This window comes from Petromyzon marinus, unplaced genomic scaffold, assembly GCF_048934315.1.
Source record: "Petromyzon marinus isolate PM22_M1 ecotype Great Lakes invasive population unplaced genomic scaffold, UKy_Petmar_22M1.pri1.0 PM_G_Scaffold_48, whole genome shotgun sequence".
Classification (NCBI taxonomy): Eukaryota; Metazoa; Chordata; class Hyperoartia; order Petromyzontiformes; family Petromyzontidae; genus Petromyzon; species Petromyzon marinus.
Window position 1 is genome coordinate 70,035 of NW_027423000.1, and position 72,089 is coordinate 142,123.

The 72,089-nt window shown below is 50.8% G+C and overlaps 1 protein-coding gene and 1 pseudogene across 2 annotated transcripts; one reads left to right on the forward strand and one right to left on the reverse strand.

The window, feature by feature from the left end:
- Positions 1-19,765: 19,765 nt before the first annotated feature.
- Positions 19,766-47,455, reverse strand: LOC116938074 (uncharacterized). 2 transcript variants are annotated; one of them, XM_076062034.1, is made up of 8 exons: positions 47,261-47,455; positions 45,359-45,444; positions 44,302-44,509; positions 35,274-36,714; positions 32,125-32,252; positions 27,090-27,286; positions 24,323-24,835; positions 19,766-20,667 (listed from the first exon to the last, which is right to left on the reverse strand). In XM_076062034.1, the coding sequence occupies exons 2-8, from the start codon at positions 45,434-45,436 to the stop codon at positions 20,593-20,595; spliced, it is 2,640 nt and encodes an 879-aa protein (XP_075918149.1). In that variant the 5' UTR covers positions 45,437-45,444; positions 47,261-47,455; the 3' UTR covers positions 19,766-20,592. The 2 variants fall into 2 exon arrangements, with proteins under 2 accessions (XP_075918149.1, XP_075918150.1); XM_076062035.1 differs by lacking the exon at positions 47,261-47,455 and adding an exon at positions 45,994-46,505.
- Positions 47,456-50,790: 3,335 nt separating this feature from the next.
- LOC142917393 (large ribosomal subunit protein eL43-like) lies at positions 50,791-60,591 on the forward strand (annotated as a pseudogene).
- Positions 60,592-72,089: the final 11,498 nt, after the last annotated feature.

The window sequence follows — 72,089 nt, forward strand, 5'->3', positions numbered from 1 at the left end:
GGTGAGCTGTTCTCTCTGTGTCAGTGGTGAGCTGTTCTCTCGCTGTGCCAGTGGTGAGCTGTTCTCTCTGTGTGCCAGTGGTGAGCTGTTCTCTCTCTGTGTGCCAGTGGTGAGCTGTTCTCTCTGTGTGCCAGTGGTGAGCTGTTCTCTCTCTGTGTGCCAGTGGTGAGCTGTTCTCTCTGTGTGCCAGTGGTGAGCTGTTAGTGTGTGCCAGTGGTGAGCTGTTCTCTCTCTGTGTGCTAGTGGTGAGCTGTTCTCTCTGTGTACCAGTGGTGAGCTGTTCTCTCTCTGTGTGCCAGTGGTGAGCTGTTCTCTCTCTGTGTGCCAGTGGTGAGCTGTTCTCTCTCTGTGTGCCAGTGGTGAGCTGTCTCTCTGTGTGCCAGTGGTGAGCTGTTCTCTCTGTGTGCCAGTGGTGAGCTGTTAGTGTGTGCCAGTGGTGAGCTGTTCTCTCTCTGTGTGCTAGTGGTGAGCTGTTCTCTCTGTGTACCAGTGGTGAGCTGTTCTCTCTCTGTGTGCCAGTGGTGAGCTGTTCTCTCTCTGTGTGCCAGTGGTGAGCTGTTCTCTCTCTGTGTGCCAGTGGTGAGCTGTTCTCTCTGTGTGCCAGTGGTGAGCTGTTCTCTCTGTGTTTCAGTGGTGAGCTGTTCTCTCTGTGTGCCAGTGGTGAGCTGTTAGTGTGTGCCAGTGGTGAGCTGTTCTCTCTGTACCAGTGGTGAGCTGTTCTCTCTCTGTGTGCCAGTGGTGAGCTGTTCTCTCTGTGTGTGACAGTGGTGAGCTGTTCTCTCTCACTGTGTCAGTGGTGAGCTGTTCTCTCTCACTGTGTCAGTGGTGAGCTGTTCTCTGTGCCAGTGGTGAGCTGTTTTCTCTGTGCCAGTGGTGAGCTGTTCTCTCTCAGTGCCAGTGGTGAGCTGTTCTCTCTGTGTGCCAGTGGTGAGCTGTTAGTGTGTGCCAGTGGTGAGCTGTTCTCTCTGTAACAGTGGTGAGCTGTTCTCTCTGTGTGCCAGTGGTGAGCTGTTCTCTCGCTGTACCAGTGGTAAGCTGTTCTCTCTCGCTGTGCCAGTGGTGAGGCCGTCGCTGTGCCGGTGAGTGGGTCAATCCCCAACGTCGCCCCCCCCCCCGCCACGCCTCGTGTGCTGCTCTGTACAGCTCTCACACTAACAACAACTCTTCTCTCCGCCTGATGAAGGCCGCTCGTGTTGCCATCGAAACGTCGTGGGCTTTTTTGGCTTTTGTTATTTCCCCAGTGATTATTTAAACATTTTTACTATCTAATTTTTGCCGCGTTATTTTTATTTTCTATCTACCGTTACTTCATAGAAAGGACCAGGAATCACTAATAAAACCCTGTGTCTTCTTTGGTTCTTTCGGTAAAGTCACGAGGAATGAGAATAAAATAATAAATTGATAAAATAAAATAACACAATAATATTCTCACGACCTTTCGGCCACAACACAAGCGGCCTTCATCAGGTGAAGGGACGAGACTGGTAGGACAGCGCTGGAGTGAAAGAGCCACGTTCAGATCACGGCCTTTAAGCTGTGTGAGAGGAACAAAGCGCCTTGACAAAGGAATTAGCATATAATTTAGCATTGAAATGGCTGAATGATTAGCTTGTGACTGGTCACAGAAATAGTTATGTTAAAAGTTAAAGCATACACATCCGCAGAGGCACCCCTTGACAATGGAATTAGCATAGAATTTAGCATTGAAATAGCTAAGTTAAAGCATACACATCCGCAGAGGCACCCCTTGACAATGGAATTAGCATAGAATTTAGCATTGAAATAGCTGAGTGATTAGCTTGTAACTGCTTACAGAAATAGCTACGTTAAAGTCAGACCATACACATTCACCGAGGCACTTAGTACAAATCAAACAGGAGAATTTAGCATTGAAATAACTAGGCGAATTTAGCATTGAAATAACTGAGTGATTAGCTAGTGACTGGTCACAGAAATGACTATGTTGAAGTCAAGGCCTACACATCTGAGCTATTCACAGTACTATATAGTGACCCAATAAAAACTAAAATATAAATTACCTTAATGTTATCAATAAACTCTATATTCTCCAATCAGCTCAGCTACCAACAATAAGTCGTTATATATCACAATGCTATATGGCAAAAAATGGGTGGATTCTTACCCTCAACTTTAGCACCACGGATAGCTACGGGCCCCGTTCAGACGGATGAGTTCGTCCATGGTCGGAACAGAGGAGGGGGAGAGAGTCTCTCCGTGTCTCTCCACGTCTCTCTGTGTCTCCGTGTGTCTCCGTGTCTCTCCGTGTCTCTCCGCGTGTCCGTGTCTCTTGTCTCCGCGTGTCTCTCCGTGTCTCTCCGCGTCTCTCCGTGTCTCTCCGTGTCTCTCCGTGTCTCTCCGTTTCTCTCCGTGTCTCTCCACGTCTCTCCATGTCTCTCCTTGTCTCTCCGTGTCTCTCCGTGTCTCTCCGTGTCTCCGTGTCTCCGCGTGTCTCTCCGCGTCTCTCCGTGTCTCTTGTCACCGCGTGTCTCTCCATGTCTCTGCGTGTCTCTCCGTGTATCTCCGTGTCTCTCCGTGTCTCCGCGTGTCTCTCCGTGTCTCTCCGTGTCTCTCTGCGTCTCTCCGTGTCTCTTGTCACCGCGTGTCTCTCCGTGTCTCTCCGTGTCTCTCGCGTCTCTCCACGTCTCTCCGTGTCTCTCCGCGTCTCTCCGTGTCTCTCCGTGTCTCTTGTCACTGCGTTTCTCTCCGTGTCTCTCCGTGTCTCTCCGTGTCTCCGCGTGTCTCTCCGTGTCTCTCCGTGTCTCTCCGTGTCTCCGTGTCTCTCCGTGTCTCTTGTCACCGCGTGTCTCTCCGTGTCTCTCCGTGTCTCTCCGCGTCTCTCCGCGTCTCTCCGTGTCTCTTGTCACCGCGTGTCTCTCCGTGTCTCTCCGTGTCTCTCCGCGTCTCTCCGTGTCTCTCCGTGTCTCTTGTCACCGCGTGTCTCTCCGTGTCTCTCCGCGTCTCTCCTTGTCTCTCCTTGTCTCTCCGTGTCTCTCCTTGTCTCCGCGTGTCTCTCCGTGTCTCTCCGTGTCTCTCCGCGTCTCTCCTTGTCTCTCCGTGTCTCTCTGCGTCTCTCCGTGTCTCTTGTCTTTCCGTGTCTCTCCTTGTCTCTCCTTGTCTCTCCGTGTCTCTCCTTGTCTCCGCGTGTCTCTCCGTGTCTCTGCGTGTCTCTCCATGTCTCTCCGTGTCTCTCCGTGTCTCTTGTCACCGCGTGTCTCTCGTCTCTCTGTGTCTCTCCGCGTCTCTCCGCGTCTCTCCGTGTCTCTTGTCACCGCGTGTCTCTCCGTGTCTCTCCGTGTCCGTGTCTCTCCACGTCTCTCCGTGTCTCTCCGCGTCTCTCCGTGCCTCTCCATGTCTCTTGTCACCGTGTGTCTCTCCATGTCTCTCCGCGTCTCTCCTTGTCTCTCCGTGTCTCTCCTTGTCTCCGCGTGTCTCTCCGTTTCTCTCCGTGTCTCTCCTTGTCTCTCCGTGTCTCTCTGCATCTCTCCGTGTCTCTCCGTGTCTCTCCACGTCTCTTCACGTCTCTCCTTGTCTCTCTGTGTCTCTCCGTGTCTCTCCGTGTCTCTCCGCGTCTCTCCGTGTCTCTCCTTGTCTCTCCGTGTCTCTCCGCGTGTCTCTCCGTGTCTCTCCGTGTCTCTCCGTGTCTCTCCGCGTCTCTCCGTCTCTCTCCGTGTCTCTCCGTGTCTCCGTGTGTCTCTCCGCGTCTCTCCTTGTCTCTCCGCGTCTTTCCGTGTCTCTCCGTGTCTCTCCGTGTCTCCGCGTGTCTCTGCGTGTCTCTCCATGTCTCTCCGTGTCTCCGCGTGTCTCCGCGTGTTTCCGCTTCTCTCCGTGTCTCTCCGCGTCTCTCCATGTCTCTCCGTGTCTCCGCGTGCGTTCGATGCGCGTGGAGCGACCCGCGTCACGGACTCACGCGCTATCTTCCTTTCTCATCGCCGCCCGCCCGCCCGCCCGCCCGCCCTTCTCTCTCTCTCCTCCTCCTCCTCCCTCTCCATGACCTCGTCGCCCATCGAGTCGACGAGCGAGGAGCAGCCAAATTCAACTGTGCGCCGGCCAGCCGGGGTGGAAGGCCGGACACACTGGACATACAGGGGAGGGTCGTGCATGCGGGCGTGCGGGTGGGCGGGCGGGCTCGCGTTCCACTCACTAACTCACTCACTCACCCGCTCACTCACCCACTTACTCACTCACCCGCTCACTCACCCACTCACTAACTCACCCGGTCACTCACTCACCCGCTCACTCACCCATCCACTCACCCACTCACTCACCCATCCACTCACCCACTCACCCAACCACTCACTCACCCACTCACTTACCCAACCACTCACCCGCTCACTCACCCATCCACTCACCCACTCACTCACCCACCCACTCACCCACCCACTCACCCGCTCACTCACCCATCCACTCACCCACCCAACCACCCACTCACTCACCCATCCACTCACCCACCCAACCACCCACTCACTCACCCACTCATTAATTTTTCCCCCCCGCAAAGACGTCCAGCAGGGGCACGGGGCTCAGCGAGTGACACCGACAATCGGGGCGACATTCTCGTCACAACAGACGGTCACGTGGGCTGGCGGCACCTGACGACAGCACGTGGGTCAAAACGTTGGACGCCGCGTTTGGTGGAATCGGGTGACATTGCTCATCGCTGTGCCAAGGTGCGACTCGAAGCGGTCTAAGTACGGGGCTCACGAGCGGCCGCGTTTGTTCCTCCGTGCCTGCTTGTAGCGGCTAAACAGCGGAATAAAACCCATCGCATTTAGAGGATATTGTCCCTTGTGATGCTTTGAATGTTGAACTGTGTCCATGTACATACAGAACAGAACAAACATACTCGTGATTAAAAAACACAAACATTAAATTCCGATTTAAAGCTTTCGTGACTGCAAGGATTCATCTTCTTTGGTTCTTTCGGTAAAGTCATTACCACGTAGAATGAGAATAAAATAATAAATTGATCAAATAAAATTCTCACGACGTTTCGGCCCAAACAGGGTGATGCCACTTCAGGTTGTCCGTTAGTTCTGCAAGATATAAACCCCACGGCGAAAGGTCTCGAGACCTCCCACGAGGCACAAATCAGACCGCGCGGCGTTGCAGCGGCGGTTTCTTATACGAACTACTCAAAATGTTACCTATAGAAAAGTCTTTTTTATTTGAAAAATCATTCTCATGTCCAGCTGCCTGGTGGGGTGGCGCCCCACCGCCCCCTAGTGGACTAAGTCAGACACCACCCCCCACTGCCCCTAGTGGACTAAGTCAGACACCACCCCCACTGCCCCCTAGTGGACTAACTAAGTCAGACACCACCCCCACTGCCCCCTAGTGGACTAAGTCAGACACCACCCCCACTGTCCCCTAGTGGACTAAGTCAGACACCACCCCCACTGTCCCCTAGTGGACTAAGTCAGACACCACCCCCACTGTCCCCTAGTGGACTAAGTCAGACACCACCCCCCACTGCCCCCTAGTGGACTAACTAAGTCAGACACCACCCCCACTGTCCCCTAGTGGACTAAGTCAGACACCACCCCCACTGTCCCCTAGTGGACTAACTAAGTCAGACACCACCCCCCACTGCCCCCTAGTGGACTAAGTCAGACACCACCCCCACTGCCCCCTAGTGTGTGAACGCGCACCACCACTGCCACCACTGCCACGACCGCCACCACCACCACTGCCACCACCGCCACGACCGCCACCACCACCACCACCACCACGGCCACCACCACCACTGCCACCACTGCAACCACTACAACCACCACCCACCTCACCTCAAATGAGTACCTGGTGCGGTGTGTAGTAATCATCGCCAGGAGGGAGACAAAGGCGGCCGGGCGTGGTGCTGACCACCCACCCCCTCGTGTGCCACAGTGCCGGCAGCCTTCATAGCTGCTGCTACTCGCTAACAGCACTTGCCCCTACAGTCTGTTACAGGCTACACAGTGGGGAATCTTTGTCTTTGTGTTTGTGTGTGCCTGGCCCCGCCCTGCCTCACCCACCCACCACAGCCAGAATACCTCGTCACACACACAACGTGACGAGGTGTGAACACACACAGCGTGACGAGGTGTGAATACTCACAGTGTGACGAGGTGTGAACACACAGTGTGACGAGGTGTGAACACACACACACACACAGTGTGTGACGAGGTGTGAACACACACAGTGTGTGACGAGGTGTGAACACACACAGTGTGTGACGAGGTGTGAACACACAGCGTGACGAGGTGTAACACACACACACAGTGTGACGAGGTGTGAACACACACAGTGTGACGAGGTGTGAACACACATTGTAACGAGGTGTGAACACACAGTGTGACGAGGTGTAACACACACACAGCGTGACGAGGTGTGAACACACATTGTAACGAGGTGTGAACACACACAGTGTGTGACGAGGTGTGAACACACACAGTGTGACGAGGTGTGAACACACACAGCGTGACGAGGTGTGAACACACACACAGTGTGACGAGGTGTAACACACATTGTAACGAGGTGTGATCACAGTGTGTGACGAGGTGTGAACACACACACAGCGTGACGAGGTGTGAAGACACACACAGTGTGACGAGGTGTGAACACACACAGTGTGACGAGGTGTAACATACACACAGTGTGACGAGGTGTGAACACACAGGATGACGAGGTGTGATCACACAGTGTGTGACGAGGTGTGAACACACACAGCGTGACGAGGTGTGAACACACATTGTAACGAGGTGTGAACACACACACATTGTAACGAGGTGTGATCACACACATTGTAACGAGGTGTGATCACACAGTGTGTGACGAGGTGTGAACACACACACAGCGTGACGAGGTGTGAACGAGGTGTGAACACACACACAGCATGACGAGGTGTGACGAGGTGTGAACACGGAGTGATTGGGAACCCAGCAATAATGATCATTTCATTCACGCACGACTTGACCGTGGTAAAATCCTCTATACAAAAATAATAATTAAGGGGACGTCCATAAATGACGTCACGCGACTTTGGGTCATTCGGTAAAGTCACGGATAAAGGTTTCAAAGGAAATAAAATAAACTACGACGTTTCGATCCCAACACCAAGAAAATGAATTCCTGCAGTCATGAAAGTTTTAAGTCTTAAAATTGTATTTCTTACACTTGGCCAAAATAATGGGGTGGAGGGTATTGCGTGATTTCAAGAGGAGATTTTATATACACACCACCACACCTGGCTAAAGCAATTAACCACTCAGTTAATTAAGGTGCTAAGTGGAGGCACGTGGCTGGGCTAAACCATTTAAATGCTCACGCGCCACCCGCTAAAGCAATTAACCACTCAGTTAATTAAGGTGTTAAGTGGAGGCACGTGGCTGGGCTAAGACATTTAAATACTGACACGTGACACACCCGCTAGGCACTTTGAACACAGCACGTGGCTGGGCTAAGACATTTAAATACTGACACGTGACACACCAGCTAGGCACTTTGAACACAGCACGTGGCTGGGCTCAGACATTTAAATACTGACACGTGACACCAGCTAGACACTTTGAACACAGCACGTGGCTGGGCTAAGACATTTAAATACTGACACGTGACACACCAGCTAGGCACTTTGAACACAGCACGTGGCTGGGCTAAGCCATTTAAATACTGACACGTGACACCCCCACCCCCACACGCACAGCAGCGGTGGTGGTGACGGTGGTGGTGGTGGAATCTGCTCCTCCGCTTCTCAGCTGACAAAAATTTTTTTTATCTGCCGGTGTAGCGATGGAGAATGTAAAATCTCCGCTGCAAGTGAGTAGATAACCCCCCCTCTCTCTCATTCAGCGCTCCAACATCTCTCCCCATCTCTCTCTCTCTCCCCCTACCCCGACTCTCTCCCCCATCCACCTCCCGTACCGCGCGTCCTTCATTCCCGCAGTTTTGACTTCAGCAGCCAAGTGCGTCTCTGTGTTGTCTCTCTCTCTGTGTCTCTGTGTTGTTGCTGTGTCTCTCTCTATCTGTGTCTCTGTGTTGTTGCTGTGTCTCTCTCTATCTGTGTCTCTGTGGTGTGCCTCTCTCTGTGTCTCTGTGTTGTTGCTGTGTCTCTATATCTGTCTCTCTCTCTGTGTCTCTGTGTTGTTGCTGTGTGTCTCTATCTGTGTCTCTCTCTCTGTGTTGTTGCTGTGTGTCTCTCTCTCTATCTGTGTCTCTCTCTGTGTCTCTGTGTTGTTGCTGTGTGTCTCTCTCTATCTGTGTCTCTGTGTTATTGCTGTGTCTCTCTCTATCTGTGTCTCTGTGGTGTGCCTCTCTCTGTGTCTCTGTGTTGTTGCTGTCTCTCACTCAAAACTGCTCTAGAGGAGTTGTACAACCCTAGCTGCCACTGCTATTCAGTGGCCTAAATTATGGCCCTAGATTTTGGTGTTATAATTTATTTATGGAGTTTATTGTTAAAAATTCGGTCACAGTCCCTATGATCACTGTTACATTGCATTTATGGCTTTTATTTTGGTGATTTCAAAAAGTTTTTTTTGTTTTGGCCATGTTTTTGTTTATTGTAGTACGGAGTTAGACTGATAGCCTTAATCTTAGTTGTCTTGTGGTTGTTGTTGTTGTTTGACCTGCATCCCACTGGGATTTTTGCACACAGCGTTGGTGTACGGTGCTATTTCAGGAATATTTTGATATTTTTTTCCTGTATTTTCTGTTTGCACAGTCACAAAATCACTTTAAGATGTTTTCCTGTTCATGTTTTTTGTTTGTTGCGGTTGCACCCGATTCAAGAGCCGAATGTCTCACAGGGCTATACCAAATAAATGAACTATGAACTATGAACTCTCTCTGTGTCTCTGTGTTGTTGCTGTGTTTCTCTCTCTCTGTGTTTCTCTCTGTGTTGTTGCTGTGTCTCTCTCTCTCTCTCTTTGTGTCTGTCTCTGTGTTCTCTCTCTGTGTCTCTGTGTTGTCTCTCTCTCTCTCTGTGTCTGTCTGTGTGTCTATGTTGTGTGTCTCTGTGTGTCTCTGTGTTAGCAGTGGTGTAGGCAATTCCAACAAGACCTACATCTCTGCTTTATTGACCTGGTCAAGGCCTATGATACCATCAGTAATCCTGGGCTCTGGGTTGTTCTTCGTGCTTTTGGAGTACCTGACCCTCTGCTCACGATCATTAAGGACCTTCATGATGGTGAGCGGACCCGGGTAAAACTACGTGGCTGGGAGTCAGAGCCATTCCCTGTACACCTTGGGGTGCGACAGGGATGTCCTCTGGCTCCCACATGATTTAACATCTATTTTGACCACGTAGTTCGTGAAACCTTCAGTAGCTGTACCAGAGGAATTTCCATCTGGTACAGATACAATCGGAGGCTGATCGATGCCCGGGTGCAGTCAAGGGATGGCTCCCTATTGGTCAACCACGTTATGTATGCCGACGACCTGGTAATTGGGGTTCACTCAGAGGAGGCGTTGGAGGTGCTGCTGCTGAAACTGGAGTGTGCCACTAAGAGGTGGGGCCTTACCATCAGCCCCACCAAAACTAAGCACCTGCCTGGGTATTTTGTACCATCGGGCACTCCACCCCCGAAACTCACAATCGGTGATGGGACAGTTGTGGAGAGAGTGGAGAGTTTCCCATACCTGGGCAGTGTGCTCATGGCCGGCTCCAGTTTAACAGCAGAGGTCTCACTCCGAATCAGTCGAGCGGCATTATCTTTTCATCGGTTGCATAACGCTGTGTGGAAGCTACATGGTCTGTCGCTCCGCATCTCTACGCTTGCGAAACATGGACCCCCCTAATGGAATATCTTCGCCGGTTAAAAACATTTAGGCTGGCCTGCCTACGATCAATCCTGGGTTTAACCAGGCTGGATTGTGTGAGCAGCTCACAAATCCTCGAAAGATCTGGACAAAGTCCCATCGGTGAGTTCCTCCAGGCAGGTAAGGCTGCGTTAGCTGGGTCATGTAGCCCGCATGCCCAGCCACCGCATGTCTAAACAGCTTTTGTTCGGACGGATTGAGGGGGCTAAACGGGCGCGGCACGGGCTGGAGAAGAGATGGAGTGATGTGGTACAGAAAGACGTGGAGCTGAGTGGACTTGCCGATGACCGGTACCAGCGGTGTCAAGATCGGCCTCTGTGGAGGAGGCTCGTGAAGGACGCTACTGGGCAGTTGGAGGTAGTCGCCCTCCAACAACAACGGAGGGCGGAGGAACGACGCTCACAACAACGAGCGGAGCGCCAGGTGGCTAAAGCACAGCAGGTTGGCACAGTAGGAGGCACAGGTGGTGCATCAGCCAGTCATCTCAGTCAGTCAACCCGTGGCACCTGCTGGGTCTGCCCCGTGACCCCCTGCCAGCGGGCGTTCGACACTTCACGTGGCCTCAGGGTGCACATGGCCTGGCACAAGCGTCGTGGTGATGTCACCGCCACTTAGTGGCGAACGGCGGTTGTTGTTGTTGTCTCTGTGTTATCTCTCTGTGTCTGTGGCGAGGGGTGATGCAGCGGGCCGTGAGCGGTGTGCTCCCTCTCCACGCCCCCGCGCTACGTCCTGATGACACCCAAACGGGCAGAATCATTCTTCGTTACATTTTCGGAAAAGGCAAACAGCGATGCTGCTGCTGCTGATGATGATGATGCTTGTTACTGCATGATGATGGGTGATGATGCTGCTGCTGATGATGATGCTGCTTGTTACTGCATGATGATGGGTGATGATGATGCTGCTGCTGCTGATGATGATGCTGCTTGTTACTGCATGATGATGGGTGATGATGGATGCTGCTGCTGATGATGATGATGCTGCTTGTTACTGCATGATGATGGGTGATGATGGTGCTGCTGCTGCTGCTGATGATGATGCTGCTTGTTGCTGCGTGATGATGGGTGATGATGCTGCTGATGATGATGATGCTTGTTACTGAATGATGATGGGTGATGATGGATGATGATGATGATGCTTGTTACTGAATGATGATGGGTGATGATGGATGCTGCTGATGATGATGATGCTGCTTGTTACTGCATGATGATGATGGATGCTGCTGCTGATGATGATGCTTGTTACTGCATGATGATGGGTGATGATGGATGCTGCTGCTGATGATGATGCTGCTTGTTACTGCATGATGATGATGAATAGGGGAGTGTATTGCCTAGAGCTCCTGCGTTATCTCCCGCAGCTGCAGCAGCAGCTGGAGCTGCAGCAGCAGCAGCTGGAATTCCAGCAGCAGCGGCTGGAGCTGCAGCAGCAGCAGCAGCAGCAGCTGAGGCGTCAGCAGGAGGAGCTGCTTTTCCAGCAGCTGGACGCGAGCCTGGAGCTGCACCTGGTGACGAGGCTTCAGCACCACGAGTGGCTGGAGCAGGCGGAGCTCCGGCAACAGCAGCAGGAGCAGCAGCAGCATCTGGAGCTGCGGCACCAGCAGGCGCTGGAGCAGCAGCAGCAGCAGGAGCTGGAGCTGCAGCAGCAGCTGCAGCAGCAGCCGCTGGAACTTCGGCAGCAGCAGCAGCAGCCGCTGGAGCTGCGGCACCAGCAGCAGCTGGCGCAGCAGCTGGAGCTGGAGCTGCAGCAGCAGCTGGAGCTGCTGTAGCAGCAGCATCAGCTGGAGCAGCAGCAGCAGCAGCAGCGGCTTGAGTTTGAGGAGCAGCAGCTGGACCCACACCTGGAGCTGCACCTGGTGCTGAGGCACCGGCAGCATCAGCAGCCGCAGCAGCTGGAGCTCCGGGAGCAGCAGCGGCTGGAGCAGCTGGATCTTCGGGAGCAGCAGCGGCAGCAGCAGCTGGAGCATCCGGAGTGGCAGCAAGCTGCAGCGGATGGAGCTTGACCTGGAGCATGCGGAGCGGCAAGCTGCCGCCGCCGCCGCTGCTCCTCGGTGAGCATCCAAACGACGTCAATCAGCCGACGCTGACACCGAGAGTGGTGGTGCTGGGGGTAGCGGTGGTGGTGGTGGTGGTGTCAAGAAGCCGCTGTTTGCTTCTCTTGGACAGCCGCTCAGCGTGCAGCAGCACGATCACAGCCAGATGCTGAGTGAGCTCTTGAGTCGAAAGTGATTGGGGGGGGGGGCAATAAGCCAATTGCTTGACCGCATTAATTTTTTTATTTTTCCATCCCCATAGGAGATACTCTGCGGCGACACAAGCGCCGGTGCTTTTGCCGAGATTGTTGACAAAGCACGCTGGCCTTGAACCAGTTGATGCGTGCTGCTGTATGCCTCTTCGTGCTTACCTGCAGCGTGGAAAATAAAGACGATTTCTTGTCTTCTGTCCGGGCCACTTTATCACAGTTCGTTACACAACACTCACCTGCTAGGCCCGTCGCTCGTTCGCTCCCTCACTCGCCTCGTCCTTATCCTATTACTACACTCCTTCACGATCCTATTACTACCCTCCTTCACGATCCTATTACTAAACTCCTTCCCGATCCTATTACTACACTCCTTCACGATCCTATTCACTACTCTCCTTCCCGATTCTATTACTACTCTCCTTCACGATCCTATTACTACACTCCTTCCCAATCCTATTACTACCCTCCGTCACGATCCTATTCACTACTCTCCTTCCCGATCCTATTACTACTCTCCTTCCCGATCCTATTCACTACTCTCCTTCACGATCCTATTCACTACTCTCCTTCCCGATCCTATTCACTGCTCTCCTTCCCTACTCTCCCCGTTTCACCCCTCCCGGCTGCCGTGTCTCGCCGTGTCTCAGCAGCCCCCGGGGGGTCAAGCGTGCCGACGTACGGACCGCGCTTAACCCCCTAGCGGCCCTACCCTAGGCAGCTACGCAGGGCCACACAGGGCTACTCTCAGCCTGGCGAGCTTGGCCGGTCCGGCTTCTCTCGTCCTCTGTCTTCATCGACTCGACCCCTCCGGCTCGTCTTGCCTCCCTCTCTCTCGTGTGTCCCTCGCGACCCCTCCCAGGTCTCCCCGTCGATCCTCTCGTTTTGTTTATTTCCGTGTTTTTTTGCGTGCACCGGGATCATCCGTCCCGAGAGACAAAGTGCACGGCGGCTTGCGGCTCTTGGTTTTGATTGACGTGCCATTAAATGACCCCCATTGGGCGAGGCAGTCACGCCCCAAAACCCGTTGGTTGGCTTCCGCTACATTTGCTGTCCTTGGCCTGCAAGCAGACAGGCCGGAAATTAATACATCTGTAACTTTAGACGGTGGTGCACGTGGGGGCGTATTGTCAGAACTCCACAATTGTGCTGTAAATTTAAGTCGTTAATACCAGCTAACATCGTCAATACCAGCTAACATCGTCAATACCAGCTAACATCGTCAACACCAGCTAACATCATCAACACCAGCTAACATCGTCAATACCAGCTAACATCGTCAACACCAGCTAACATCGTCAATACCAGCTAACATCGTCAACACCAGCTAACATCGTCAACACCAGCTAACATCGTCAATACCAGCTAACATCGTCAACACCAGCTAACATCATCAATACCAGCTAACATCATCAATACCAGCTAACATCATCAATACCAGCTAACATCGTCAATACCAGCTAACATCGTCAATACCAGCTAACATCGTCAACACCAGCTAACATCATCAACACCAGCTAACATCGTCAATACCAGCTAACATCGTCAACACCAGCTAACATCGTCAATACCAGCTAACATCGTCAACACCAGCTAACATCGTCAACACCAGCTAACATCATCAATACCAGCTAACATCATCAATACCAGCTAACATCATCAATACCAGCTAACATCGTCAATACCAGCTAACATCGTCAACACCAGCTAACATCGTCAACACCAGCTAACATCATCAATACCAGCTAACATCGTCAATACCAGCTAACATCGTCAACACCAGCTAACATCATCAATACCAGCTAACATCATCAATACCAGCTAACATCGTCAATACCAGCTAACATCGTCAACACCAGCTAACATCGTCAATACCAGCTAACATCGTCAACACCAGCTAACATCGTCAACACCAGCTAACATCGTCAATACCAGCTAACATCATCAATACCAGCTAACATCATCAATACCAGCTAACATCATCAATACCAGCTAACATCGTCAATACCAGCTAACATCGTCAATACCAGCTAACATCATCAATACCAGCTAACATCGTCAATACCAGCTAACATCGTCAACACCAGCTAACATCATCAATACCAGCTAACATCATCAATACCAGCTAACATCGTCAATACCAGCTAACATCATCAATACCAGCTAACATCGTCAATACCAGCTAACATCGTCAATACCAGCTAACATCATCAATACCAGCTAACATCATCAATACCAGCTAACATCAATACCAGCTAACATCATCAATACCAGCTAACATCATCACACGCCTCACCAAAGAGAAGCAGTTCCAGCCCATCGCATTAGGGGGCGAGTTAATTAAATGTTTGACCAAATATTAACGGGCAAATTTTTAAGTTGATGATTTTGTATGGCCCTGCGAATGATGATGTTATAAATATCCGAATGTCCCTTGGCAGAAAAAATGTTCCCCACCCCTGCTCTAAGACTTCCAGTGATTTCTTTTCAGCTGTCATTGCTTCAAGGAATGCAAGAGGGCAGCTTTACAGGAGGCACTTAGCACAACAAGCTGCAACCATAACCTGCTGTACCAGCTGGGTTGTGACGAGTGTTGTCGTGGTGTCGTTGTGCACGGTACGATACCAGTTCTCGCTATTAGGTACGACGATTGTCGCGATATATGAACGTTCCATCACGGGAGAGAAAACCACAGACTCGGTATTCATGTCCGTTATTAACGTTTTAATGTTCGGTTTTTCACGACTGCAACAGACGTAAAAAAAAAAGTTACCGTCAAAATAAACGAAATGTATAAACACTTGAACACGTGGTAGAAGTAGGAAGCTTTTGCGACCAATTTTATCCATGAGGGGGTTTTTTTGGGGGGGAGTTAGATCACTTAAATGTGTGTCGTGAAACCCGCCACCACCCGACAGCCAAACAGGGAGGTTTGTCACGTGAACAAGACGTGCCAATTCGTTACGAGTGCAGTACGACACCGGCTGTGTGTTGGGGAGCCAAATCTGGCTGTCGCCTGACGATGCCGGCTGTAATCACTGGTGAAACGTCGTCCTCAAATAGTAAATGTTGTGGATTTACCCTCAAACACAGCGGTGTGCTGTACTAATAAGGAATTGTCCACGTTCTATTTACACTCAAACACAGCGGTGTGCTGTACTAGTAAGGAATTGTCCACGTTCTATTTACCCTCACACACACCGCTGTGCTGTACTAGTAAGGAATTGTCCACGTTCTATTTACACTCAAACACACCGGTGTACTGTACTAATAAGGAATTGTCCACGTTCTATTTACCCTCAAACACAGCGGTGTGCTGTACTAGTAAGGAATTGTCCACGTTCTATTTACACTCAAACACAGCGGTGTACTGTACTAGTAAGGAATTGTCCACGTTCAATTTACCCTCAAACACAGCGCTGTGCTGTACTAGTAAGGAATTGTCCACGTTCTATTTACCCTCAAACACAACGGTGTGCTGTACTAGTAAGGAATTGTCCACGTTCTATTTACCCTCACACACACCGCTGTGCTGTACTAGTAAGGAATTGTCCACGTTCTATTTACACTCAAAAACAGCGGTGTGCTGTACTAGTAAGGAATTGTCCACGTTCTATTTACCCTCAAACACAGCGGTGTGCTGTACTAGTAAGGAATTGTCCACGTTCTATTTACACTCAAACACAATGGTGTGCCGTACTAGTAAGGAATTGTCCACGTTCTATTTACACTCAAACACAGCGGTGTACTGTACTAGTAAGGAATTGTCCACGTTCTATTTACCCTCAAACACAGCGGTGTGCTGTACTAGTAAGGAATTCTCCACGTTCTATCTACCCTCAAACACAGCGGTGTGCTGTACTAGTAAGGAATTGTCCACGTTATATTTACCCTCACACACACCACTGTGCTGTACTAGTAAGGAATTGTCCACGTTCTATTTACACTCAAACACAGCGGTGTGCTGTACTAGTAAGGAATTGTCCACATTCTATTTACACTCAAACACAGCGGTGTGCTGTACTAGTACGGAATTGTCCACATTCTGTTTACCCTCAAACACAGCGGTGCGCTGTACTAGTAAGGAATTCTCCACGTTCTATTTATCCTCAAACACAGCGGTGTGCTGTACTATGAAGGAATTGTCCACGTTCTATTTACCCTCAAACACAGCGGCGTGCTGTACTAGTAAAGAATTGTCCAGGTTCTATTTACCCTCAAACACAGCGGTGTGCTGTACTAGTAAGGAATTGTCCACGTTCTATTTACACTCAAACACAGCGGTGTGCTGTACTAGTAAGGAATTGTCCACATTCTATTTACACTCAAACACAGCGGTGTGCTGTACTAGTAAGGAATTGTCCACGTTCTATTTACCCTCAAACACAGCGGTGTGCTGTACTAGTAAGGAATTGTCCACGTTCTATTTACCCTCAAACACAGCGGTGTGCTGTACTAGTAAGGAATTGTCCACGTTCTATTTACACTGAAACATACTGCTGTGCTGTACTAGTAAGGAATTGTCCACGTTCTATTTACCCTCAAACACAGCGGTGTGCTGTACTAGTAAGGAATTGTCCACGTTCTATTTACACTGAAACATACCGCTGTACTGTACTAGTAAGGAATTGTCCACGTTCTATTTACGTGACACCATACCAATTGGTTGGCGGGTTTAACGGCACATTTGTATTGAAGTGATCTCACCCAGAAAATAAAACCGTATGGATATATAACTGTCTTGGTACGAAGCGTACCAAATGGCACTAGGTTTTTATTTAAATTCTAGTATGCATTATCTCCACTAGGGTGCACACACATATACATTGTACCCAGGTTTAATGATATCTTATCGCAAAGAGGAAACATGCTCTTTGGTTCTTTCGGTAAAGTCACGTAGGTAATCAAATAAAATAAATGACGTTTCGATTGTAACACAAGCGTCCATCATCATCATTGGGAAAACCACAGCAAGAATTGCGTGGACGCTCCCCTCCCCCTACCCCCCTCTCTTACTGACACTGTATAACCTACATTCTTAGTTTTTTCGGTAAAGTCACGTTGAAGAGAAACAACAAAATAATAAAATATATAACAATAAAAAATTCTCACGACGTTTCGACCATAACTCAAACGGTCATCTTCAGGTGTTTATGCAAACCAACACACCTGAAGATGACCGTTTGAGTTATGGTCGAAACGTCGTGAGAATTTTTTATTGTTTTATATATATTTTATTATTTTGTTGTTTCTCTTCAACGTGACTTTACCGAAAAAACTAATAATATGAATTACTGCAGTCATGAAATATTTAAATCAAAACTGTATAACCTCTTACCACAGCATCTCTCTCCCACTTCATCAAATAAATGTTCTTGCTGTGTCCTGACTGTAGTGAGTGTCAAGGCACGTGCATGCTGGGTGTGTGTTCACTGTCATCAGGAAACGTTTATTAAGAAGTCTGTTTACTCTTTAATTCAGCAGGACGTGTTTATTTAAAGTTGCGCATTTTGACGTGACGTCACATTTCTCAAACACCCCCCCCACCTCCTCACACATCGTCACAAATGTCTGACCTCTCCTCCACCCCCCCAGCTGGGTTACGTCATTTATGGACGGCCCCTTAACACATGTTTCAGCTATCATTTGTATTACCATACTCATCCTATCTACGAAATTCATTATATTACCTATCCAGACTAGGATTTAAAGTCTGAATCTTATCCTGGCTATCATTTGTATTGCCCGACTTATCACGTCTATGATAAGCACTAAACAGCCCCGCCGTGACTGAGAGGGACAATACGAATATCTTAGCACTGTGAGAATCACTGCAGAGCTTACGTTAACTAGAACCGATAACGCTCGCGATCATTCATCAATCAAGCGATACGTAAGGTCTAACTTACACACGTTACGACTAAGCAAAATGGGCCTCAATTCTGGCAGCCCAAACAAATGAACAATTTCAAACGCAGCAAAATCGTCAACAACTATTTAATACTTATTTAAAACAATTAACAAATAAGTGTACGCGCAGACACACACACAGACACACACACAGACACACACACAGACACACACACACACAGACACACACACACAGACACACACACACAGACACACACACACACACACAGACACACACAGACACACACACAGACACACACACAGACACACACACAGACACACACACAGACACACACAGACACACACAGACACACACACAGACACAGACACACACACAGACACACACAGCGATCAAACCCCTAACATCGATGCGCTAGCCATGCGGATCGCACGCCCAGAGAGAGACGAGACATCGCCCTGGAGAGAGATGCCGCCACCACCCATCATCGCCCTCCTCCGTGTTCGCGTGAATCACCTTCGCCACCTTCGCCAATTTCGCCACCTTCGCCACCTTCGCCACCGTCGTCGTCCACACCGCCGCCACGTCCGACTAAAGAGTTTCGTGGGGGGCTACGGCAACCGGGGGGGGGGGGAGGATTGGGGGGGGAGGAGGAGGGGGGACAGCCCCCCAGGACCTGGGCAGCTCTCCCTCACGCCAAAAACAAAACCTTCACTCGCGACGTCGTCGCCATCGCCGCCAACGACCGGGACGTGACGAGAGTGGCACGCGGACGAGGGGGACCCACTACCAGGGTCCCTCTACTGGGGTCCCCCTACCAGGGTCCCTCTACCAGGGTCACTCTACCAGGGTCCCACTACCAGGGTCCCTCTACCGGGGACCCTCTACCAGGGTCCCTCTACCAGGGTCCCTCTACCAGGGTCCCTCTACCGGGGTCCCCCTACCAGGGTCCCTCTACCAGGGTCCCTCTACCAGGGTCCCTCTACCGGGGTCCCACTACCGGGGTCCCTCTACTGGGGTCCCACTACCAGGGTCCCTCTACCAGGGTCCCTCTACCAGGGTCCCTCTACCAGGGTCCCACTACCAGGGTCCCTCTACCAGGGTCCCTCTACCGGGGTCCCTCTACCAGGGTCCCTCTACCAGGGTCCCTCTACCAGGGTCCCTCTACCAGGGTCCCACTACCAGGGTCCCACTACCAGGATCCCTCTACCAGGGTCCCTCTACCGGGGTCCCTCTACCGGGGTCCCTCTACTGGGGTCCCACTACCAGGGTCCCTCTACCAGGGTCCCTCTACTGGGGTCCCACTACCAGGGTCCCTCTACCAGGGTCCCTCTACCAGGGTCCCTCTACCGAGGTCCCTCTACCAGGGTCCCTCTACCAGGGTCCCTCTACCAGGGTCCCACTACCAGGGTCCCTCTACCAGGGTCCCTCTACCAGGGTCCCTCTACCAGGGTCCCACTACCAGGGTCCCTCTACCAGGGTCCCTCTACCAGGGTCCCTCTACCGGGGTCCCTCTACCGGGGTCCCTCTACCAGGGTCCCTCTACCAGGGTCCCTCTACCAGGGTCCCACTACCAGGGTCCCACTACCAGGCCTCTACCAGGATCCCTCTACCAGGGTCCCTCTACCGGGGTCCCTCTACCGGGGTCCTTCTACTGGGGTCCCACTACCAGGGTCCCTCTACCAGGGTCCCTCTACCAGGGTCCCTCTACCAGGGTCCCCCTACCAGGGTCCCTCTACCGGGGTCCCTCTACCAGGGTCCCTCTACCAGGGTCCCACTACCAGGGTCCCTCTACCAGGGTCCCTCTACCAGGGTCCCTCTACCAGGGTCCCTCTACCGGGGTCCCTCTACCAGGGTCCCTCTACTGGGGTCCCTCTACCAGGTCCCTCTACCAGGGTCCCTCTACCAGGGTCCCACTACCAAGGTCCCTCTACCAGGGTCCCTCTACCAGGGACCCTCTACCAGGGTCCCTCTACCAGGGTCCCTCTACCGGGGTCCCTCTACCGGGGTCCCTCTACCAGGGTCCCACTACCAGGGTCCCTCTACCAGGGTCCCTCTACCAGGGTCCCTCTACCGGGGTCCCTCTACCGGGGTCCCACTACCAGGGTCCCTCTACCGGAGTCCCTCTACCAGGGTCCTACTACCAGGGTCCCACTACCAGGGTCCCACTACCAGGGTCCCACTACCAGGCCTCTACCAGGGTCCCCCTACCAGGGTCCCTCTACCGGGGTCCCTCTACCGGGGTCCCTCTACCAGGGTCCCACTACCAGGGTCCCTCTACCAGGGTCCCTCTACCAGGGTCCCACTACTAGGGTCCCTCTACCAGGGTCCCTCTACCAGGGTCCCAGGGTCCCTCTACCGGGGTCCCCGCTAGTCTGAGGCGCTAGTCTGAGGCGCTGGGCTGAGGCGCAAGTCTGAGGCGCTAGTCTGAGGCGCTAGTCTGAGGTGCTAGTCTGAGGCACCAGTCTGAGGCGCTAGTCTGAGGCACTAGTCTGAGGCACTAGTCTGAGGCGCTAGTCCAAGGCGCTAGTCTGAGGCGCCAGTCTGAGGTGCTAGTCTGAGGCACCAGTCTGAGGCGCTAGTCTGAGGCGCTAGTCTGAGGCGCTAGTCTGAGGTGCTAGTCTGAGGCGCTAGTCTGAGGTACTAGTCTGCGGCGCTAGTCTGAGGTGCTAGTCTGAGGCGGTGCCCTCGTGAGGACCGCTCCTGCGGCTGCGCTTGCTGGGAATCTCCTCCTGGCTGCAGCCCTGGAAAGGGAGGGGGTGGGGAGTTACCCACACACAGAGACCCAAAGACTCACCACACATAGAGACCCATAGACTCACCACACACCGAGACCCATAGACTCACCACACACAGAGACCCATAGACTCACCACACACAGAGACCCATAGACTCACCACACACAGAGACCCATAGACTCATCACACAGAGACCCACAGACTCACTACACAGAGACCCATAGACTCACCACACACAGAGACCCATAGACTCACCACACACAGAGACCCATAGACTCACCACACACAGAGACTCATAGACTCACCACACACAGAGACCCATAGACTCACCACACACAGAGACTCATAGACTCACCACACACAGAGACCCATAGACTCACCACACAGAGACCCACAGACTCACCACACACAGAGACCCATAGACTCACCACACACAGAGACCCACAGACTCACCACACAGAGACCCATAGACTCACCACACACAGAGACCCATAGACTCACCACACACAGAGACCCATAGACTCACCACACAGAGACCCATAGACTCACCACACACAGAGACCCATAGACTCACCACACACAGAGACCCATAGACTCACCACACACAGAGACCCACAGACTCATCACACACAGAGACCCATAGACTCACCACACACAGAGACCCATAGACTCACCACACACAGAGACCCATAGACTCACCACACACAGAGACTCATAGACTCACCACACACAGAGACCCATAGACTCACCACACACAGAGACCCATAGACTCACCACACACAGAGACCCATAGACTCACCACACACAGAGACCCACAGACTCATGACACACAGAGACCCATAGACTCACCACACACAGAGACCCATAGACTCACCACACACAGAGACCCATAGACTCACCACACACAGAGACTCATAGACTCACCACACACAGAGACCCATAGACTCACCACACACAGAGACCCATAGACTCACCACACACAGAGACTCATAGACTCACCACACACAGAGACCCATAGACTCACCACACACAGAGACCCATAGACTCACCACACACAGAGACTCATAGACTCACCACACACAGAGACCCATAGACTCACCACACACAGAGACCCATAGACTCACCACACACAGAGACCCATAGACTCACCACACACAGAGACCCACAGACTCATCACACAGAGACCCACAGACTCACTACACAGAGACCCATAGACTCACCACACACAGAGACCCATAGACTCACCACACACAGAGACCCATAGACTCACCACACACAGAGACTCATAGACTCACCACACACAGAGACCCATAGACTCACCACACACAGAGACTCATAGACTCACCACACACAGAGACCCATAGACTCACCACACAGAGACCCACAGACTCACCACACACAGAGACCCATAGACTCACCACACACAGAGACCCACAGACTCACCACACAGAGACCCATAGACTCACCACACACAGAGACCCATAGACTCACCACACACAGAGACCCATAGACTCACCACACAGAGACCCATAGACTCACCACACACAGAGACCCATAGACTCACCACACACAGAGACCCATAGACTCACCACACACAGAGACCCACAGACTCATCACACACAGAGACCCATAGACTCACCACACACAGAGACCCATAGACTCACCACACACAGAGACCCATAGACTCACCACACACAGAGACTCATAGACTCACCACACACAGAGACCCATAGACTCACCACACACAGAGACCCATAGACTCACCACACACAGAGACCCATAGACTCACCACACACAGAGACCCACAGACTCATGACACACAGAGACCCATAGACTCACCACACACAGAGACCCATAGACTCACCACACACAGAGACCCATAGACTCACCACACACAGAGACTCATAGACTCACCACACACAGAGACCCATAGACTCACCACACACAGAGACCCATAGACTCACCACACACAGAGACTCATAGACTCACCACACACAGAGACCCATAGACTCACCACACACAGAGACCCATAGACTCACCACACACAGAGACTCATAGACTCACCACACACAGAGACCCATAGACTCACCACACACAGAGACCCATAGACTCACCACACACAGAGACCCATAGACTCACCACACACAGAGACCCACAGACTCACCACACACAGAGACCCATAGACTCACCACACACAGAGACCCATAGACTCATCACACAGAGACCCATAGACTCACCACACACAGAGACCCATAGACTCACCACACATAGAGACCCATATACTCACCACACACAGAGACCCATAGACTCACCACACACAGAGACCCATAGACTCACCACACAGAGACCCACAGACTCACCACACACAGAGACCCATAGACTCACCACACACAGAGACCCATAGACTCACCACACAGAGAACCATAGACTCACCACACACAGAGACCCATAGACTCACCACACACAGAGACCCATAGACTCACTCACACAGAGACCCATAGACTCACCACACACAGAGACCCATAGACTCACCACACATAGAGACCCATATACTCACCACACACAGAGACCCATAGACTCACCACACACAGAGACCCATAGACTCACCACACAGAGACCCACAGACTCACCACACACAGAGACCCATAGACTCACCACACACAGAGACCCATAGACTCACCACACAGAGAACCATAGACTCACCACACACAGAGACCCATAGACTCACCACACACAGAGACCCATAGACTCACCACACACAGAGACCCATAGACTCACCACACACAGAGACCCATAGACTCACCACACACAGAGACCCATAGACTCACCACACACAGAGACCCATAGACTCAGCACACACAGAGACCCATAGACTCACCACACACAGAGACCCATAGACTCACCACACACAGAGACCCATAGACTCATCACACACAGAGACCCATAGACTCACCACACACAGAGACCCAGAGACTCACCACACACAGAGACCCATAGACTCACAACACACAGAGACCCATAGACTCACCACACACAGAGACCCATAGACTCACCACACACAGAGACCCATAGACTCACTCACACAGAGACCCATAGACTCACCACACACAAAGACCCATAGACTCACCACACACAGAGTCACAGCATTACCGTCCGACACCAATGAGGTAGGGGATCGTTTCGCTGGACAGACAAACACACGCACACTTACAGACAAACACACGTACACACACACGTACACATCCACACACACACACACACGTACACACAAACACACACACATACACACAAACACACATACACACAAACACATACACACACAAACACATATACACACACACACACGTACACACACAAACACGCACACATACACACAAACACACATAAACACATATACACACACACGTACACACACAAACACGCACACATACACACAAACACACACACACGTACACACATACACACAAACACACGTACACACACGCACAAACACACGCACACACACGCACACGTACACACACACAAACACGCACACATACACACAAACACACATACACACGCACACAAATACACATACACACAAACACACGTACACACGCACACACATACACACATACACATGTACACACACACACACCACGCATCGTGACGGTGCCCTCACCAGGTCAGCCAGCAGTGGAGTGAACTTCCCACTGCTGCTGTTGCCGCTGCTGCTGTTGCTGTTGTTGTTGCTGCTGCTGCTGTTGTTGCTGGGTAGCTCCTCGGTGCCCGGCCCTCGTAGAACCTCGGTTCCACTCCTGGCCAGGGCTGACGCACGGACGGCGCCACCACCACTACCACCAGCGACCATTCCTCCTCCGCCGGCAACGAGCACGGCGCCGGCGGCGCCGTCGGCACCGAGCCGGGGCGCCGGCGACGCCGCCGACGGGCACAGCCGCGCCACCACGGCGCTCACGTTGTCGGCCTTGGTGCCGAGCCGGTGCCAGCGGGACAGCGCCTCCGCCACCAGCGCCTGCGCCAGCGTCAGGTCTACACCGCTGCTGCTGCTGCTGGCACCACCGGCACAACAACCGGCACCACCAGCAGCACAACCACCGGCACCACCACCAGCACAACCACCGGCACCACCACCGACATCACCACCACCACCACCGGCACCACCACCACCGCTGGCCTGCAGGATGAGACGTGTAAGTGCATGTAGACGTGTGTGTGTGTGTAGATGTGTGTGTGTGGATGTAGACGTGTGTGTGTGTATGTAGACGTGTGTGTGTGTATGTAGACGTGTGTGTGTGTATGTAGATGTGTGTGTGTATGTAGACGTATGTGCGTGTATGTAGACGTGTGTGTGTGTATGTATAGTGTGTGTGTGTAGACGTGTGTGTGTGTATGCAGACGTGTGTGTGTGTAGACGTGTGTATGTAGACGTGTGTGTGTGTATGTAGACGTGTGTGTGTGTGTATGTAGACGTGTGTGTGTGTAGATGTGTGTGTGTGGATGTAGACGTGTGTGTGTGTATGTAGACGTGTGTGTGTGTATGTAGACGTGTGTGTGTGTATGTAGATGTGTGTGTGTATGTAGACGTGTGTGCGTGTATGTAGACGTGTGTGTGTGTATGTATAGTGTGTGTGTGTAGACGTGTGTGTGTATGTAGACGTGTGTGTGTGTATGTAGACGTGTGTAAGTGTATAGTGTGTGTGTATGTAGACGTGTGTGTGTGTATGTAGACGTGTGTGTGTGTATGTAGGCGTGTGTGTGTGTAGACGTGTGTGTGTGTATGTAGACGTGTGTGTGTATGTAGACGTGTGTGTGTATGTAGACGTGTGTGTGTGTATGTAGACGTGTGTGTATATGTGTGTGTATGTAGACGTGTGTGTGTGTGTATGTAGACGTGTGTGTGTGTATGTAGACGTGTGTGCGTGTATTTAGACGTGTGTGAGTGTATGTAGACGTGTGTGTGTGTATGTAGATGTGTGTGTGTGTATGTAGACGTGTGTGCGTGTATGTAGACGTGTGTGTGTGTATGTATAGTGTGTGTGTGTAGACATGTGTATGTAGACGTGTGTGTATATGTAGACGTGTGTGTGTATGTAGACGTGTGTGTATGTAGACGTGTGTGCGTATGTAGACGCGTGTGTGTGTATGTAGACGTGTGTGTGTGTATGTAGACGTGTGTGTGTGTGTGTAGACGTGTGTGTGTGTATGTAGACGTGTGTGTATATGTAGACGTGTGTGTGTATGTAGACGTGTGTGTATGTAGACGTGTGTGCGTATGTAGACGCGTGTGTGTGTATGTAGACGTGTGTGTGTGTAGACGTGTGTATGTAGACGTGTGTGTGTATGTAGACGTGTGTGTGTGTGTATATATAGTGTGTGTGTGTATGTAGACGTGTGTGTGTGTGTAAACGTGTGTGTGTGTATGTAGACGTGTGTAAGTGTATAGTGTGTGTGTATGTAGACGTGTGTGTGTGTGTATGTAGACGTGTGTGTGTGTATGTAGGCGTGTGTGTGTGTGTAGACGTGTGTGTGTGTGTATGTAGACGTGTGTGTGTATGTAGACGTGTGTGTGTGTGCATGTAGACGTGTGTGTATGTAGACGTGTGTGTGTATGTAGACGTGTGTGTGTGTATGTAGACGTGTGTGTGTGTATGTAGACGTGTGTGTGTGTATGTAGATGTGTGTGTGTGTATGTAGACGTGTGTGTGTGTATGTAGACGTTTGTGTGTATGTAGACGTGTGTGTGTGTATGTAGACGTGTGTGTGTGTATGTAGACGTGTGTGTGTGTGTATGTAGATGTGTGTGTGTATGTAGACGTGTGTGTATATGTAGACGTGTGTGCGTGTATGTAGACGTGTGTGTGTGTGTATGTATAGTGTGTGTGTGTAGACGTGTGTGTGTGTGTAGACGTGTGTGTGTATGTAGACGTGTGTGTGTGTAGACGTGTGTATGTAGACGTGTGTGTGTATGTAGACGTGTGTGTGTGTATGTAGACGTGTGTGTATGTAGACGTGTGTGTGTGTAAACGTGTGTGTGTGTATGTAGACGTGTGTAAGTGTATAGTGTGTGTGTATGTAGACGTGTGTGTATGTAGGCGTGTGTGTGTATGTAGACGTGTGTGTGTGTATGTAGACGTGTGTGTGTATGTAGACGTGTGTGTGTGTGTGCATGTAGACGTATGTGTGTATGTAGACGTGTGTGTGTATGTAGACGTGTGTGTGTGTGTATGTATACGTGTGTGTATATGTGTGTGTGTGTATGTAGACGTGTGTGTGTGTGTATGTAGACGTGTGTGTGTGTGTATATGTGTGTGCGTGTATGTAGACGTGTGTGAGTGTATGTAGACGTGTGTGTGTATGTATGTAGACGTGTGTGTGTGTATGTAGACGTTTGTGTCTATGTAGACGTGTGTGTGTGTATGTAGACGTGCCCGTGCTCGCTGCTGCTGCTGTGCGTCCGCACGATGACAGAGCGCCACGGCCTCTGTGGGCGTGAGGACATCCCAGACTCCGTCGGTGGCCAGCACCAGGTAGCGGTGGTGCCCTGGGTCCAGCCTGTAGGCGCTGACGTCCGGCTCGGGGGAGACCACAAACTGGGCGCTCGCAAAGTCGTAGCTCCAGAGGTCCCCTGTGGGATATCGCCAACACACACACACGTACACACACACACACGTACACACACACGTACACACACATACGTACACACACACACGTACCACACACACACACGTACACACACACGTACACACACCCACACGTACACACACACGTACACACGTACACACACACACTCACACACGTACACACTCACACACGTACACACTCACACACACGTACACACACACACACGTACACACACGCACACGTGCACACGTACACACACACACGTACACACACACACGTACACACTCACACACGTACACACACACACGTACACACACACACACGTACACACACACACGTACACACACGTACACACACACGTACACACACACATACACACACACACGTACACACACGTACACACACACTTACACACGTACACACACACGTACACACACGTACACACACACGTACACACGTACGCACACACATGGACACGTACACACACGGACACACGTACACACACACGTACACACGTACACACACACGCACACACGTACACACACACACACGTACACACACGTACACACACACGTACACACACGTACACACACACGTACACACACACACGTACACACAAACACGTACACACATGTACACACACTCGTAAACACACACGTAAACACACCTATGCGTACACACACATATACATGAACACACGTTTCACAACAACCGCCATTCGCCATTAGGTGGCGATGACATAACCAGGGCGCCTGTGCCAGGCTACGTGCACTTTTAACGCCAGATGAAGTGTCGAATGCCCGCTGGCAGGAGGTCGCCAGGAGGTGCCACGGGTGTGTATAGGTGTGTGTGTGTGTAGGTGTGTGTGTAGGTGTGTGTAGGTGTGTGTGTAGGTGTGTGTGTGTAAGTGTGTGTGTGTAGGTGTGTGTGTGTAGGTGTGTGTGTAGGTGTGTGTAGGTGTGTGTGTAGGGGTGTGTGTAGGTGTGTGTAGGTGTGTGTATAGGTGTGTGTGTAGGTGTGTGTAGGTGTGTGTGTAGGTGTGTGTGCCGGACGGGCAACTCTGTCGTGGACAGTGCTGTGGGGGGAGGTCCAATTTTGATTGGCTCCTCTACATACACACACAGGGGCTAAACGGGGGCTCTGGATGGATGCGAGGGGCTGGTAACCCCTCCACCTTCAATTAATTACCACTAAACCACGAATTAAGAATATATTACTAATAAGCTTGTGCCGGAGGCCCCGGGAGGCCAGGCGTCTATGACGTCTCCTGGCCAAACCCCAATTGGCGGAGCCAGGAGATTGAATATCTACCCTCGGGGCTCCTCCAGAAACAACGAAAAACCACTACGGGTGGCCACGTGGAATGTTCGAACACTCACTGCGGAGGAGAGGCTGCCACTCCTCTGTCGGGAGCTGGACCGGTACCGCCTGGATCTATGTGGCATTCAGGAGGTCCGGTGGACCGGCTCTGGCTCCTGCCACTATGAGGGGTGGACAGTCCTCTACTCGGGGCAGCAGACTGCCAAACAACAGGGTGTGGCTCTTCTTTTGAACAAAAGAATAAAGGGGCGTGGGAACATGGCGGTGAGGTGTGGGAAGCTGTAAGTCCCAGGCTACTTTGGGCTCGCCTTCCCATCAACTGGAGGCGAGGAATGGTGGTCGTGGTTACTTATGCCCCCACCGAAGATGAACATCCGTGGAGGGATGCAGGCAAAGCCGATGAGTCAGATGACTTCTATGACCTCCTGTCACAGGTGCTGGCTAAAGTGGCCCCTCGGGATAGAGTCATCATGTTGGGTGACTTCAATGCCCGAGTTGGTCATGATACTGGCACCTGGTCTGGAGTGATTGGAGGGCATGGGCCAGATCAGCTCAATAACAACGGTAGAAGGCTGCTAGATTTTTGTGCAGCCCATGGGCTAGTAATTACCAACACGCTGTTCCGGCATCGGCGCATCCACACAACATCATGGATGCATGCCGAGTCCAAGCAAGAACATCTGCTGGACTAGATAGTGACGGACCAGCGGATGCGAGCCCATGTCCTTGACACCAGGACCTACCGTGGAGCTGATCTGCCTTCTGACCATCCGACTAGTCATCTGTAAGATGTGCCTGCTATTCTTCAACTCCGGTGGTGGGTGTACACCCAGGACCCCATTCCAACCTAAAGTGGCCTGGTCTCAGTTATCTGATGAAAGTTGCAAGCGAGAATTTCATCATCGCTTGCGGCTGGGATTGGCATCGTCCCCGACTCCTCCTGATGTCGAGGGTAAATGGGCGAGGTTTAGGACTGTGACTCATGCAGCTGCAATGGCTGCTTTGGGTACGCGGTCCAGACCTCCCCAGAGACCCTGGCTGACAGAGGAGGTGTTCAGGATGGTTGAGAAAAAACGACAGGCCCACTGTCATCAGTTACAGAATCCCATGTCAGAGAATGAGGAGGCTTACCGCAGCCTTCGATCGGAGGTTCGGAGAGCCATGAGGTGCTGCAAGGATGGGTGGTGGTCGCGGGTTGCTGAGGAGATGGAGTCTGCCTCAGTGGCCCGTGATCACAAATCTCTATTTAACTCCATCAAAAAAGTAATCTGCAGCGCCACACCTATTACCATCATTAGGAAAAAAAACGGTGACCCAATCTTCGACCCCCAGGAACAGGTTTGCAGATTTGCTGAGCATTTCTGTGAGGTCCTGGGGGAGGGAAAATCCCTCAATCGGGAAAACATCGTGGCACAAAGTGAGGATGACCCTGCTGAGGCTACGGTGCCTCAAATATTGGAAGAAGTCACCCCCTGTGAGTGGCTGGCTAAGGTGCCATCTGTTGAGGAAGTACTGAAGGCGATCTGGAGTCTGAGACCAGGAAAGGCAGCGGGCAGAGATGATCTCCCAAGCGAAATGCTGAGGGAGGGCGGCGTTTGTGCACAGACTGCCCTATATGACATCATAACAACAGTCTGGACCACTGGACGGGGTCCGCAGGATTGGAAGGATGCCCTGGTGGTCCCCCTTTTTAAGAAGTGGGACCGCACAGACTGTAACAACTACAGTGTGCCGGGAAAGGTCCTGGCAAGGATTATTCAACATCGCCTTGCCAGGCACGCTGAGGAGAGGCTTGCGGAGCCCCAATGCGGTTTCAGGAAAGGGCGGTCCTGCAAAGATGCCATATTTTCTGTCCGTCTGCTACAGCAGAGGTGTAGGGAATTCCAAAAAGACCTACATATCTGCTTTCTTGACCTGGTCAAGGCCTATGATACCATCAGTAGACCTGGGCTCTGGGTTGTTCTTCATGCTTTTGGAGTACCTGACCCTCTGCTCACGATCATTAAGGACCTTCATGATGGTGAGCGGGCCCGGGTAAAACTACGTGGCCGGGAGTCAGAGCCATTCCCTGTACACCTTGGGGTGCGACAGGGATGTCCTCTGGCTCCCACATTATTTAACATCTATTTTGACCATGTAGTTCGTGAAGCCTTCAATAGCTGTACCGGGGGAATCTCCATATGGTACATATATAATGGTAGGCTGATCGATGCCCGGGTGCGGTCAAGGGATGGCTCCTTATTGCTCAACCACGTCATGTATGCTGATGATTTGGTAATAGCTGCTCATTCAGAGGAGGAGTTGGAGACGCTGCTGCTGAGACTGGAGCGTGCCACTAAGAGGTGAGGCTTTACCATCAGCCCCACCAAAACTAAGCACCTGCCTGGGTATTTTGTACCAGCGGACACTCCACCCCCACAACTCCCAATCGGTGATGGGGCAGTTGTGGAGAGAGTGGAGAGTTTCCCATACCTGGGCAGTGTGCTTATGACCGGCTCCAGTTTAACAGCAGAGGTCTCACTCCGAATCAGTCGAGCGGCAATATCTTTTCATCGGTTGCGTAACGCTGTGTGGAAGCTACCTAGTCTGTCGCTCCGCACTAAGCGTCAAGTCTTCTCGGCCACAGTCATTCCCTCCCTTCTCTACGCTTGCGAAACGTGGACCCCCCTAATGGAACATCTTCGCTGGTGTGAAACATTTAGGCTGGCCTGCCTACGATCCATCCTGGGTTTAACCAGGCTGGATTGTGTGAGGAGCTCACAAATCCTTGAAAGATCTGGGCAAGGCACCATCGGTGAGCTCCTCCGGCGGGCAAGGCTGCGATGGCTGGGTCATGTAGCCCGCATGCCCAGCCACCGCATGCCGAAACAGCTTTTGTTCGGCCGGATTGAGGGGGCTAAACGAGCGCGGCACGGGCTAGAGAAGAGATGGAGTGATGTGGTACAGGAGGAGGTGGAGCTGAGTGGACTTGCCGATGACTGGTACCAGCGGTGTCAAGATCGGCCTCTGTGGAGGAGGCTCGTGAAGGATGCTACTGGGCAGTTGGAGGTAGTCGCTCTCCAACAACAATGGAGGGCAGAGGAGCGACGCTCAGAACAACGAGCGGAGCGCCGGGTGGCTAAAGCACAGCAGGTTGGCACAGTAGGGGGCACAGGTGGTGCATCAGCCAGTCATCTCAGTCAGTCGACCCGTGGCACCTGGGTCTGCCCCGTGACCTCCTGCCAGCGGGCGTTCGACACTTCACGTGGCCTCAGGGTGCACATAGCCTGGCACAAGCATCGTGGTGACGTCACCGCCACTTAGTGGCGAATGGCGGTTGTTGTTGTTGTTGTGTAGGTGTGTGTATAGGTGTGTGTGTAGCTGTGTGTGTGTGTAGGTGTGTGTGTGTGTGTAGGTGTGTGTGTGTAGGTGTGTGTGTGTGTAGGTGTGTGTAGGTGTGTGTGTAGGTGTGTGTGTAGGTGTATGTGTGTAGGTGTGTATAGGTGTGTGTGTAGGTGTGTGTGTAGGTGTGTGTGTGTGTACCGAGGGAGCGTGACACGGCCAGGAAGGGGATGTCCTCCGTGGCTGAGCTTTGCTGCCCAGGGCCGCAGTGAGCCACAAGGGGCCTCCTCCAGGCCACACGGCAAGGCCCCCCTGGCTTCCTCATCACCCTGGTGGGCAGACACACAAAGACAAAGATCCCCCGTGTAGCCTTAACAGACTGTACGGGCAAGTGCTGTTAGCGAGCACACACAAAGACAAAGATCCCCCGTGTAGCCTGTAACAGACTGTAGGGGCAAGTGCTGTTAGCGAGCACACACAAAGATCCCCCGTGTAGCCTGTAACAGACTGTAGGGGCAAGTGCTGTTAGCGAGCAGCACCTACGGAGGCCGGAACGGTACACGAGGGGGTGGGTGCCCAGCACCACGCCCGGCCGCCTTTGTCTCCCTAGTGGCGATGTTTACACACCGTACCAGGTATTCATTTGAGGCTTAGTCGACCTAGGGGAGGCCCTGGACCGGTTCAGATAATCGTGACTGGTGTTGGCTGTGAGCGGGAATCGAACCCGGGTCATCAGGTTCGTAGCACAGCGCGCTAACCACTACACTACTCCTCCCCATACACCCATACACACATACACACACACATACACACACATATATACACACACACAACAACAACCGCCATTCGCCACTAAGTGGCGATGACGTCACCACAACGCTTGTGCCAGGCTATGTGCACCCTGAGGCCACGTGAAGTGTCGAACGCCCGCGGGCAGGAGGTCACGGGGCAGACCCAGGTGCCACGGGTCGACTGATTGAGACGACTGGCTGATGCACCACCTGTGCCCCCTACTGTGGCAACCTGCTGTGCTTTAGCCACCCGGCGTTCCGCTCGTTGTTGTGAGCGTCGCTCCTCCGCCCTCCGTTGTTGTTGGAGGGCGACTGCCTCCAACTGCCCAGAAGCGTCCTTCACAAGCCTCCTCCACAGAGGCCGATCTTGACACCGCTGGCACCAGTCATCGGCAAGTCCACTCAGCTCCACGTCCTCCTGTACCACATCACTCCATCTCTTCTCTAGCCCGTGCCGAGCTCGTTTAGCCCCCTCAATCCGGCCGAACAAAAGCTGTTTCGGCATGCGGTGGCTGGTCATGCGGGCTACATGACCCAGCCATCGCAGCCTTGCCTGCCGGAGGAGCTCACCGATGGTGCCTTGCCCAGATCTTTCAAGGATTTGTGAGCTCCTCACTACAATCCAGCCTGGTTAAACCCAGGATGGATCGTAGGCAGGCCAGCCTAAATGTTTCACACCGGCGAAGATGTTCCATTAGGGGGGTCCACGTTTCGCAAGCGTAGAGAAGGGAGGGAATGACCGTGGCCGAGAAGACCTGAAGCTTACTGTGGAGCGACAGACCAGGTAGCTTCCACACAGCGTTACACAACCGATGAAAATATATTGTCGCTGGACTGATTCGGAGTGAGACCTCTGCTGTTAAACTAGAGCCGGTCATAAGCACACTGCCCAGGTATGGGAAACTCTCCACTCTCTCCACAACTGCCCCATCACCGATTGGGAGTTGTGGGGGTGGAGTGTCCGATGGTACAAAATACCCAGGCAGGTGCCTGGGTATTATACACATACACACACACAGACACACATACACACACACATACACACACACACACACAGACACACACATACACACACAGACACACACACATACACACACATACACACACACATACACACACACACATACACAAGAACAACAACCGCCATTTGCCACTAAGTGGCGGTGACGTCACCACGACGCTTGTGCCAGGCTATGTGCACCCTGAGGCCACGTGAAGTGTCGAACGCCCGCTGGCAGGAGGTCACGGGGCAGACCCAGGTGCCACGGGTCGACTGACTGAGATGACTGGCTGATGCAGCACCTGTGCCCCCTACTGTGCCAACCTGCTGTGCTTTAGCCACCCGGCGCTCCGCTCGTTGTTGTGAGCGTCGCTCCTCTGCCCTCCGTTGTTGTTGGTGGGCGACTGCCTCCAACTGCCCAGTAGCGTCCTTCACGAGCCTCCTCCACAGAGGCCGATCTTGACACCGCTGGTACCAGTCATCGGCAAGTCCACTCAGCTCCACGTCCTCTTGTACCACATCACTCCATCTCTTCTCTAGCCCGTGCCGCGCCCGCTTAGCCCCCTCAATCTGGCCGAACAAAAGCTGTTTCGGTATGAGGTGGCTGGGCATGCGGGCTACATGACCCAGCCATCGCAGCCTTGCCCGCCGGAGGAGCTCACCGATGGGACCTTGTCCAGATCTTTCAAGGATTTGTGAGCTCCTCACACAATCCAGTCTGGTTAAACCCAGGATGGATCGTAGGCAGGCCAGCCTAAATGTTTCACACCGGCGAAGATGTTCCATTAGGGGGGTCCATGTTTCGCAAGCGTATAGAAGGGAGGGAATGACCGTGGCCGAGAAGACCTGAAGCTTAGTGCGGAGCGACAAACCAGGTAGCTTCCACACAGCGTTACGCAACCGATGAAAAGATATTGCTGCTCGACTGATTCGGAGTGAGACCTCTGCTGTTAAACTGGAGCCAGTCATAAGCACACTGCCCAGGTATGGGAAACTCTCCACACTCTCCACAACTGCCCCATCCCTGATAGGGAGTTGTGGGGGTGGAGTGTCCGATGGTACAAAATACCCAGGCAGGTGCTTAGTTTTGGTGGGGCTGATGGTAAGGCCCCACCTCTTAGTGGCACGCTCCAGTCTCAGCAGCAGCGTCTCCAACTCCTCCTCTGAATGAGCAGCTATTACCAAATCAGCAGACATAACGTGGTTGAGCAATAGGGAGCCATCCCTTGACCGCACCCGGGCATCGATCAGCCTCCCATTATATCTGTACCATATGGAGATTCCCCCGGTACAGCTATTGAAGGCTTCACGAACTACGCGGTCAAAATAGATGTTAAATAATGTGGGAGCCAGAGGACATCCCTGTCGCACCCCAAGGTGTACAGGGAATGGCTCTGACTCCCGGCCACGTAGTTTTACCCGGGCCCGCTCACCATCATGAAGGTCCTTAATGATCGTGAGCAGAGGGTCAGGTACTCCAAAAGCACGAAGAACGACCCAGAGCCCAGGCCTACTGATGGTATCATAGGCACACACACACATACACACGAATGTCTTACCGCCCGCCCAGCCTCTCGATGCGTTCCCTCTCCACTGGATCCTCCGGCTTGTGGTCGCGCGTCAACGCCACGGCAAGTAGCGGCACCACCTCGTCCACCACCTCCTCCTCCACCTCGTCCACCTCCTCATCCACCACCTCGTCCACCTCCTCCACCACCTCGTCCACCTCCACCACCTTATCCACCTCCTTGTCCACCACCACCTCCTTGTCCACCTCCTCCTCTTCCACCTCGTCCACCACCTCCTCCTTGTCCACCTCCTGCCGGGGCGGTGGTGGTGGTGGTTGTGACAGTGGTGGCCGTGGTGGTGGCGGTGGTTGTGACAGTGGTGGTGGTGGTTGTGACAGTGGTGGTGGTGGTTGTGACAGTGGTGGTGGTGGTTGTGACAGTGGTGGCCGTGGTGGTGGCGGTGGTTGTAGTGGTGGTGGTTGTGACAGTGGTGGTGGTGGCGGTGGTGATGGTGGTTGTGACAGTGGTGGTGGTTGTGACAGTGGTGGTGGTGGTTGTGACAGAGGTGGTGGCCGTGGTGGTGGTGATGGTGGTTGTGACAGTGGTGGTGGCCGTGGTGGTGGTGGTGATTGTGACAGTGGTGGTGGTTGTGACAGTGGTGGCCGTGGTGGTGGTGGTGGTGGTTGTGACAGTGGTGGTGGTTGTGACAGTGGTGGTGGCCGTGGTGGTTGTGACAGTGGTGGTGGTGGTGGTTGTGACAGTGGTGGCCGTGGTGGTGGTGGTGGTTGTGACAGTGGTGGTGGTGGTGGTTGTGACAGTGGTGGTGGTGGTTGTGACAGTGGTGGTGGTGGCGGTGGTGGTGGTTGTGGTGGTTGTGACAGTGGTGGTTGTGGTTGTGGTTGTAGTTGTGGTGGTTGTGACAGTGGCGGTGGTTGTGACAGTGGTGGTGGTTGTGGTTGTGGTGGTTGTGACAGTGGTGGTGGTTGTGACAGTGGTGGTGGTGGTTGTGACAGTGGTGGTTGTGGTTGTGGTGGTTGTGACAGTGGTGGTTGTGGTTGTAGTTGTGGTGGTTGTGACAGTGGCGGTGGTTGCGGTGTTGCCACGGCTTGGCCGATGGCCGCTATGAAGTCCGCCACGACTTGGCCATGCGTAGGTGGGGTTCCGTCCCAGGCTAGGTGGGCCTTCACAGAAGGGGGGCCCATGTCCGAAGGGGGGTCCGCTGAATAAATGGGGCGCAAGGAAGAAGGGGGGCCCGCTGAATAAATGGGTCGCAGTGAGGAAGGGGGGGCCAATGAATAGACGGGGTGCGTTGAAGGGGGGGGGGGTCCGTCTGTGGGGGTGCCCCCCCCCCGGGGGTGGCGCTGGGCGATGACGGCTCGCGAGTCTCCCACGTGGGCGACGTAGAGCTCGTCACCGCCCCTGATGAGGCAGCAGCAAGCCGTGGTGCCTGTCGTGCTGGGATGGCCCTGCCGTGTGCGCGACCAGCTGCCTCCTGTAGGGGGGGGGGGGGAGTTAGACAGGGGTGTGGGTGAGTGACTGTGTGGGTGGGTGGGTGAGTGAGTGATTGAGTGGGTGGGTGAGTGAGTGGGTGGGTGGGTGAGTGATTGAGTGGGTGGGTGAGTAACTGAGTGGGTGAGTGACTGAGTGGGTGGGTGATTGAGTGGGTGGGTGAGTTACTGACTGGGTGAGTGACTGTGTGAGTGGGTGGGTGGGTGGGTGATTGAGTGGGTGGGTGAGTGACTGAGTGGGTGAGTGACTGTGTGGGTGGGTGGGTGGGTGACTGAGTGGGTGGGTGGGTGAGTGACTGACTGGGTGAGTGACTGTGTGAGTGGGTGGGTGGGTGATTGAGTGGGTGGGTGAGTGACTGAGAGGGTGAGTGACTGTGTGAGTGGGTGGGTGGGTGAGTGATTGAGTGGGTGGGTGAGTGACTGAGTGGGAAGTGACTCTGTCAGTGGGTGAGTGATTGAGTGGGTGGGTGGGTGAGTGACTGTGTGAGTGGGTGGGTGAGTGATTGAGTGGGTGGGTGGGTGAGTGACTGTGTGGGTGAGTGACTGAGTGGGTGAGTGACTGTGTGGGTGGGTGGGTGAGTGATTGAGTGGGTGAGTGAGTGACTGAGTGGGTGAGTGACTGTGTGAGTGGATGGGTGAGTGATTGAGTGACTGTGTGGGTGGGTGAGTGACTGAGTGGGTGAGTGACTGTGTGAGTGGGTGGGTGGGTGAATGACTGTGTGGGTGAGTGACTGTGTGAGTGGGTGGGTGGGTGAGTGATTGAGTGGGTGGGTGAGTGTGCCAAAAAAAACCTCTGGAAGGTAAGATGGACAATTGTTGCTAGGAATTTTATGTTATTAAATTTGTTATAACAAAAATTAAATTGTAAAAGTTTTTTTTGTATTTTGAAACGTTTTACAATTTTCAATGTTATTGAACAAAAATATATCAAATATGAAAAATGTTGCGAGAATCTCTTACACATTAGCCATGGGCGAAATAAATGTATCGTGCAACATTCACTGCCATTAATGCAGTGCTACAGTGAAATGCAGCGAAGTGTTTGATGACGTTATTTCTGTCAATATTCCCTGCCATTACATTGAGACAAAATAAAATTAGACTCTGATCAATTTATTGGTAACTCTACCGCTTCTCTTTGCTCTTCGTTATTTCCTAGGTAACTTCAGACAGCATCAGCCACACTCACGTTTCTTCACTCTCCGCTATCAAGCAGCGTCCATCGGAGAAGATCAAATTCATTATGAGACCTCCTTTGCCAGTAACAATATATAGTAATAGGTTTTACCCTTTTAACTGGCAGAAAAACTGACACCTTTATTCAAAGCATCATGTTTGCAATAACCACAGCACAAGCAGTCAAAATGCAAACAAAAGAGACAACTCTGATAATAATATTGGCACTGTCCTTGAATTTGATTGGTCCACACGCGAGACGGCTTTTCTTAGAGCCTAGTCTCCACTGGTGTTGGACCAGAAGACGCCAAAAGGCGTACAACTCAAAAACAGCGTACTATCAGAGTATTGAGGGCTCGGGGTGAGCATTTACAACCTAGTAATAGTTTTTACCCTTTTTATTATCAGAGTTGTCTCTTTTGTTTGCATTTTGACTGCTTGTGTTGTGGTTATTGCAAACATGATGCCTTGAATAAAGGTGTCAGTTTTTGTGCCAGTTAAAAGGGTAAAACCTATTCCTATACTAAGATCAAATTCGTCAGTTAACAGCTTCGGGTGATTGAAAACAGCGCTAAGGTGAAGTTACGGGGGGGGGGGGGGTTGTTCAAATTGCGCAGCAGGCACAGAGAATGTTCCCCCTTCGTCTATTGTGGAAGATACAGAAGACTTCCCTGATCAACAAATTAAACCAATTTCAATGTTTATTTTGCCTCTATCAGCTACATTTGGCCCCAATCATACACGACAAAACGTTGCGCCTTTTGGCGTCATCATCACCTGGTCTAACACCGCAAGTGTGAGACGTCATCATCATCTGGTCTAACACCGCAAGTGTGAGACATCATCTGGTCTAACACCGCCTGTGTGAGACGTCATCATCACCTGGTCTAACACCGCAAGTGTGAGACATCATCATCATCTAGTCTAACACTGCGTGTGTGAGACGTCATCATCACCTGGTCTAACACCGCAAGTGTGAGACGTCATCATCACCTGGTCTAACACCGCAAGTGTGAGACGTCATCATCATCATCTGGTCTAACACCGCAAGTGTGAGACGTCATCATCATCTGGTCTAACACCGCAAGTGTGAGACGTCATCATCACCTGGTCTAACACCGCAAGTGTGAGACGTCATCATCACCTGGTCTAACACCGCAAGTGTGTGACGTCATAATCACCTGGTCTAACACCGCAAGTGTGAGACGTCATCGTCACCTGGTCTAACACCGCAAGTGTGAGACGTCATCATCACCTGGTCTAACACCGCAAGTGTGAGACGTCATCATCATCTGCTCTAACACCGCAAGTGTGAGACTTCATCATCACCTGGTCTAACACCGCAAGTGTGAGACGTCATCATCATCATCTGGTCTAACACCGCGTGTGAGACGTCATCATCATCTGGTCTAACACCGCAAGTGTGAGACGTCGTCATCACCTGGTCTCACACAGCGTGTGAGACGTCATCATCATCTGGTCTAACACCGCGTGTGTGAGACATCATCATCACCTGGTCTAACACCGCAAGTGTGAGACGTCATCATCACCTGGTCTAACACCGCAAGTGTGAGACGTCATCATCATATGGTCTAACACCGTGTGTGTGACGTCATCATCACCTGGTCTAACATCGCAAGTGTGAGACGTCATCATCACCTGGTCTAACACCGCAAGTGCGAGACGTCATCATCATCATCTGGTCTAACACCGCAAGCGTGAGACGTCATCATCACCTGGTCTAACACCGCCTGTGTGAGACGTCATCATCACCTGGTCTAACACTGCGTGTGTGAGACGTCATCATCACCTGGTCTAACACCGCAAGTGTGAGACATTATCATCATCTGGTCTAACACTGCGTGTGTGAGACGTCATCATCACCTGGTCTAACACCGCAAGTGTGTGACATCATCATCACCTGGTCTAAAACCGCAAGTGTGAGACGTCATCATCACCTGGTCTAACACCGCAAGTGTGAGACGTCATCATCATCTGCTTTAACACCGCAAGTGTGAGACGTCATCATCACCTGGTCTAACACCGCAAGTGTGAGACGTCATCATCACCTGGTCTAACACCGCAAGTGTGAGACGTCATCATCACCTGGTCTAACACCGCCTGTGTGAGACGTCATCATCACCTGGTCTAACACTGCGTGTGTGAGACGTCATCATCACCTGGTCTAACACCGCAAGTGTGAGACATTATCATCATCTGGTCTAACACTGCGTGTGTGAGACGTCATCATCACCTGGTCTAACACCGCAAGTGTGTGACATCATCATCACCTGGTCTAAAACCGCAAGTGTGAGACGTCATCATCACCTGGTCTAACACCGCAAGTGTGAGACGTCATCATCACCTGGTCTCACACAGCGTGTGAGACGTCATCATCATCTGGTCTAACACCGCGTGTGTGAGACATCATCATCACCTGGTCTAACACCGCAAGTGTGAGACGTCATCATCACCTGGTCTAACACCGCAAGTGTGAGACGTCATCATCATATGGTCTAACACCGTGTGTGTGACGTCATCATCACCTGGTCTAACACCGCAAGTGTGAGACGTCATCATCACCTGGTCTAACACCGCAAGTGTGAGACGTCATCATCATCATCTGGTCTAACACCGCAAGCGTGAGACGTCATCATCACCTGGTCTAACACCGCCTGTGTGAGACGTCATCATCACCTGGTCTAACACTGCGTGTGTGAGACGTCATCATCACCTGGTCTAACACCGCAAGTGTGAGACATTATCATCATCTGGTCTAACACTGCGTGTGTGAGACGTCATCATCACCTGGTCTAACACCGCAAGTGTGTGACATCATCATCACCTGGTCTAAAACCGCAAGTGTGAGACGTCATCATCACCTGGTCTAACACCGCAAGAGTGAGACGTCATCATCACCTGGTCTAACACCGCAAGTGTGAGACGTCATCATCACCTGGTCTAATGCCGCAAGTGTGTGACGTCATCATCATCATCTGGTCTAACGCCACAAGTGTGAGACGTCATCATCATCTGGTCTAACACCGCAAGTGTGAGACGTCATCATCATCATCTGGTCTAACACCGCAAGCGTGAGACGTCATCATCACCTGGTCTAACACCGCCTGTGTGAGACGTCATCATCACCTGGTCTAACACTGCGTGTGTGAGACGTCATCATCACCTGGTCTAACACCGCAAGTGTGAGACATTATCATCATCTGGTCTAACACTGCGTGTGTGAGACGTCATCATCACCTGGTCTAACACCGCAAGTGTGTGACATCATCATCACCTGGTCTAAAACCGCAAGTGTGAGACGTCATCATCACCTGGTCTAACACCGCAAGTGTGAGACGTCATCATCATCTGCTTTAACACCGCAAGTGTGAGACGTCATCATCACCTGGTCTAACACCGCAAGTGTGAGACGTCATCATCACCTGGTCTAACACCGCAAGTGTGAGACGTCATCATCACCTGGTCTAACACCGCCTGTGTGAGACGTCATCATCACCTGGTCTAACACTGCGTGTGTGAGACGTCATCATCACCTGGTCTAACACCGCAAGTGTGAGACATTATCATCATCTGGTCTAACACTGCGTGTGTGAGACGTCATCATCACCTGGTCTAACACCGCAAGTGTGTGACATCATCATCACCTGGTCTAAAACCGCAAGTGTGAGACGTCATCATCACCTGGTCTAACACCGCAAGTGTGAGACGTCATCATCACCTGGTCTCACACAGCGTGTGAGACGTCATCATCATCTGGTCTAACACCGCGTGTGTGAGACATCATCATCACCTGGTCTAACACCGCAAGTGTGAGACGTCATCATCACCTGGTCTAACACCGCAAGTGTGAGACGTCATCATCATATGGTCTAACACCGTGTGTGTGACGTCATCATCACCTGGTCTAACACCGCAAGTGTGAGACGTCATCATCACCTGGTCTAACACCGCAAGTGTGAGACGTCATCATCATCATCTGGTCTAACACCGCAAGCGTGAGACGTCATCATCACCTGGTCTAACACCGCCTGTGTGAGACGTCATCATCACCTGGTCTAACACTGCGTGTGTGAGACGTCATCATCACCTGGTCTAACACCGCAAGTGTGAGACATTATCATCATCTGGTCTAACACTGCGTGTGTGAGACGTCATCATCACCTGGTCTAACACCGCAAGTGTGTGACATCATCATCACCTGGTCTAAAACCGCAAGTGTGAGACGTCATCATCACCTGGTCTAACACCGCAAGAGTGAGACGTCATCATCACCTGGTCTAACACCGCAAGTGTGAGACGTCATCATCACCTGGTCTAATGCCGCAAGTGTGTGACGTCATCATCATCATCTGGTCTAACGCCACAAGTGTGAGACGTCATCATCATCTGGTCTAACACCGCAAGTGTGAGACGTCATCATCATCTGCTTTAACACCGCAAGTGTGAGACGTCATCATCACCTGGTCTAATGCCGCAAGTGTGTGACGTCATCATCATCATCTGGTCTAACGCCACAAGTGTGAGACGTCATCATCACCTGGTCTAACACCGCAAGTGTGAGACGTCATCATCACCTGGTCTAACACCGCCTGTGTGAGACGTCATCATCACCTGGTCTAACACTGCGTGTGTGAGACGTCATCATCACCTGGTCTAACACCGCAAGTGTGAGACATTATCATCATCTGGTCTAACACTGCGTGTGTGAGACGTCATCATCACCTGGTCTAACACCGCAAGTGTGTGACATCATCATCACCTGGTCTAAAACCGCAAGTGTGAGACGTCATCATCACCTGGTCTAACACCGCAAGTGTGAGACGTCATCATCACCTGGTCTAACGCCGCAAGTGTGTGACGTCATCATCATCATCTGGTCTAACGCCACAAGTGTGAGACGTCATCATCATCTGGTCTAACACCGCAAGTGTGAGACGTCATCATCATCTGCTTTAACACCGCAAGTGTGAGACGTCATCATCACCTGGTCTAACACCGCAAGTGTGAGACGTCATCATCACCTGGTCTAACACCGCAAGTGTGTGACATCATCATCACCTGGTCTAACACCGCAAGTGTGAGACGTCATCATCACCTGGTCTAACACCGCAAGTGTGAGACATCATCATCATCCGGTCTCACACCGCAAGTGTGAGACGTCATCATCATCTGGTCTACCACCGCGTGTGTGAGACGTCATCTTCACCTGGTCTAACACCGCAAGTGTGAGACGTCATCATCACCTGGTCTAACACCGCAAGTGTGAGACGTCATCATCATCTGGTCTAACACCGCGTGTGAGACGTCATCATCACCTGGTCTAACACCGCGTGTGAGACGTCATCATCACCTGGTCTAACACCGCAAGTGTGAGACGTCATCATCATCATCTGGTCTAACACCGCGTGTGAGACGTCATCATCATCACCTGGTCTAACACCGCGTGTGAGACGAGGCTCTAAGGGAAGCTGTCTCGGGTGTGGACTTATCAATTCCACCGCCAATGCATTATCAGAGCTGCGTGTTTTGTGTTTGCATTCCGACCGCAGGTATTGTGCTCAATGCACAAACAATGACTCCTTGTATACGAAAAAAATGGTGTCAGTTTTGTTGCCAGATGAAAGGGTTAAAAAAAAATAATTATCATATTGTGTTACAGGCAAACGAGGTTCCAATGGTGGAACAAAACGTTAATTTAGTGTAGTGTATAGTGTAGTGTATAGTGTAATGTAGTGTGTAGTGTAGTGTGTAGTATATAGTGTAGTGTAGTGTATAGTAGTGTATAGTGTAGTGTATAGTGTATAGTAGTGTATAGTGTATAGTGTAGTGTATAGTAGTGTAGTGTATAGTAGTGTAGTGTATAGTGTAGTGTATAGTAGTGTAGCGTATAGTAGTGTATAGTAGTGTATAGTGTAGTGTATAGTGTAGTGTATAGTAGTGTAGTGTATAGTAGTGTATAGTGTAGTGTATAGTGTAGTGTATAGTAGTGTATAGTAGTGTAGTGTATAGTGTAGTGTATAGTAATGTATAGTAGTGTATAGTGTAGTGTATAGTGTAGTATATAGTGTAGTGTATAGTAGTGTAGTGTATAGTGTAGTGTATAGTGTAGTGTATAGTAGTGTATAGTAGTGTAGTGTATAGTAGTGTAGTGTATAGTGTAGTGTATAGTGTAGTGTATAGTAGTGTATAGTGTAGTGTATAGTAATGTATAGTGTAGTGTATAGTGTAGTGTATAGTGTAGTGTATATAGTAGTGTATAGTAGTGTAGTGTATAGTATAGTAGTGTATAGTGTAGTATATCTAGTAGTGTATAGTGTAGTGTATAGTATAGTAGTGTATAGTGTAGTGTATAACGCAGCACGCGTGAGACCCACCCAGCTCCTCCCACATGGCACGCTGGCACGCCAGGAAGCCGTCACGGATGGCGTGGCAAACTCCCGCGGGGTCGGTGGCGCCCCACAGCCCGGGCTGGGCACGGATCGAGGGCCAGAGGCAGCGGCGGGCGAATCGAGCGGCCTGGGGGCCGCCGTGGCCGTCGAACACGGCCAGGAAGATGGCGTCCCCGTCGCCCTCGGTGGAGACCTGCGGGCACGGGGCGGCGAGGGGAACGTCACGTGACGCGAGCGGTGCATTGTGGGTCGGTCCTAGGCCTCGACCGGCGACCCGGCGGACAAAGATCCCCCGTGCAGCCTTGGCGGACCGTAGAGGCGAGCGCCGTTAGCGAGCGGCGCCAGCGATGGCCGCGAGGGCACACGAGGGGGTGGGTGGCCGGCACCACGCCCGGCCGCCTTTGTCTCCCCGGTGGCGATGTTCACGCACCGCACCGGGTACTCGTTTGAGGCCGAATCGACCTAGGGGGAGGCCCAGGACCGGTTCAGATAATCGCCACTGGGTGTTGGCCGTGAGCGGGAATCGAACTCGGGGTCGCCAGGTTCATAGTGCAGCGCGCTAACCGCTACACTATCGCTCCCCACACACACAGAGACACACACAGAGACACACACAGAGACACAGAGACACACACACACAGACACACACAGAGACACACAGAGACACACACACAGAGACACACAGACACACACACAGAGACACACACAGACACACACAGAGACACACACACAGAGACACACAGACACACACACAGACACACACACACACAGAGACACACACACAGAGACACAGAGACACACACAGACACACACAGAGACACACACAGACACACAGATACACACACAGAGACATACAGAGACACACACAGACACACACAGAGACACACAGAGACACACACACAGAGACACACACACACAGAGACACACACACAGACACACAGACACACACACACAGACACACACAGAGACACACACACAGACACACACACAGAGACACACACAGACACACACAGAGACACACACACACAGAGACTCCGCCCACCTCTGTGATGTCCTCCATGTAGCGCCGCCCCCCACGGTTGGAATCGGCGCTCACGATCAGCTTCAATGGGCTCGACATGGTGCAACCTTAACACACACACAGACAGACACATACAGACACACAGATACACACACACACATACACACACACAGACACACACACAGAGACACACACAGACACACACACACACAGACACACAAACAGACACACACACACACAGACACACACACAGATACACAAACACAGATACACACAGACACACAGACACACACACACAACAACCTGTGTCTCTGTGTGTGTGTGTCTGTGTGTGTCTTTGGTGCAACCTTACCCCACACATACACACACAATAACCTGTGTGTGTCTGTGTGTGTGTCTCTGTGTGTCTCTGTGTGTGTCTCTTGTGCAACCTCACCCCACACACACAACCTGTGTGTGTGTGTCTCTGTGTGTGTCTGTGTGTGTGTCTCTTGTGCAACCTCACCCCACACACACACACAACCTGTGTGTCTGTGTGTCTGTGTGTGTCTGTGTGTGTGTCTCTTGTGCAACCTCACCCCACACACACAGACACACAACCTGTGTGTTTGTGTATGTCTGTGTGTGTAGTCGTGCTCTCAGTGCGGGCTACTCACAACACTGATGACAAATGTCGCCGTGACTACCACGTTTTTGCCGTCGTAAAATGACAGATTAATAATAAACAAAAATTAGGTTAATAATGAAAAATGACAGATTAATAATACACACAAATTAGGTTAATAATGAAAAATGACATATTAATGACAGGCTCATAATCAACAATGACAGATTAATAATGAAAACCACAGACTAATCATGGAAAATGACAGATTCATAATAAACAGAAAAGCCTTAAAGCCCTAAGCGTGTTGTGGTGGCAGCAGCAGCAGCAGCAGTGACGAGGCACACCACGTGACGTTGCTGGGGCAAGCCAGGGCAAGCCAGGGCAACACACGCCTCACACCACACACACAGCCTCACACTACACACACAGCCTCACAGTACACACACAGCCTCACACTACACACACACAGCCTCTCATTTACACACCGACCCCCCTGGTTCCATCTGTGGGGGGCTAGTGCCCCCCTCCACACTCCCCATTAGGTGGGGGGGACTGATCTCCCCCTCCCCACTCCCCATTAGGTGGGGGGGGACTGATCTTCCCCTCCCCCCTCCCCCGCGAGCGGGTGGGGTGTGACGTCAGCACCCCTCCACCCCCCCCACTCGCCGCTGGCGGCTGCTCAGAGTTAATTATTTATTTATACTAAGCCGTTGTGTCAACAGCCAACGGGGGCTGGACGGCCCTCCCCCACCCACGTGACCCCCCCACCCACGCGCGTGGGTGCGGGCAGCCGTAGTAGGGTAGTTTAATATGCACGCGCTGGGTAAGCAATTAATTAATTAATCTCTGCGCGCGCTCGGTAAGCAATTAATTAATTAATCTCTGCACGCGCTCGGTAAGCACTTAATTAATTAATCTCTGCGCGCTCGCTTGCGGTGAAAGTCAAACGTCCCTCTGTTTAATTATTTATTTACGGGTGCCTATGCTGATTAAAGCCACCCACACACACGCACAGCGTGGTACGCCAATCGCTGTCCCACCGCTCTTCACAAAGATCCCCCATATAGCCTTAACAGACTGTAGGGGCAAGTGCTGTTAGCGAGCAGCACCTATGAAGGCCGTAACCGCTCTTCACACACACACGCACGCACACACGCGTCACAAAGTCAGTCTGCGCTAAAATTTATTTCCCGTGTATGTCTCCCTCCAGCCAGCAGCAGCCCTTCCTCCTCTCTCACCTACCCGTCTCAGAGTGCGTCCACTGCCTGAGCCCGAGCCGACCGAACTGACCTCCTTTGTCCGTGTCTGCCGCTCACCTCTGCGGCCGCTGCCGCCGCTGCCCGACGGGGCCGAGGGAGATGTTTCTCTCTCTCTCTCTCGCCTTGGGGGACTTTGTGTCGTCGATCGCTCTCAGCTCCACCCTGCAGGCGTCCCGAGCGCGGACCCTGAGGACGGCTAGCTCCTCTCTCTCTCCGCTGCCGCCGCTCCAGAAGGACTCTGCCACAAATTCTCCCTCCTGCACCACACTTATATATGTAGCAAGCCCCTTAACCCCGCCCCCCAACCCCCCCGGGTCATGTGACGTCATCCCACGCATCCAATCGAATCCTCTTTGCGGCCGTTAGGAGCGCTCTAGCCGTTGGGGATGGGGGGAGGGGGGAGTCACGTCATCCCCCTGTTGTATATATAGGTGTTATGAAAATTGATGAAAATAATGAGAATTAAATGAAATTTGCATAATTTATCCGAAATTATGTTAATTGTGTAATTATGCGCATAAATTATGCTGATTCGAGAGATAATCGTATTAATTTATGCGAGTGGGCATGGTTATGATAATTCAGGTCATTATGGATTATAAGGTCGAGCCTCGGTGACGAGGATTGTGTTATGATTTGGAATAACGCAATTAATCGTATGCAGTGACGCAGGCGTTGTGAGCGTGAATGAGAGAGAGTCGATTCCACTCTGCTCTTTAATTCCGTATTATCGATAAGGATACGATTACTCTCGATTGAACATTATGAATTATGTGTTATGGATTATGTGTGGTGATAGTGTGCTTATGATAGGTCCCCAGGATTCAGATCTCATACGCAGAACAATATTATGCAGAATTTCAGGAAGAATCACACACAAACCTGCTTTGATCAATTTTATTTTCTAGCTAACTTTAATTTTTGGATAATATGAAAACTCAATCTCGGGATGTTGGAATTTCAACACAGCGTTAACATGATACCATCACGATTGCGTTGTTTCACCTCGATAGCGGCACCTGTGGTTAATTCCCGACGCGTAACGCAATCGATCGGTTGTTGAGAGAGAGATTAAAAACAAGCGAACTATTCTATCAAAACCTTGACCTTATAATATGCAAACTCGTATTCTTGAATGATTACACAACACGGCACTCGGTCTTTGATTCGTATCCAATCCTTAACACATTCTGATATGCGAAATTATTATGCTTGAAATCGTCAGCACAGTACCACGGCGATGTTCGTTCATTGATTCATCAACGATTATGCAATTAAAGCGTTCTACTGAAATAATTATGATTGCCTCATCAACGTAACTCAATGGGTGGGGATGTTTTTCGTTATCAGCTAATAGTTGACGCAGTTATCATGAGTCTTGTATGTTTAATGGGAGTGTTGTTGATTTCTTGCGTTGAGCAAACGCCTAGGTTGATTTCCTTGCCAAAAAAAATGTTTGTTCGTTGTGTAGCGGTGGGGGAGTGAGAAGGGAGTGTGGGGGAGGGGCATACGAACGACTGCCAGTTTCTGTCCACCGCTGGCTGGATGAGTCAGCACGACGCTCGCCGTCGTCGCGCCGACGACGGTGACGCGAAGTTGCGTGCTGTAGCACGCTGGTGGCACGCTGTTGGCACGTGCTGGTGCTGATGCTGATGGCACGCTGGTGGCGCGCTGTTGGCACGCGCTGGTGCTGATGCTGGTGCTGATGGCACGCTGGTGGCGCGCGCTCCCTCTCCTTGAAGATGCGCGAACGCGCCCGTGCTGATTCGCTGACAGCAGTTTCCTCCACTGCTGGATGAGCTACGCCGGCGCGCGCTCTTTCCGCTGCTGTAGTATCTGACGCTGCGCTCGCCGGCGACAGGTCAATTTTTTCTTCTGCTGAGTGAGCCGATTCGCACGCGCTCTCTTTGTTGAGGTTGTTGGCGGCTCTCTGACAGCAGGTTTCCTCCACTGCTGTATGACTCAAGTCGCACGCGCTTGGTCACTGGTTAGCTGAAGTTGTTGGCGGCTGCCCAAGCTTTTCCGCTGCTGGTTGAGCCACGTTGCACGTGCTTTCTTTTTGGAGATGCTCGAGCGCTCTCAGCGCTGATTCGCTGATAGCAGTTTCTCTCCACTGCTGTATGACTCACTTTCGTTGATACATGGCGACTCATGCGATCCTCGCTACTCAGCGAGGCTCGGAGCCAGCCGCTCCATGCGACTGCTCGTCCTGTGGACGTCTTGACTCGCTGATCTGTCTTCACTCTTGACTGTTGACTTCTCTGACTTTTGAAAATGCGGCTGACCGTTATATTCAAAGACAATTCTCTCTGCGCAGTGGAAAAGGGGGGGGGGGGGGGGTGGGGTTTGTGTGTGTGAGTTCGTGTGTGTGTACAGATGGCTCTCGCGCTCTTCGGGAGAGACAAAGGTGGTCGGGGTTGCTTGGGATATTGTTTAAACTCTTTCGTAAGTTTGCCCGTTCGCCTCATTCCTTCTCGAAAACCTTTGATGTGACTGTATTTTGTCTCCAAGCTTTGTTTTAAGAGTAAAAGTATTAAAGGTGAAAATCATTTGATAGCGAATTAATTATTGGATAATAATTCACTGATGTATCTGGTGGCCTGGTCTTAATTGGAGTGAGCACGAGGACCGCTAACTTTAGCTTATTCTTGTTATTGCATTTTAAATTTTAACTGTTGTTTAAAAAAAAATGGTTTAACCCGTGGGCGTCCTCATTTCTGGCTTGCGGAGGGCTTCCCTCTGCGTGACCTCCCTTAGGGCACATCAAACTCTTGTTAATCTGGAGATCTTCGCAGATAGCTGCTAACATCCTCGCTTCGAGAGTTTTATTATTTCTTTATTTATTAATGGCCTGTTTATGACCGACATCTGGTTTTTCGTGCGCCTGGCTTACGGGTTTTATTGATTATTTTTTTCGTTTGTTAAAAAAATATATGATATATATAACGGCAAATATTATTGTTAATATCAATTTTCGAAAAGGCTCATATACAACAGGTGGGGGTTGTTGTTTTTGTTACCAGGCGAGACTGAAGAGAAATTTAATTTGGTTTTTTATTTGAGTTTTGCCAAGTTGCTGCGAGATGTCGTCGGCTTAGACAGCTTGGCGCTTCTGTGTAGAGTAGTGAGCGACTGGCAGGGGAGCGAGCGGCTTGTGTGTTTGTTAAATCGTGAGAGACGCCTAATCCCCTCTCTCGGACGGCAGAAATCGCCCCGTCGTTTATACCATCTGTATATGTTTCTCGCCATTGCCTGTGGGGTCTTCAGCGGGTCCATGTTTTAGGAGAAGCGTTTGTTCGAAGCAGTCAAATGTTTCCAAAAAAAATAACCCAATTCGTCAATCCAAGACCTGCATATTAAGTTTGCGAAAACGCCGTTGCAGAGCAAATGTGTCCCACTCTCCTCTTTTCGAACTTCGGCAGCTGGGCCTTCATCTGCCTCTTGAGCGCGCCAGTTGCACCGCCTGTACAATCGCTAGCCGTGCCACTGCCATTTCCGGGACCGACGCCGTGCACACGCACGACCGTACTGACGGCGGACTGCGCTCGCGTTCCCCCGGACGCGGGACGGGTGGTTCGTGCGGGAGTATGGGCGGGGGACTGCCCGGCAGCTCGCTCAGAAACACGCCGGTGGCCGTCGCGGGGTTCGGGGCCGTGGCGGGTCTGGCCGCGTTGGGCGTTCGCAAGATCATAAAGTATTAAAGCTTTCGTGACTGCATAAAATTACTCATTGGTTGAACACGAAATGTAACACTCTTCTGAAATTCGTGGTCCGCCAGGAAGTGTCTAGCTGTGTTGTTGGCCTGACTGGATGTGCTTCACGTAATATTTTTCAGGTTTGTTGAATTCTCGTCTCTCATCTTTTTGCTGTATTTACCGCCGTGATTTGTTCTTGACACCTTATGAAGATCGCTTGCGTTGTGATCGAAACGTCGTGATTGTTTTTTGTTTCAATATAATCTTATTGTATTTCTACATACATTTGCAAGATCCTCGGCGGATTCTGCTGAACCTTCCAAGCGGGACTAGGCCCCAATCGTGTCCGGCTCCCGTGCACGGCGTGCCCCACGGCGTCGTCGCCTCCGGCCGAGCTAAACGGAGCACCGCTACCGCGACCGCGGGGAAAAACATCGAGACTCTGAACGGACGCGGCACTCGTCCCCCCCCTCCCCTGCAAAGTTAAATTGTGGTGCTCAACGTTACCGTGGCGGTGGAGTCTTTGCAAAGATGCAGCTTGCAAATGCAGCTTTTTTGTTCTTTGGTTCTTTCGGTAAAGTCACGTAGAATGAGAATAAAATAATAAATTGATAAAATAAAATAACACAATAATATTCTCATTCTACGTGACTTTACCGAAAGAACCAAAGAAGATGAATCCTTGCAGTCACGAAAGCTTTCAATTAAAATGCAGCTTTTTTGTTTTGCGTGCCGATCTTCGCTGTCCCGTTAAGTTTCCGTTTCGTTAAAACCTGCCGCACGGGAGCGACGGGCCGCCGGGGTGCGTGGTGCCAAACCGTCGGTCGCGTTCTGTGGGGCCTGTCGGTGCTTTGTTAATGTTTTGAACCTCTCTGTGCGAGCGAGGCGTTTGCGTCTTTCCCAGCGAGAAAAACCCGACGGTCGAATGGAAATTGCTCCTGTTGGACGGCAACTGTTTTACTTTAATGGAGTCGTTAAATTCACGTTAGTCTGGCCTCAATGAGGCAGCATTGTAAGCGTTGGTAAAATTGAGCATTTCGGAAGCACTTATGTAAATTTTATTATTATTTTATTTAAATACAATTTCAGGACAGGGTGAAAGATTACAAACGTGTTAACGCGTGCGTTACATAGTTGCTACCGCGAACACGGCGAGGAATTGAATGACGCTTGCCATCACGGCAGCGTTTTGGCCATAAACAGAGCAATCAGTTCTCGTTGTTTTGGTCTTCATGCAACTCGAGCAAGCGGGAGTTGAATTTGGCAGCGGGCAGCAACAGCCGCTGCAGCGCCTTGCGTGAAAGTTGCAGGGTAGCAAAGCCTCAACTTGCAAACATATACGTTCTAGACTGTTCATATACGTTCTAGGCTGTTCATATACGTTCTAGACTGTTCATATACGTTCTAGACTGTTCATATACGTTCTAGACTGTTCATATACGTTCTAGACTGTTCATATACGTTCTAGACTGTTCATATACATTCTAGACTGTTCATATACGTTCTAGACTGTTCATATACGTTCTAGACTGTTCATATACGTTCTAGACTGTTTATATACGTCCTAGACTGTTCATATACGTTATGCGGGTGTTTAACCCACACAGTACCCCGGCGTTGCTACGACGACGCGCCACAGTAGCCACCATACACCCCCTGCACGCGCGCCACTCTAACGACTCGGAAGACCCTGGCCACTCCGAGGACAACCAGGATCTGGCCTGGCAGGTTGGCCCAACCCCCCGGGCCGAGATTGCTCCCCTGCATGATGCGTTACATGTGCCTTGGGCAGATTTACCTAAGGGGGAGGCCGATCAGCTGTGTGGGTTGTTACGGGAGTACACCGACGTGTTCAGCGAGCACGATTCAGATGTAGGCCGAACAGACCTTGTTAAGCACCAAATTGACACAGGTGCAGCCCGACCGATCAAACTCCCCGCATACCGGGTGGGCGTGCCCGAACGGACCCAGATCAAGGAGGCAGTCGTGGACATGCTACGTGATAACATAATTCACCCCTCGACGAGCCCCTGGTCTGCCCCGGTGGTGCTAGTGACGAAACAAGCAGTCACCCTCGGCGACGCCTTCCCCATACCGCGCATCGACGACACCTTTGACAGCCTCGCAGGAGCACGGTATTTTTCCACCCTCGATCTGGCGTCCGGGTACTGGCAGGTGGAGATGGCGGAGGAGGATCGGCCGAAAACCGCGTTTACCACCCCGATGGGGCTGTTCGAGTTTCGAGTGCTTCCGTTCGGACTCACTAACGCGCCCGCGACGTTCCAGCGGTTGATGGAGTTGGTAATGCGGGGCTTACAGTGGGAACAGTGCCTGATTTACCTGGATGACGTGATAGTGTTCAGCAGATCTCTGTCCGAGCACTGGTCCAGGTTGCGAGAGGTGTTCCAGCGACTACGAGCAGCCCATCTCAAGCTCAAGCCGCGTAAGTGCTACATTGCGCAGTGCGAGGTAGGGTACCTCGGACACCGAGTCAGCGAGGCGGGGGTGCGCACCGATCCGGAAAAGGTGCGCGCCGTAGTGGAATGGCCACGGCCCAGGAATCTGACGGAGATCAGGTCATTCTTGGGACTCGCCACCTATTATCGTCGATTTGTAAAGGGATTCAGCGAGATTGCACTTCCCCTCACCCAACTCACCTCCCCTAAGAACCCCTATCGATGGACGGAGGCCTGCCAGACGGCCTTCACCGCCCTCAAAGACCACCTCACCCACACCCCCACCCTAGCTTTCCCAGATTTCACCACGGACTTTATCTTGGACACCGACGCCTGCAGCAGTGGGCTGGCCGCGGTGCTGTCACAGGTGCAGGGTGGGGGGGGCAGATGGCGCAATGGCTGGCGCAGTTGCAGGAGTACAACCTGCAAATAGAGTACCGAGCTGGGCGTACGCACGCAAACGCGGACGCCTTGTCGAGGCGGCCCGCGGTGTGCGCCGAGACAAGGTTGGAGGAAGTCTGCCCGTGCTTCACGGGGGGGCGTTGCCGGCAGGTGGCAGGCCCCCAGGAGCGCACCGAGACTAACCCTCCCCCGGTGAGAGGCAGTGCAGTATGTGCCACAGACACCCCGGTAGGAGGAACCAGGGACCTGGCGGACCACTCGGCGGGCACGGGGCCCACACCCCGGGGCCCGACGGGTCGCGCAACCCCACCCGATCGGATCCAGGAGGACGTCGGCTGCGCCTTTCCGGGCCTGGACGACGTGCAGCTGAGACGGACCCAGCTGCGGGATCCGGATCTGGCGGCGGTGGAAGCGGCCCTACGGGAGAAGAAGGACGCCCTACCAGGACCCTGGAGTGGTTTGTATGCCCGGTTGTGCATGCAGAACGGGGTAGTACGAGAGCTGACTGAAGCCGGCCAGCCTGGGTGCATCTGTGTTCCCGCCCAGGTGCGACCCCAGCTGCTAAGACTGGTGCACGACCACCCGCTCGGGGGCCATGATGGGGAATGGCGCACTCGGGAAACCCTGCGTCGCCAGTATCTCTGGCCCAAGTTAGCACAAGACGTGCCCGCCTGGGTACAGGGCTGCCGCGCGTGCCAGCAATGCGGGCCGAAACCAGCGCGATACCAGGTACCCCTGAGACCGTTCCGCATCAGTCGAACGAATCAGCTGGTTGGGATCGACCTGCAAGGGCCATTCCCGCGATCCCACCGGGGCAACCGATATATTCTCGTAGCGGTGGAGTACTTCACACGCTATCCCGTAGCGGTGGCCATCCCCGATAAGACAGCCCTCGTAGTGGCCCGAGCGTTCGTGGAACACTACGTACTGAAGCACGGGATCCCCGAACGAGTCATTACCGACCAGGGTAGTGAGTTCGAGGCAGAGCTATTCCAGGCGCTGTGCCGGGAGTTCGGGATCCAGAAGGACCAACTACGGCGTACCACCCCCAGGCAAATGGGATGGTAAAGAGGATGAACCAGACTCTAGCCGGGAAGCTTAAACGCATGGCGGCCCCGAATCAACGGGACTGGGACGAACACCTCCCCTATGCTCTGTTCGCCTACACCACCACGGTACACACATCTACGGGACAGACCCCGTTCCTAATGATGTTTGGTCGTGAGTCTCGCCTACCCACAGATCTGCTGTTCGGTGTCCCTCCGCCGCAATGGGAGGAAGGGAGCCGCCCCGTGGAGCATCTGATGGAGACCCTACGAGGAGCGAGGGGCCGGGCCTACCCGCAAGGCGAGGCCGCACACCAGAGGCAGGAGCAGGGGACCCGCCCCCGAATGGAGCCCTCCTTCTACTCGGCGGGCTCTAAGGTATGGCTGCACACCCCTCGCGTCAGGGCCGGGCAGGCGGGGAAGCTAACCACCTACTGGCGGGGACCCTGGACCGTGGGACGACAGATCTCCCCCTGGACGGTACTGATTCAAGGGGGGGAGAGAGGCCGGGAGATGGTGGTCAACGTCCGGCGACTAAAACCATGAATCGACTCCCTTTCATTCATGCTCACAACACCTACAGAACTGCATACGATCAATTGCGTTATTCCAATTCATAACCAAACCTCGTCACCGAGGCTCGACCACATAATCCATAACGACCTGCATTATCATACCCACGCCCACTCTCATAAATTAATACGATTATCTCTCGAATCTGCATAATTTATGTGCATAATTACACTGATTAACATAATTTCGGATAAATTAGGCACATTTCAAATTTCATTTAATTTTCATTATTTTCATCAATTTTCATAACACCTATATATACAACAGTAGGGTTAGCGGTTAGGGGTTAGGGTTCATTTGGATTCGGGGTTGGGAAAGGGTTAGGGGTTAGGGTTAATTTTTAGGGTTAGAGGGTTATGCTTAGGAGTTAGCGTTCGGGGTTATGGTTAGGGGATAAGGTTAGCTGTTAACGTTAGCTGTTAGGGTTATGGGTAGGGTTAGAGGTTAGGGTTAGGGGTTAAGGTCGGCGGTTAGGGTTTAAGGTTAGGGGTTAGGCACATCTGCCAAAAAACATTGCCAAGCTGCAGTGTGTACAAAATTATTTGGCAGGCGTCATGACGGGAACTGCAAAATCCGACCATGTTTGTCCAGTGCTCACTGAACTGCATTGGCTTCCTGTTCCCGAACTCATTCATTATAAGGTTGCACCCATTACATACAAAGCGCTTGCCACAAATGAACCACAATACCTTGCTGGTATCATCAAAAAGCATAAACGCTCATGCAAACTCTGGTCATCCTCGCACCAGCTTTTGGCTAGTCGTCGAATAAAGACGGTCGCTGCATTGCACGTTTTCAGATGCACTTCTGCAGCCATCTGGAATGTTCTTCCGATATTAGGAAGTTACTGGAGCTACGCATTTTTAAAATCTCGATCGAAAATACATTTTCTTGAGAACTGCTTTTGTGCTTAGTTTGTTGTCCTTCCCCCGCACCTCCGATGATCATGGATGGCTATGTACGGTGTGATAGAAGTTCAACATACACACCAACATGGACACTCGCTAAATAACCTAAACAACATGGACACTCGCTAGATAACCGAACGAACATGGACAGTCGCAAAATAACCTCACCATCATGGACACTCGCTAAATAACCTAACCATCATGAAACACTCGCTAAATTAACTAACCATCATGGACACTCGCTAAAATAACCTAACCATCATGGACACTGCTAAATAACCTCACCATCATGGACACTCGCTAAATAACCTAACCATCATGGACACTCGCTAAACAACCTAACCATCATGGACACTCGCTAAATTAACTAACCATCATGGACACTCGCTAAATAACCTAACCATCATGGACACTGCTAAATAACTTAACCATCTTGGACACTCGCTAAATAACTTAACCATCTTGGACAATCGCTAAATAACATAACCATCATGGACACTCGCTAAAATAACCTAACCATCATGGACACTGCTAAATAACCTCACCATCATGGACACTCGCTAAATAACCTAACCATCATGGACACTCGCTAAATAACCTAACCATTATGGACACTCGCTAAATAACCTAACCATCATGGATACTCGATAAATAACTTAACCAACATGGACACTCGATAAGTAACCTAACCATCAGGGACAACTTGCTAAATAACCTAACCATCATGGACACTCACTAAATAACCTAACCAACATGGACACTTGCAAAATGACCTAACCAACATGGACACTCGCTAAATAACCTAACCATCATGGACACTCGCTAAATAACCTAACCATCATGGACACTTGCAAAATAACCTAACCATCATGTACACTCGCTAAATAACCTAACCAACATGGACACTCGCTAAATAACCTAACCATCATGGACACTCGCTAAATAACCTAACCATCATGGACACTTGCAAAATAACCTAACCATCATGTACACTCGCTAAATAACCTAACCAACATGGACACTCGCTAAATAACATAACCATCATGGACACTCACAAAATAACCTCACCATCAGGGACACTCGCTAAATAACCTAACCATCATGGACACTCAATAAATAACCTAACTATCATGGACACTCACTAACTAACCTAACCAACATGGACACTCGCTAAATAACCTCACCATCATGGACACTCGCTAAATAACCTAACCATCATGGACACTCAATAAATAACCTAACCATCATGGACACTCAATATATAACCTAACCATCATGGACACTCGCTAAATAACCTAACCATCATGGACACTCGCTAAATAACCTAACCAACATGGACACTCACTAAATAACCTAACCAACATGGACACTAGAAAAATGACCTAACCAACATGGACACTCGCTAGGGATATTAGGGCCAGGGATATTAGGGCCAGGGATATTAAGGCCAGGGATATTAGGCCCAGGGATATTAGGGCCAGGGATATTAGGTCCAGCGATGTTAGGGCCAGGGATATTAGGGCCAGGGATATTAGGGCCAGGGATATTAGGGCCGATTACGTTCCGCGCTGCTTTATTCATTGGTGCGAGTTTTATATGTGCGTTGTTTTTGCCGTGGTCTATCCACTGTTAGATGAAAGCAGTCCGCCTCTTTTTAACGACCTTGCGACTCGCCTGTTTGTGTTGCGCGGCGAAACGATTGATGGTGACAGACGCCTTCGCTGGGTTGCGAGTGTGGCTTAGACGGCCACGGTGTCGATCTATTTCATCGGTTGGACGAGCATGTATTCAACCCGCCACCGAGCTCGCGCAAGTAGCCGGTTTGGCTGCAGGTTGCACCGCAAGTGATGGCGTCTTAAGAAACCGCGTGTCCAGCAGCTGTGGACAGAAAACGCCATAAGCATCATATAGGCCGCGGGACTCGGTTGGGGATCGGTGCAGTAGTACTACCCTTGTACGGTGCTTGTGATGCCTCGACACCTTCCAACTTGGTGTGGGAGAGTAGCAGCAGCACGAGACGTGCGTGTTGGCGCGGTCATTCTCTGATCCAGCAGTGTATTGACCTGATGACTGTTGGCGTCCCAAACCTGCTTGGAGAGTTGCCGCAGGTTTCCCTTCAAAAATATTCCTCGCTGGGTTCTTGATTGGTTTTATGTGCACATGGCTCAACACACGAGACCAGGCATCTGAATAATATATTTAACGTTTTTGTGCGGATTTAAATAATTTCCCGAGTGTTGACAATGTTTAATCTCCGTACAGGTCTTCTTGGATTAGATCGCGTAAATATGCAAATGTATCGTTAAACCTGCCACCGGCCGATTAGTAAGGTTTGTCACGTAATCAGAACATGCCAATTCGTTACTAGTACGGCACAAATCTGGTTGTCACCTGATGAAGCTAGGTGTAATTACTGGCAAAACGTCGTACTCAGATTGTAAATGTTGTGGCTTGGCTCTCCAACACTGATGTGCTGTACTAGTATACTACACAATACACTACACTATACAATACACTAGTGCTGTACTAGTAACGAATTGGCATGTTCAGTTTACGTGACAACCCTTACTAGTTGGCTGTCGGGTGGTGGCGGGTTTTATCGACACTTTTATATATTTACGCCATCTAACCCAAAACACTCTACTATGGATGATAGTGGTCGCGAAAGCCTACGTGTTAAACTTAATGTTTAATCTGCAATGCAGTAAATTGCCGATGTGTAGGGTATTCCACGCCACCAGACCTTAATGTTTACTGTTGTACGTAAACCGTTCTGGTGGTGTGGTTCGTTAAACTATCCTTTAGCCTTTGTCTACTGCGACCTATTCGATTTTGCCCAACCTCTTCGTGCTGAAAGCGTGCCATAGGTAATTGTAGACTTATGGGTGGCAATTGTTCTTATAAGGGCGAGTAAAATATAAACTTGAATATTGTTTTGTTTGGGAAGTCTGTCGTAATGTGACCTTGGTGCGAAGCATCTGAGCGGATATAAAACGCTGCGTGTCCAGGAAAATGACGTTTTGTGTGGTCTTTGCTTTCGGCTCTCTTTCTCCGTTAGGCAAAGCGCACGAAGAAGGTTGGCATTGTGGGCAAGTATGGCACGCGGTACGGCGCGTCCCTGCGTAAGATGGTGAAGAAAATCTAGATCAGCCAGCACGCCAAGTACACGTGCTCCTTCTGCGGCAAGGTGAGGGGCGCCAACCCACGTGGCAATAGGGGCACGTCTGGGCGTTATCCGGTGGCTCGCGCTGGTTGGGTCAAGTTGTGAGTGCCAGCCTGCAAAGGTCAAGATTGCAATTGGGTGGTGGTCGTCACCGGCAATGGTTGCCTCAATAGGTTTTTTTGCGAATAAAATTGGGCCTGGACTACTGTCCTTGGAGTTGCAGGGCAGAAAAAGCAGTCTCAGGTACGACTGCCTCGACCCTTAAACCGACTACAATAACAGGTCATCGGCTAATAAAGCAAGACTTTAAAGGACCGATAAAAAGTTAAACGTCGTTACCCCAAGGAGTGGCAGTGGCTGTTTCTGTCTGGGTAAATGGGATATGGCTTATTTCAATTTTAATTTCAGACGTTACACGTGACTAACCCAGGGTTTTGTCGCCTGTGTACACCGATCACTGTTCATTAAACACTCTTCTAGACATTCTCATTTGCTAGACACAACTCCCATCGCTTCCTCTGCCCTACCAATTTGCCGTGGTTGCTCATGATAAATGCACTACCAGTGAAGATTTCCATCCACAATTCCCATAAATTGCCCTCGTGTTGTCCTTAACAAATTGGGGTCCTCGTGTTTTAGTACACGCACACGTGTTGTGCTCACGCTTGTTAACTGTGTGCCTTGACCGGTGATTTCCGCTCAGTGTACCTGTGGTGCTCGTGTTGTCCTTGTGAAAGCCAGACCAAGATGAAGAGGAGGGTGGTGGGCATCTGGCACTGCGGCTCGTGCACGAAGACCGTGGCAGGAGGTGCATGGACCTACAAGTACGTCTTGCACGCTATGTTGAGCCAAAGCCTAAGATGCTTTTACCGTTCCTTATCGTTTTCTGTAATATTTTCAAAGGTAATTATTTTCAAAATGACCAAGGTGTGTATTATTAGGATGAAGGTTTAGAAGTGTTTATTACGATGTCACCCAATGTGTGTAACCGCCCGTTCCTCCTTCAGCACGACCTCGGCTGTCACAGTGAGGTCTGCCATCCGCCGCCTGCGTGAGCTGAAGGACCAGCGAGGGACCCTTCCCACACTGCTCACACCACCGTCCTAGCACACCAGGGAGATCACAATAAAGTGTATATGAACCAGCATCAGTGCCTGTGCGTTTTTTGTTCTGTGCAGTGTGCTCTTCATTTCTGCATCATTGCTCGCGAATTGGGAAATGACAAAGCACCATTGCTGCCACCCCCCCCCTCACATCGCTAATGCCCACTTAGTGACCAGTGATGCTGCGTTCATTCACATGGTGCCACTTGGGTGAGCTGGTGCAAGGCATCTCAAGTTGTACTGCAGAGTTGTATTAAGTGTTGAGGACATTGGTAATGAACAAGTATTTGAAACATCACAAACCAACACGTTTAGATTTTGTAATCAGGCGAGGGCAGGAGGCAAGGCCCCGCGTGGCTAGGCCCCGCGCTGTAAAGTTCCAACCTGGACATCGATTCCCATGCTCGCTGCTACTCAACTGACATCCCTACGAGAGAGAGCTAGGCTCTACCTTGGTAAACAACAACAACCACCACAACCACCACCACCACCACAACGATGAGAATTTCTCACCTCGGATTTCAGTGCAAGCGCGCACACGGCAGCTTCCTGTTGCCTCGCGACAGCAGTAAGTAGTATGACGTCACTTCCCTCCCACGAGCGGCTCTCGAAGTGAATAAATTATGTTAATGAGACCAGACCATACGTCGAGGGATGGGGGCGTGGGCGCTGAACCCGTCGCAATAAATTCGCGACGGCTTTAACGAACACATTATGTTAATGAGCCGCCAGTCACTGGGCGTAGCTTTGCCCAAATAAGGATTGCCACTGGACCGATATCGGCAGTGACCCAGGCGGAGGTGACGTCACGCTCAAGAGCTCGGTGGACGGAGGAGGGGTGAATACCTTGGTGACATGACGTCACTAGCAAGGTACACCTCCCCCTTGCGTTTCACGCCGATGAGGTATGGCAGAGTGGTGACGTCACAGAGTTGGAGTTTAAGTTGATTTAGATTCATTTTCTACTGCTCCCTCCCTTGGGTGTGTGAGCTCAGCAACAACAACGTGGACATTATTGTGTATACACTGTGTGTGTACACTGTGTGTGTGTACACTGTGTCACTGTTTGTGTGTACACTGTGTGTGTACACTGTGTGTGTGTACACTGTGTGTGTATACTGTGTGTGTGTATACAGTGTGTGTCCGCATTGAACCGAACCCCCGGCAAGGCCATCTACTTAATGACGAGAGAAAATTCACACGAAATGAAGTCTTCCAGATGTAAATTGATACAAGCTTTTAATGAAGAAATAAAATCATCTAACTCAAAACACAACACAATTCAAAGATGTTTCATTCTAAAACTTCAAAACGGAGCATGGGGTACTTGCGTGAATGCGTCCTTCGTGTGCAAATGTTGAATGCGTCCTTCGTGTGCAAATGTTGTGACTTTCCTGGCCTGAAGGCCGTCAACGTGTTGGACCTTTATTGGTGCACAGCGTCTCAACAACAGCAGTGGGGTTTGCTTCAACCGATGGTTACGAACATCCAGACGTGAATCAGCAAGGACCATATCTAGTCCCAGTTAGACAAAATCAACGTCAACACGTAAGACAAAACTACAATTTGTGTTGTAGAGAATGTACCTCCTCCTATACGTGTAACCTTCAAGTGGTATGCCTTGTAACTGATGAATGATCCGAGCGTGCTCCCTATTTCAAGGAAAATGAGTTGCTCCAGAGGCAAACGCTTCGTGAAACACAAAAGTACCCTTTGACCTGTATCACAAGAACAACGGGTCTCACCTGACTTCTCTGTACAGGTTACTTCCAAAACACACACACACACTTTGTCCTAACATCACTTATTCAATGTGTGACCTCAGACAAAATGATACATGTACGCGCACAATCAGACAAGTATTCATTCTAAATCATTGACGGGCATATTAACAACATTGAATTACTGCAGCGAAATTGACTGCATCACGTTACATCGTATTAACAAGAAGTAATTTTACAAATACGCACCGTCTGCTTAACAGTGTATGTACAACAAACTATTGTTGCGTCATTCAAAACGAGAAGGCCGTTGCATGCTGGCGTCTGGGTCAAAATGTAGCAAATTCTAAACATTACGCTACAAATAATAGATCACGGCGTTTCGAATGGCAACACAAGCAATCATCATCAGGTGGGACAAGCACAGCAGCAATAAGAAACTGCTGGAGTAGGCGCCTACTACTTCAGCAGTTTCTCTTGCTGTGGTTGTCCCACCTGATGACGATTGCTTGTGTTGTGATCTAAACGCCGTGATCTGTTATGTTTCTACCCACGTGGTGACTTTACCGAAAGAACTCAAGAGTGTGGATTCCTGCAGTCACGAAAGCGTCGAATCAAGATTGCCTATAAACGACACAACTGAGATGACGCATCAATCATCGCCCCCTACTGACAGGCTCTTGTTCACATGCAGGCCGGTGCAGGGCCACCACCTTGTGCCACACAGGGGCAGCTGCTACTTGGGGATGCTCTTCGAGTGCTTCAGACGAGGTACAAAACTCCCGAGTTGCTGAGGCAGTTAAGCAAGCACCGTGTAAATGCAATTATTATGATAACATAGTGAATGCTTGGGGGCTTATTGTCTCTCGCTCCTGGTGAGAGATTGACCCAACCCACAGGTCCACAAAGACTGGCCGCTCTTACTAGGAGCAGAGTGTTCAACTTCACGTTCTTGTCATTAAAGGCCTGTGACAAAGGTGCATCTATTGTAGCGACATTGTCTCTGGCTTACACATCTACCGGGTCTCCACTTGACTTTGTATTGTCTAGGAAGTCCACCCACACCTCCACTTCCACAAACTGCTGGGAGTTGCCTCGCTCTGCCTCACAGTCAGAATTCTCCTCCTGCTTCACGTTGCCTCCATCGATGTGAAGGTCCCATTTTAGAGTTTCATCTTCTTCACATTTCACCTTCACTTCTTCACTCTTCACCATCACCTCTTCCCTCTTCACCATCACTTCTTCCCTCTTCACCTTCACTTCTTCCCTCTTCACCATCACCTCTTCATATTTCACCTCGATACCTTTAAAAGTGTCCAAGCTGGGATTTTCTTCCGGGTCTTGTTTCAAGAGGGATGGGCTTATTGTGGCACTTTGACTTTCACAAGCTGATTTCAGACTCCACTCCTTGTGGATCATCTGATGCTTCTGTGTTTTCCGGTGTTCTATAAGATGTGGTTGCTGTGCAAACGCCTTCCCGCACGGAGTGCACCTGAAGGGTTTCTCTCCCGTGTGTGTTCTCTGGTGTATTACAAGAGAGGATGAAAGTGTAAACGCCTTCCCACACAGAGTACACTTGAAGGGTTTCTCTCCCGTGTGTGTTCTCTGGTGTGTTACAAGATTACATGACTGTGTAAACGCCATCGCGCATATCGTGCACCTGAAGGGTTTCTCTCCCGTGTGTGTTCTCTGGTGTTTTACAAGATCAGATGACTGTGCAAACGCCTTCACGCACATCGTGCACCTGAAGGGTTTCTCTCCCGTGTGTGTTCTCTGGTGGTTCTGAAAAACTGATGGCCATGCAAATGCCTTGTTACACACAGTACATTTGAAGGGTTTCTCTCCTGTGCGAGTTCTCTGGTGCCGTGTCAAATTTCCAGTCCGGTCCGTGCTGTATGCACGCCGGTCGCATTGTTGACTTGTCGTACCGAGCTGCGCTGAGTGCCTTTGCTTCATCAGACCAAATCTGCAGAGGAAGCGTCAGCCGCAGACAGAAAAAAATAATATCCACACCATCTACACGTCAGGCACAGAGGAATGCACACGTGACTTACACGTCTATACTTATTAATATATTCATGATGTAGTGAAAAGTTTCCCAAATTCATCAGATTTGATGAACGTGCAAACGCCTTCCCGCACAGAGTGCACCTGAAGGGTTTCTCTCCACGGGCTGTTATGTCACACAATGAGAGGGAAAATGTCATTAATATGCCTGGAAGCCTTCATATCTTCAAGATGAATGTTAACTCAAAACTCTAAGCACACAATTTCGGCTGTCTGGCTACAAAAGGAATATTTATGAAAGCTAAATTCAGCTGACATAGCAAAGGGTGTTGAAAACAATACTTTTTGATTTAAAGCTTTCGTGAGTGCAGTAATTCATATTCTTAGCTCTTTCGGTAAAGTCACGTTGAGGGGAAACAGTAAAATAATACAATATATATAAAACAAAAAAAATTATCATGACGTTTCTACCATAACACAAACGGTCGTCATCAGGTGTGAAAAAAACAATGGCAAGAAACATTAGAAAGAAGTGTCGGTTTGCATTAATTTATTAATTCTTAAAAAGGTGTATTTACTTATTAAAAAACCATCAGCGCCATGCGCAGCGATTTGGCAGTTTATTTAGAAGGACTAGTCCATCTATGTTCTGAAAAGAGGAGGGGGGAGACGAAAAATTAATGTATGCTGTCTGAAAGCCACCGTAAGCGTGAACAATCAATTAAGACCTGAAATGGTTTATCAAATCCTTCCAATGATTGCTAAGCCAGAATCCATCTTCTCGGTTGAAATTGTCTCTGTGCTTGTATATGTGGATAGCCTCATGAACGAATCTCTCATGGTAGCCAGATGGCTTACAAAGAACCTCTGTCTTGGAAAAGTCAATGTCATGTGAGCCTACTGAATTATAACAATGATCTGCCACGGCCGAGGTGTTGGTCCTACCGTGTTTAAGGTCTGCTTTGTGTTCACGAATGCGGTCCGAGACATGGCGTTTGGTTTCTCCAATGTAACTACTACCACAGAGGCAACTTAGTTTGTAGACCCCAGGGTACTGTATGCCCGGAATCACATCTTTTACAGACGGAACCAGATCACGGATTTTATGTAATGTGTTGAAACGGACCTGGATCTTGTGTTTATTCAAGAATTTGGAGATCTTTTTTGTGATCCCCGCAATGTAGGGTAAAGTGACTGCCTATGTGTTCCTGGTCGGATATGCATTGGGCTCTAAGCACGTACACCAAGCTCTTAAGGCTAATGGTTACTCCGCCTATACAATCCGCAAAGCTATCACTCAAATCATGAAGAAGGACCCTCTTGAGGAGCATTTCAAAACCATCACTTTACTCTACATTGCGGGGCTCACAAAAAGATCTCCAAAATCTTGAATAAACACAAGATCCAGGTCCGTTTCAACACATTACATAAAATACGTGATCTGGTTCCGTCTGTAAAAGATGTGATTCCGGACATACAGTACCCTGGTGTCTACAAACTAAGTTGCCTCTGTGGTAGTAGTTACATTGGAGAAACCAAACGCCATGTCTCGGACCGCATTCGTGAACACAAAGCAGACCTTAACCACGGTAGGACCAACACCTCGGCCGTGGCAGATCATTGTTATAATTCAGTAGGCTCACATGACATTGACTTTTCCAAGACAGGGGTTCTTTGTAAGCCATCTGGCTACCATGAGAGATTCGTTCATGAGGCTATCCACATATACAAGCACAGAGACAATTTCAACCTAGAAGATGGATTCTGGCTTAGCAATTATTGAAAGGATTTGATAAACGATTTCAGGTCCTAATTTATTGTTCACGCTTACGGTGCCTTTCAGACAGCATACATTAATTTTTCGTCTCCCCCCTCCTCTTTTCAGAACATAGATGGACTCGTCCTTCTAAATAAACTGCCAAATCGCTGCGCATGGCGCTGACGTTTTTATAAATAAAAACACCGTTTTAAAAATAAACTGCCACACCTGATGACGACCTTTTGTGTTATGGTCAAAACGTCATGATAATTTTTATAGTTTTATATATATTTTATTATTTTATTGTTTTCCTTCAACGTGACTTTACCGAAAGAGCTAAGAATATGAAAACAATACTATTTGTGTTATGCAGAAATTAATGTTCAATCACAACTTAGAGGTGTGAATCCAGGCTCAGATGTCCTTGAATGCTGGGATGAACAGATCCGACATCAGCTGAATGTGTGTGCTATGTTCACCTCCTGTTTCCATTCTAATAAGAGTTCCAGAGGAAAACGAAAAATAAACTATTGTTTTGATATAACCTCCGTGTTTAACAGAGTTAATAGACTTTACTGCAAACACAAACTTGACACTGTCACACACTGCCATGAGTAAACAGGTGGTGGTGTGACCAGAACCATGCCTGGCCACCTTCATCTGCTCAGCATTAATTCTTCCTCACTCCACCAAGTAATGAATCGAGGATCAATCAACATAGCCGAGGCTATCCGTGTCTCTGTCTCTCTCTCCCCTTGGTGAAGGTGTTCCCTTCCACACATTCAGAGTCAACAGCGGCACGCGCTTAGCGTCTTTGACCGATAGATACATTGACGCACGTATTGTTGGTTCTTTCAGTAAAGTCACGTAGATAGAAAATAAAAATAACAGATTAAATTCAATAAGATAAAGACCACTTGTGTTGCGATCGAAACGTCGTGGGTTTTTTGCTTTATTTTAATTTTTTATTTTATTTTTTATTTTATTTCCTATCTACGTGACTTTACCGAAAGAACCAAGAATATTAATTCCTGCAGTCACCAAAGTTTTAAGTCAAAACATTCACACACGTTGACAAAGCCTCACCTTGTGTTGTTGTGGGCAGGTCGCTTCTGATAACAAGAGCGGTATAGCAGCTCAAGCGGGCTTGGCCTGCTAACAAAAGAAAATAAAAAACTCCGTGAATATTTACAATAAAACAAAGTTACAAAGTGGCAAGCCGGGTGAAGACAAATTAAACTTAAGAGAGATAATTAAAGTGAATGCAATCAGGCGAGGGCAGGAGGCAAGGCCCCGCGTGGCTAGGCCCCGCGTTGTAAAGTTCCAACCTGGACATCGATTCCCATGCTCGCTGCTACTCAACTGACATCCCTACGAGAGAGAGAGGCTCTACTTTGGTAAACAACAACAACCACCACCACCACCACAACGATGAGAATTTCTCACCTCAGATTTCAGTGCAAGCGCGCACACGGAAGCTTCCTGTTACCTCGCGACAGCAGGAAGTAGTATAACGTCACTTCTCTCCCAAGAGCGGCTCTGTAACTGAATAAATTATGTTAATGAGGCCGGCACATATGTCGAGGGCTGGGTGCGTGGTCGCTCAACCTGTCGCAATAAACTCGCGACGGCTTTAACGGATACATTATGTTAATGAGCCGCCAGTCACTGGGCGTTGCTTTGCCCTAATAAGGATTGCCACTGGAACGATATCGGCAGTGACACAAGCGGAGGTGACGTCACGCTCAAGAGCGCAGTGACGTCACTAGCGAGGTACACCTCCCCCTGGCGTTTCACGCCGATGAGGGAATGCAGAGTGGTGACGTCACAGAGTTGAAGTCTAAGTTGATTTAGATTCATTTTACATTGCTCCCTCCCTTGGGTGTGTGAGCTCAGCAACAACGTGGACATTATTGTGTATACACTGTGTGTGTGGACACTGTGTATGTACACTATGTGTGTCACTGTGTGTATACACTGTGTGTGTGTACACACAGTGTGTACACTGCGTGTGTGTGTACACTGTTTGTGTCACTGTGTCACTGTGTGTGTGTCACTGTGCCTGGCACAAACGTCGTGGTGACGTCACCGCCACTTAGTGGCGAATGGCGTTTGTTGTTGTGTCACTGTGTACCCTGTGTGTACACTGTGTATCTACACTGTGTGTGTACACTGTGTGTACACTGTGTGTGTGTCACTGTCACTGTGTGTACACTGTGTGTGTGTCCACTGTGTACCCTGTGTGTACACTACGTGTGTACACTGTATGTGTGTACAGTGTGTACACTATGTGTACACTTCTTCCCTCTTCACCTTCACTTCTTCCCTCTTCACCATCACCTCTTCATATTTCACCTCGATACCTTTAAAAGTGTCCAAGCTGGGATTTTCTTCCGGGTCTTGTTTCAAGAGGGATGGGCTTATTGTGGCACTTTAATATCCCTGGCCCTAATATCCCTGGCCCTAATATCCCTGGCCCTGATATCCCTGGTCCTGATATCCCTGGCCCTAATATCCCTGGCCCTAATATCCCTGGCCCTAATATCCCTGGCCCTAATATCCCTGGCCCTAATATCCCTGGCTCTAATATCCCTGGCCCTAATATCCCTGGCCCTAATATCCCTTGCCCTAAAATCCCTGGCCCTAATATCCCTGGCCCTAATATCCCTGGCCCTAATATCCCTGGCCCTAATATCCCTGGCTCTAATATCCCTGGCCCTAATATTCCTGGCCCTAATATCCCTGGCCCTAATATCGCTGGCCCTAATATCCCTGGCCATAATATCCCTGGCCCTAATATCCCTGGCCCTAATATCCCTGGCCCTATTATCCCTGGCCCTGATATCCCTGGCCCTAATATCCCTGGCCCTAATATCCCTGGCCCTAATATCCCTGGCCCTAATATCCCTGGCCCTAATATCCCTGGCTCTAATATCCCTGGCCCTAATATCCCTGGGCCCTAATATCCCTTGCCCTAAAATCCCTGGCCCTAATATCCCTGGCCCTAATATCCCTGGCCCTAATATCCCTGGCCGTAATATCCCTGGCCCTAATATCCCTCGCCCTAATATCCCTGGCCCTAATATCCCTGGCCCTAATAACCCTGGCCCTAATATCCCTGGCCCTAATATCCCTGGTGCTAATATCCCTGGCCCTAACATCCCTGGCCCTAATATCCCTGGCCCTAATATCCCTGGACCTAATATCCCTGCCCTAATATCCCTGGCCCTAATATCCCTGGCCCTAATATCCCTGGCCCTAATATCCCTGGCCCTAACATCGCTGGACCTAATATCCCTGGCCCTAATATCCCTGGGCCTAATATCCCTGGCCTTAATATCCCTGGCCCTAATATCCCTGGCCCTAATATCCCTGGCCCTAATATCCCTGGGCATAATATGCCTGGCCCTAATAGTCCTGGCCCTTATATCCCTGGCCCTAATATACCTGGCCCTAATATCCCTGTCCTAATATCCCTGGCCCTAATATCCCTGGCCCTATTATCCTTGGCCTTAATATCCCTGGCCTTAATATCCCTGGCCCTAATATCCCTGGCCCTAATATCCCTGCCCCTAATATCCCTGGCCCTAATATCCCTGGCCCTAATACACCTGGCCCTAAAATCCCTGGCCCTAATATCCCTGGCCCTAATATCCCTGGCCCTAATATCCCTGGCCCTAATATCCCTGGCTCTAATATCCCTGGCCCTAATATCCCTGGGCCCTAATATCCCTTGCCCTAAAATCCCTGGCCCTAATATCCCTGGCCCTAATATCCCTGGCCCTAATATCCCTGGCCGTAATATCCCTGGCCCTAATATCCCTGGCCTTAATATCCCTGGCCCTAATATCCCTGGCCCTAGTATCCCTGGCCCTAATATCCCTGGGCATAATATGCCTGGCCCTAATAGTCCTGGCCCTTATATCCCTGGCCCTAATATACCTGGCCCTAATATCCCTGTCCTAATATCCCTGGCCCTAATATCCCTGGCCCTAATATCCCTGGCCCTAGTATCCCTGGCCCTAATATCCCTGGGCATAATATGCCTGGCCCTAATATTCCTGGCCCTTATATCCCTGGCCCTAATATACCTGGCCCTAATATCCCTGTCCTAATATCCCTGGCCCTAATATCCCTGGCCCTATTATCCTTGGCCTTAATATCCCTGGCCTTAATATCCCTGGCCCTAATATCCCTGGCCCTAATATCCCTGCCCCTAATATCCCTGGCCCTAATATCCCTGGCCCTAATACACCTGGCCCTAATATCCCTGGCCCTAATATCCCTGGCCCTAATATCCCTGGCCTTAATATCCCTGGCACTAATATCCCTGGCCCTAATAACCCTGGACCTAATATCCCTGGTCCTAACATCCCTGGCCCTAATATCCCTGGCCCTAATATCCCTGGCCCTAAAATCCCTGGCCCTAATATCCCTGGCCCTAACATCCCTCGCCCTAATATCCCTGCCCTAATATCCTTGGTCCTAATATCCCGGGCCCTAAAATCCCTGGCCCTAATATCCCTGAACCTAATATCCCTGGCCCTAATATCCCAGGCCCTAATATCCCTGGCCCTAATATCCCTGGCCCTAATATCCCTGGCCCTAATATCCCTGCCCCTAATATCCCTGGTCCTAATATCCCTGGCCCTAATATCCCTGGCCCTAATATCTCTGGACCTAATATCCCTGGCCCTAATATCCGGGGCCCTAATATCCCTGGCCCCAATATCCCTGGCCCTAATATCCCTGGCCCTAAAATCCCTGGCCCTAATATCCCTGGCCCTAATATCCCTGGCCCTAATATCCCTGGCCCTAATATCCGTGGCCCTAATATCCGTGGCCCTAATATCCCTGGCCCTAATATCCCTGGCCCTAATATCCCTGGCCCTAATATCCCTGGCCCTAATATCCCTGGCCCTAATATCCCTGGCCATAATATCCCTGGCCCTAATATCCCTGGCCCTAATAATGCTGGCCCTAATCTCCCTGGCCCTAATATCCCTGGCCCTAATATCCCTGGCCCTAATATCCCTGGCCCTGATATCCCTGGCACTGATATCCCTGGCCCTAATATCCCTGGCCCTAATATCCCTGGCCCTAATATCCTTGGCCCTAATATCCCTGGCCCTAATATCCCTGGCTCTAATATCGCTGGCCCTAATATCCCTGGCCCTAATATCCATTGCCCTAAAATCCCTGGCCCTAATATCCCTGGCCCTAATATCCCTGGCCCTAATATCCCTGGCACTAATATCCCTGGCTCTAATATCCCTGGCCCTAATATCCCTGGCCCTAATATCCCTGGCCCTAATATCGCTGGCCCTAATATCCCTGGCCATAATATCCCTGGCCCTAATATCCCTGGCCCTAATATCCCTGGCCCTAATATCCCTGGCCCTGATATCCCTGGCCCTAATATCCCTGGCCCTAATATCCCTGGCCCTAATATCCCTGGCCCTAATATCCCTGGCCCTAATATCCCTGGCTCTAATATCCCTGGCCCTAATATCCCTGGGCCCTAATATCCCTTGCCCTAAAATCCCTGGCCCTAATATCCCTGGCCCTAATATCCCTGGCCCTAATATCCCTGGCCCTAATATCCCTGGCCCTAATATCCCTGGCCCTAATATCCCTCGCCCTAATATCCCTCGCCCTAATATCCCTGGCCGTAATATCCCTGGCCCTAATAACCCTGGCCCTAATATCCCTGGCCCTAATATCCCTGGCGCTAATATCCCTGGCCCTAACATCCCTGGCCCTAATATCCCTGGCCCTAATATCCCTGGACCTAATATCCCTGCCCTAATATCCCTGGCCCTAATATCCCTGGTCCTAATATCCCTGGCCCTAATATCCCTGGCCCTAACATCGCTGGACCTAACATCCCTGGCCCTAATATCCCTGGGCCTAATATCCCTGGCCTTAATATCCCTGGCCCTAATATCCCTGGCCCTAATATCCCTGGCCCTAATATCCCTGGGCATAATATGCCTGACCCTAATATTCCTGGCCCTTATATCCCTGGCCCTAATATCCATGGCCCAATATCC

Coding starts and splice junctions, on each gene's coding strand:
- LOC116938074 (XM_076062034.1), bottom strand. CDS start 45,436: ATGTCGAGCCCATTGAAGCTGATCGTGAGCGCCGATTCCAACCGTGGG. Junction 36,715..44,301: donor TGCCATGTGGGAGGAGCTGG/GTGGGTCTCACG, acceptor CCCCCCCTACAG/GAGGCAGCTGGTCGCGCACA. Junction 32,253..35,273: donor ATCGAGAGGCTGGGCGGGCG/GTAAGACATTCG, acceptor TCTGCCCACCAG/GGTGATGAGGAAGCCAGGGG.